We start from the raw sequence: 72,089 nt of genomic DNA on the forward strand, positions 1-72,089 counted from the left end.
TCCTGGCTAATGTTTATTGGTTAGCATGTGATGGGGGTGTTACACCTTTATTGAGGCTCGACTCAACAGTACCTAATAAAGAATCATAAAAATTTGTAAACCTAGCATCTCTAAGGACTGCTAAGATGGAAGTATCTAAACCTTCTTTGGTAAGGGGCTTTATTCCTACCTGGACAAGGCCTATATGGATATACTTATAATCTTTTTCTTTATACTTCCGGAGGGGCTTTGGATTTAAAAGATAAATTTCTTCAAAAGGCTTTGAAATTTGAATATCTCTTTCTTCAGTTTTGATAGTAAAATCGGTTTTGAAGAGAGGAAACTTTAAAAATTCATAAATTTGTTTCTTTTGGACTTTAGGTATTTCCCAATCATCAATATGCTTTGTAAAATCTTCAATAGTGATTTTTTCACTATTTACTAAACCTTTGTACCTTGAACATTCAGAGGTTGAAAAGTTTGAAAAAGAAGATGATCTACAGAAAAATGGTTCTAAATTTATTTTAAAATAAACCAAAATAACTTTCTAAACAAACATGAACCAAGCCACCAGTTTTACTGCCCTTACACCTGACGGGACTTACTACTATGCATAAATGAACAGTGCTTGTTTATCAGTGATATGATGCAGATTAAAATGAGTTTAAAATCTTCTTTATGCAGATGATGCTTCTTTCTCGGAACCCAATAGGCTCTGATACCAAGATAAGAAAGAAAACGGAAACAGATCAACAAGTTTCTGGTGTGCAGGATCCTCAAACGAGGCAAGCACAGAGCATACGCTTGTTAAATCTTAAAAGGGGGATAAAGAATATAAACTTTATTGATAATCACAAACTTTAAACATAAACTTTGCAACAAATATACAAACTTTGAAAGCTTTAAACTAGAGAAATATATATATATATATATATATATATTGGAATTATTTTTCTATTTATTATATTGGACTAATAAATATATATATATATATCTCATAAAATAACAATAAAAAATAAATAACAAAAATTCTAACAATTTTATTTATTAACAATAATTATTATATGGATGTATGTAAACTTATTAGTGCAATGAAATAGATAAAAATTAAAATTGATAAATATATTTACTTCTCATATTTATTTACATTAGCATATAAGAATATATTATATAATTTTAAGAAAATAAAAATATCATAGATGTAGAAAAAAACTTATTTTATACTAATATGACTATAAATTAAATTATCTATAATATATAAGATAAAATATTTAAATATAAAAAAAATAAAATAATCATAAAGGAAAGAAAGTTAATTAGAAAGTCTAAATGGAAGAATAATGAAAAAGAGAAAGTTAGAAAGTTTAAGTGAAAAAAAAAGGAACTTAAAAGAATAAAAAGAGACAATCTATTATGATAATTCATCTAAATAAAGTGAAATGCCTTAAAAATAGTGAAAGAACCATATTAGTAAAGAGAAAGTATTTTTAAATTACCTAACTAAATCCATTAACCAACAAACTCTTGCATCACAACAAATATATATATTTCTTTATCTAATTAATTATATTTATTCTTCTAGATCTATATTTCTCCTTTCATTTCATCATACAAAGCTCAATATAAAAACACTATAGTGGCCAAGCAAAGCATTCACAATAATCTCAACAAGAATAAATAAAGACCATGATGAGAACCCATGCAGCACAAGAAATTCTACTTCAACAAAGAATCTTAATTCCATTAAATATCCTAATCCAGCAAGGAGTCTTGATGACATTAGGAGTTCAAGCGACAAAAGGAATCCTATTTCCACTAGAAATCCTAATCCAACTAGGAGTCCTACTAAGATTCAAAATCTAAGTGAGATTAGGCTTAATCAAAATAATGGGCCTTAAGATACTCTTATCAACTTAATCCAACATATGGAGGTATGATTAAGACAAGAAGATAAGCCCAAGATAATCAAGTCAAGCTATTTGGAGTTCAATACTTAAGAATGGACCTCTCTAACATGTTACTTAAACCCAAGTGTCATTTTTATCATATAGGGTTGGGGTTGGACGAATTTTAAAAGTTATTTATTTTCTTGTTGATTTAGGAATCTTGGCCATATCTCATTTCCTTTCTTTAAGGAGTTATTTGTTTCCTTGTTGATTTAGGAGTCTTGGCCGCATATCCTAGTCATTCTAGGATTAAGATTATTTTATTTTAAACTCTATAAATAGAGTCCTATGTATTTCAGCCAAAGAACATGATGTTTTGAATAAATTTTCTTTTGCTTGAACTCCTAATGTCATCAGGACTCCTTGCTAGATTAGGATCTTTAGTGAAATTATAATTTTTTGTTGAAGTAGGATTCCTTGTGCTACATGGGTTTTTATCATACCAACCTATAGGGAAACATCCCTAAAGGTGTCTTATAAGCTGTTCTATATGCTTATAGTGCATCATCCAACTTTAATGCCCCATCCCTTCTTGAAGAGTTCACAGTCTTCTCCAAAATCTGCTTATCTCTCTATTTGATATCTCCACTTGACCACTAGTTTGGGAGTGGTATGTTGTGCATATCTTATGGTGACATCCATATTTGCCTAAGAGAGACTTGAATTGAGCATTTTGAAAATGAACTTTATTGTCACTTATAATGGACCTAGGAACACCAAAATGACAAAAAAATATTACTTTTCACAAATTTTACCACGCTCTTAGCTGTGTTATCTGGCAATGCTATTATCTCTACCCACTTGGAAATATAGTCAACAGCTACAAGAATGTATTGGTTTCTAAATAACGATGGGAAGGGTCCCATGAAGTCTAATCCCTATAAATCGAACATCTCCACCTGGAGAATGCTTTGTTGGGGCATCTCATTCTTCCTTCTCATGTTTCCAGTTCATTGACATCTATCACATACCATGCAAAAATTCTTGGCATCTTTAAATAGTGTCTGCCAATAAAAACCACTTTGAAGTACCTCAGCCGCCATCTTGTCAGCTCCATGATTCCCCTATACGAGGAGTGGCAATGTTGAATAATTTGTATTATTTTTTCTTCTGAAATACATCTTTGAACTACCCCATATGTGCGTCCCTAAAAAACAATGGTTCATCCCATATATAAAATTTGACTTCAGCTAGGAATTTCTTCCTTTTATGATAATTCAGATCTTACGGAGAAATATTAGACACTAAATAGTTAACAATGTCAGCAAATTATAGTGTAGAGATATCTTTTACCGCCTATAATTTCTTGTCTAGAAACTCATCCTTAATGATTTCCTCATCATCATTTTTGTCAATCATTAGTCGTGATAAGTGGTCTGCCAGTATATATGCTACTAAATCAAAGAAATATATGCTACTAAATCATAGAACTAGTCTGAATAGTAACTATTATTTTTTATTTCTCATTATTCAAAAAGCAATAAATATACAAACTAATTTAGGAATGGTAATGAAATAGGCTATAATGAATTCTAAGACTCCCATCCTCATCCCAAAAAAGATGATCAATCGGGGCGAGGACAGAAACGGAGGTCCCATAGGCTTTTTTATGGTCTAGTTTTATAAATATTAAAGATTTATTATTTAATTATTTGAACAATATATTATATATATTTGTGTTAACTATTACATATTATTAACTAGTATTTAAAATAATTAATAAATTTGAGTGTTCAATAATATACTTTTAAAAAGGTAATATTCTTTTATATACCTGTAAAATGAAATTATAATAGAAAGACATATACATTAATTTTGTTAAAATCAAGATAGAAGTTGGAGCGGCAAAGGCAGGAGATTCAATCCGATCCTACTCTATTGTTATAGCCGGAAAAGGCAGGAGATTCTCTATCAAAACCGATTCTTTGTTAGGGTAAATCAGATTTTGCGATATCTAGACATCCTATTTATTTAGTGAGATGAATATCAACTCGAGCAATTTCTTCTCTTTTATTTTCAATAAGCATGCATGTTTTATTTTTATAGTAATATTACAAAATATTATAACCCAAGAACGTATAGATGAGGCGATAATAGTTTCTTCTAGCTTAATTAAGAATTCGAATTCAAATATTAATTATGCAGTTGTGTTAAAATTCTTGAGATAGTGTTTGCCACCTATAGGAATCAATGTCCTGTAAATTCTTAAATTAACTCTAGTTACATGGATGTATCCAAAAAAAAGTTATACCATCAGCTAACAAAATCAAGAGATTGCACCAAAAACTGAAAAATTTAATCTCCATACATGTTGGTTTAACTATTGATCCAAACATTTAACTTTGCTAAGCAGAGAATTATTGGTTTTTTTCTTTTTCTTTAGGAATAAGCAAAGTACAATTTTATTAATGGAAGAAATGGTTCATTCTCAGAGAGTACTAAGCAAATGCAAGGAAGAAGAAGAAAAGAGCTTCAATGCATACAGAAATGAATATGACCACTTATATATGTATCACTTTCTTTCTCTTTTCCTTGCAGACAATAGAAGAATTTAAAATTCCAAGTTCTTTTTCTACGTTTAGAATTTTGAATTTTCCTCATAATGTTATTTTTTTAGTGGAACACAAGAAAGTTTTATTATTGTGACTTAGAGGACGAATATTGAAATATTCAACGAAACCTTCCAAAGTTAGTACAAACTCTTCCATGACAATTATTTAGTTAGATGGTTATGATTAAAAACATGCTAATGAGTGATAAATTTTTTTATTATACATATAATTATAATCGCAAATGAAAAAAAAAATCAAATAATAATATTTGAGGTTTAGTTCAAGTGGCTAGAATGATTGCTCTTGGAAGATGGAGGTTTTAAGTCCAAGCTCTTACTTTTGCACTAGGTGAGATTTCGTCTTTATGGCGGGTGTAAGGGGATGACTACCTCTATTATATAGCCCACGGCCTATTGAGCCTCTATAGATTAAAAAAGAAAGAAAAATCAAATAAAACTAAATAAAAGTTACTAATTAAGTGTAATTTAATTGGTGCTGAAGTAATTTCTAAGGTTATGAGTCTCATATTTGACCTAAAATCAAACCTAATTAATGGAGAAAGAAAAACAGTGTATTCACAATCCAAGCATCTACTTTGAAAATCCAATAAAGGGGGGCAAAACTAATTGCTTATGGGTCTTCCTTTTGAAATATTTTTATACTTTTCAATCAACAACGATCTAGGATAGACAACTTTGGATAATTGTCGGTCCATGTTACTTTTTGGTACATAAAGGTGCAAAAGATACAAAAACTAAAGAAAATATCTATTATTAAATCACTGAATTATTTAATTTGATTCTATAAGTTTCTTAATTTTTATTTTATTCTATTGAATCTTTTTTTAAAGAATGAAAATGCCTCAAGGTATTATTGAACTCCAGAAATATCAGATACAACCAAGGACTCAATAAAACTAAGGGACTCCATATTGAATAAAATGAGTGCCTCCAAAAGAAAGACCAAACTTAGCAAGGGAAGGAGCAACACAACTCCCTGTTCGTCTAACAAAAGAAAAAGAAACATTGGCAAAAGGAGAAGAACTAAACTGGATATCATCAAGAATTAAATGGATTTTCTGCCCTCCTCGTTACTGACTGTTTAGAGCTGCAATAACAATATTTGAATCACTGTCCACATCGATCCGAGACACTGAGCACCATCAACTATTGAGTCTTAACAGGATTTTTTATTAATTTATAAAATAGGAAAAAATTTGCAATTGTGAGAGAAAACCTCAAGCCAATAGGCTTTTCGATGCAAACCCGTCAAAGATCCTATCTCACAATTGCAAGGAAAAAGACCCAGTTACCTCAAGTACAGCAAAAGAATAATACAATTACGGAATAAGAAAATTCAGTCATTTTGTTTTCATTTTTACTTTAAACTAATGACTTTTTACATATATTTTATGAAATTTTTGTTTGTTCTATTGAAATCTTATATTTATATAATGTATTGATTAAGAACTGTTGAATTTTTTACCAAAGCATAAAAAAATTAAAATTCAAAAGCTCAATCAAGGACAATAGAAATCGAGAGATTCAATAAAAAAAGGAATTGACAATTTCTACCAGCTTAATAATAATGCATGTTTTTGCTAAAACTAAACTCTTAACCATTCTCCTCGGCAGAGCAGTACACATCTATCCTGATCTAGAATACCAAATAAAGCACATGGCGGATTCAGTAATGTGTGACATCCAAAAGGAGGGGTCCTATCAATGTTGTTAACAATACAAATACAAACAAAACAAAAAAAAAAAAGACATTAATACCGTATTTGAAGGGGTCAAAGTAATTTCATATGCAAAAGCACAAAAATGGTCAAGGAGTTTGTTCTTTAATTCTTCTATCGTCAGTCCAAATCAAGCACACGGCTACCACTTCTTCCAAAACATGTTCAACCCTTTCACATGCATTAAATTCAACTATACAAGTAAAACCCATTTATTTAATTCCTTTAACCATATTGCCAGTTCCTTACAATCTTAACTACTATATATAAGCCTCCCCCCAAGCCTTCCTTCTTACAAAAGCAACAACATTTACAACATACATCTCTTAACCAAACGACAAGTAGTTAATTCAGCTTTCCATTAATCAGACAGTTATAGCCATGCAATACCGTTCGTCCCTTGTGAAGCTCGAACGCCAACTTTTCAACAAATATCGACAAACCCAGATGACGAATCGTGTCCTGCAACCTTGTGATGTGTTCATCAACCACAGGGGCACCGACACGAAGCGCACGGTGGCTACATTGCTGTATGACCATCTGTCTCGGCTGAATCTGAGCCCGTTCTTGGATAACAAGAACATGAAGCCGGGTGATAAGTTGTTCGAGCATATTAATGAAGCAATAAGGCAGTGTAAGATAGGGGTGGCGGTGTTCTCTCCTCGTTATTGCGAGTCATACTTCTGTCTCCATGAACTTGCTCTAATGATGGAGACTAAGAAGAAGGTTATCCCTATCTTCTGTGACATTAAGCCATCGGAGATTCGCATTGTCGACAAGGGGCTATGCTCTGAAGAAGAGATTAAAAAGTTTAACTTGGCAATTGAGGAAGCCAAGTACACCGTTGGGCTTACATTCGATTCCTTAAAAGGGTAATAAGATTGATCATCTGCATTTACTTCTTTTTGTTATTTCTTTGTGTGTTGGATTGTTTGGATGCAATGTATGTGGTGTTTAGGTATGCATGTGTTATAAATAAATTAAGGGCATTTTTAGTTTTATTTTATTCAGCCTTTTTTATTCTACTTTTACTTTTGTTTTGATTGAATAAGAACAAAAGTACAAGAAGTCAATAGAATAAATAAAAAATTTGATAAAATATGTATAAGAAGACATTAATCAAACTAGAAATTAAAATATAAGGATCTAATAGAACAAAATAAATTTGGGCTTAACAATAAATTTGGCCTTAATTTAATGAATGCCAGCTATTAATTAGCTCTGAGCAACTCAATATTATTGGCGTGAAGTTCAAACCTTTCAAAATTAAATGAATGCCAATGTTATATTACTAATTGCTTTCTTAATTTATTGGTGCATATATATTTATATATTGAATAATAAATGTTTTTTTTTTCTTTTCTTTTCTCACATTCTTGTTTTTATGTTTCACAGGAACTGGTCGGAAGTGGTAACAAATGCATCGGAAATTGTCATCGACAGCTTAATTGAAATTCAGAATGAAAAGCATATCCGTCGCCGGAAGATTCAAATGCCCTCTCAGTTCATACTTTCTCCTTCATCGGCCATGAAAAATCGAATATGAAAGGCGAATACGTATAAATGACAGCACCCTCACAAGCTTGCGGGTTTATCTTAACACCGGTTGTTCCATTATTTTATTCTGTTAATAAATTACGACATCAATTCGTCCAATTTTATATTTATATTTGTTCCTGATTAATGTTTCATTTATTTTTTATTCTTTGTAAAAATAAATAATTACAGCTCAAAGTTGCATTGTTGGTCGCATTATATTGTATATTTCACGGGTCCTCTACTGCCACTGGATCGATCTTAATAATTCTATGCAAAACTGTCACTTTTATTTGAATTTCTTTTTTTGGACAGATATCATATTCATCGAAGGCCATTTTTCTGACCACCAGCTGAACTTTCTCAGCTTTTCATGATGTTTTAAGTTGACTTACTCGTATATTTGAATTCATACGATTATTTAGAAGAATAATAGAAAACTTTACATTTAATTTTGCTTTGATTATATAATATTCTTTTCATTTTTTTAATTATTTAATTTTAATTTTAATTTTGATTAAAATTTAATTATTTTACTCATAAAAATTAACATTTATATTTTTTTAATTATTTTTTATTGACTATTTTTTATCATTTATTGATATTTTATTTGCGAAATGATTATATTGAAATATAAATATAATTAAATGATTGAAATAAAATAAATTAAATTCTTATACCTAAAATAAAATTAAATATAAAATTTAGCAACTTTTAGTATTATTATCTCATTAATTGAATACGAAATGAAGACTCTTTATCTTCTAGTGTTTTTTTTTTTTTTTGGTAAACCAAAGATCACATTATTAAAGAGAGAAATTACAGTGGCTAACACATATATATACGTGAAGAAAATACAATTATAATAGGACCAGAAAGACAGCAGAGAAAATAGAGGAAAACAATATCGAAACCAAGATAAAAGAACCAAAATGGAGTACCTCTCTTGAATGCTTTGCCAAACCCAAGAAAGGTTTGAGCCTTTATCAGCCTCGAGGAAGGAGCAGGCACAAAAGCATTTACCTTTAAGTACTCTGACAAGAAGAGAATGGGATTCCTTCAGAATTTTCCACCCTTGTTTTCTTAAGGAGAGATTTTGACTGCTTTAAGGTAACGAAAGCCAAAACCACCATTAAATCTCAACAGACACATAGAAGCACATGCGACCTAATGTAACTCTCTATATTTTGTTGACTCTATCAAAATTGAGCCGTTATTTTTTCAGTGTACATATATCTAAATTTAATCTAGAATTTGCTATACAAGATCCTTACGGGTAGTAAAATATTTTTTCAAAAGTTTCAATGTAGTTGCATATGTAAAGTTCGAACTCAAAATTTTAGTTAAACCAGAAAATATTTATTAACATCCTATACGTTCTTAAAAAAATTGAGCGATTATTAGGTTGATATAGTTAGAGAAGTTGTCAAGGAGTTTGAAACACATGTTTATGAATGGAGATAACAATTTGCCTTTATAATCCCTAAAACATCTTCTCAACCTTTTTCTTTAAATCAAGAAAGATCTGGTTTTTTGATTTATGCACAATAGAGGGTAAACCTAAATATATATCTTGACTATTCAGCTTGGAGATCCCCATAATGTTTGCTAGACAATTCCTGGTGGCCAATGGACTGTTTTTACTGAAAAACATGGCTAAACTTTCCATATTGATATGTTGATTGCTCCTGTTAGCATAGAGCTCAAGAATCTCCTTTATCTTCAATATATCAAACTGTTCAGCCCTACAAAAGATAAACGAATCATTAGCAAATGATTCACCGCATAAAGAGATGAAGAAATTTCAACTCAATACCTTTCTTCCTTCCAATATCTTTTTATTAGCATATAATTTAAAAGAAATTTTTAGATAAATTAGTCTACCATATTATTTTTAGATAAAACTAATTATACATGTAAATAATTAATTGTTATATTTATATTGGTCAGTTTGTAGTCATAATAATTCCACAAGTAAACATTTAACTCAATTTGACATACTAATACTTTCAGTTTTTTTTCCGTCTGTTTAATTTCTGGATGCATTTGGGAAAAATGGAGAGTACTTTGCCCTGTTCTGTGTACTCCATAAATAGACATACAATCTATCATATTCATGAAATAGAAAGGCATTAACTTTTATATTTAATATGATTAATAATGTTTTTATTTATTTTAAAGAATTCAAATTCATATGAATTTGTAAAATAAATTGTACATAAAATATCAAATACAAATTAGAAATAAAAAGCTTGGAGCCATTAATGTTAAATGTAAATCAATATAATCTCTGCATTTCTGAAAACTGATAAAAAAATAAATCTGGTTAGTATTTTCTAGTTAAGATATTAATGATTTATTATTTTGTAATAAATTAAAAATTATGTTTTGTTAAATTATATTATAATATATATACTACCTTATTTTATAATTTAAAGACATAATGAAGAATATTATACAATTTAAATTTTTAATGAACTTTTGGGCTTCTCATGTTCATTGGACGAGCATTTACTACAATTTACACGAGAAAAAGAAAGATAAAGATAATAATTTCTTCCAAGAAAGTTTCGATGAGCATGTGAAACAAGAAAACTACAGCAAAAAAGCTTCTCTTATGTATATATTATCGCTGCCTTTCTGCAGAAACTAGGTACCATAGTATTAATGATATGCTTCGGTGCATAATCAATCAAGAAAAGAAGAAGAATAAGGAAGATAAGCAGATATGGCAGAAGAAGGACTTCCTCGAAATATTCTGAGCATGGCGCAGCCCATTACTTCAACCATTTCTCCTGCAAATCTCATCACCAATGGTCGCAAAGTCACTGCCCACAATCCTACTACTGCCATCGCTATTTCTGCTCCTGTGCTCATTTCTTTCTCTGCCTTTCTTCTGTATTCCCTTAATTTCTCTCTCTCTCTCTCTCTCTCTCTCTCTCTACATATATATATATATACTTCTCACTCTTTGTCACTCTTGGTTGCTTATCTTTACAACAGCTAAAAAGCAAGGGAGGACATGATTCCTCAGTACATATTCTACTTAAATCTTAGCTCCAGCGGTCATTCTTAATTCTTAACTACCAGTCTTTCCACTGTACTATCAAGTTAATGTTTTTCTTGTTAAGTGATAGATATACACGTGCTAGTCTTTCCTGTACTTCGTCAATTTGGGCATATTGTAGTAGGGTTGAGCACGGATCGGTCCAATTCGGTTATTTATAAATCACCAGTACCATATCAAACCTCGGTTATTTTAAAATTGAAGGTATCAGTACCGTACCAAACATAAAATGATCCAATACCGTATTGTACCAATTTTACGGTTCAATACAGTTCGGTTCGGTGCTATTTTCGGTTCTAAAAAATTTTAAAAATACAATTTTAATCTCATCTTTAATCAAATACATTTAGAGAAAATATGATCACCAACCTAAAAAAAGTAGCATGAAAATCTGAATTAAAATTGCAATCACATTCTTGAACAACCTATTTCGCAATTCAGTCACTTGCAAATACAATAATTCATTTAATATTCAAATACAAACCATTAAAATATATATTACTGCTAGCATAAAAATATTTTACAGATGACAATCATTAAAATAAATAAATTTACAAACTTTATGTAGCACTAAAATAAATGTCCAAAATTAGCAAAGGAATGTTATTACCTCCCCTCAAAATTAGCACTCCACATTTAATCTTGGCATAATGGACTCACCAATCTCAAGATCTTGAGTAATTTCTACAATAAAAGTAAAAGATTACGTCAATAAGACTTAACAGCATCAACAATAAACAAATATATGTAATAAGTAAAGAAATGTTACCTGACTCTATGCTTTCAATATCCTCTATTGAATCTTCTAGTTGGATAGGTTTATTTGAACTTCTAAGCCAATCTTGACAACAAATGAGGACCTCCGCTGCTGTAGGAAGTAAAAAATTTCTATATTGTTAAAAGATGTTTTGACAATTTTTTTTCTCAAGTTTTGTTTGATCCTTTTCAAAAAGAAAAATTAAATTTATAAATATAATTTAATATATTTTTTATATTTTAATATTAATTTATAATATTTTAAAAGTTAATAAATTAATTATTTCTAAATATTTAATTTTTTAAGTTTTATTAGTATAATAATATAAAAATTATTTTTATAATATTTATTTCTTAATTTTAATATTTATATAAATTAATACTTTTAGTATCATTAATATTATTATTCTTAAAATAAAAATATTATATAATTAAAAATTAATTTATTAATAAATATAGTGTAAATAATATTATATTTATATAACAATGTCTTTTTATAAATCTTATTAATTTATATAATTTTTTATTAAATTAAGTAATTTTTTAATTAACTTGTCAAACTTTCTAGATAGTAAATAAATTTTAAATCTAGTATTATAGTATATATACTAGATTACTAGTATCAATATACTATGTGACATATTAATATATAACTTATATTTTTTATAGAGTATAAAGTATATTATAATATTATAGTTATTTCTAATATGTATTATTTTTGGTATTTCGATAGCAATTGCTTGAATTATATAAATGATAAATATAAAATATTTTTTTATAGAGTATATGTATTATTTTTTTAATATATGTATTATTTATATAATATAAATAATTATTTATAAATATATGTAAAAAATTCGGTTCTACGGTTTGGTCCGGATCAGTTAAAGACGGATCGGTTCTAGTACGGTTATGGTACGGTTTTTACTAAAGAACTAGTACCATACCTTAATAGTAAAAAAATTTGGATCGGCTCAATTCGGTTATAAAAATTTTCGGTTTTTTTCGGTTCTGGTACTTTTCGGTACGGTTATTTGGTTCGGGCGAGAATCACCGAGATTCATGCTCAGCCCTATATTGTAGGAGCTTTAAATATGTCCTCGAATCTTCCCGCAAGACGACAATTAAGTGACAGATTACAAAGAGCAATATTTACTTGGACGTAAGTCATAATATAAGGCGTAAATATTAGTTCAAGCTTAGAAAAATGGACCTTATTTAATGTGCAGACAGTATGCTCTATGTTTTCATTAGATATAAATTTTTTTAATTTATTTCTTTTTACTATCAGGCGTTCTATATTATTTCAAATCAATCAAAGTACTTAAATATGATCAATTTGAGATGAAATAACAACTGGATTTAGAGAAATGGATTAATAACTCAATTGCCATGTCACATATGCTGTCCAATTTAGCTGCCACAATGGTACAAAGAAAATAATTTAAAGATTTGGTACTAAAGTGAAACACATAGCAGAATATTGGTACTAATAGTGTTACTTATCCTATATTGTAATTGTAAGAAAACTAAAGCCTAAATACATTTTTATGCCTTTATATCAATTAATCAATTAATCAATTTAACACTTTAATTTTTTATTTAATTTAATAAGTATATAAATTTTACTTTTTTTAATATTTAAATACTTTTAATTTTCAATTTGACTTGAGATCATACATTTGAGCTTTATTTTTTAGTAATATTTAAATACCTTTATGAAATATATATGAACGTATTGAACGAATACACATGTCAAAAAGTGTTAAAATATCACAATAAATAAATTCAAGTATTTATTAGATTGAATGAAAAATTAGAGTGTTAAATTGACTAAATGGTCGAAGTTCAAAAGCATAAATATGCCTATGGCCAAAACGATTTGAAATTATGCACAAGACTTAGTAACTATTACTATAATAACTTCATGTAAATTAGGAATATAAGTAATTATTCGATCTATTTCTTCACTTTCCATAGGAACAAAGAAATGGATGTCAGTATAAGAAATGTAAAAGAAATTGTAAAATATTCCCTCTATTTCATTATAACAGTTTCTTTTTTAAATAAAAAAATTCAAATTATGTATCATTTTTATATTTTCAATACAATATTAATTTTTTTTATATTTTATTTTTATGTTGGAATAGGTGTAATAAATTTTAAAATATCCATAAAAGAGTAAATTAGTTTAATAGCTTTCCCCTATAAATAATCATATTAAATGCTTCTTTTATCTATATGTATTACTAGAAAATGACAATTATAATAGAATAGAATAGTGCGAGAAAGAAAAGGAAATGAAATAAAAATTGTTGTGATTTTGATTTTGACCACTTAAATATCTAAAATTTATTTATAAATGAATTTTATGACGTTAAATTTAATAATTATTTTTATATTTTATTTTATAAATAATAAATAGTTAAGTAACTACAATTATTATCCAAATGTACCTGAGTGAAAAGATTATTTTAAGAGTTATTAAGATAATTAAAATTGATTACTAATGAAATATTTGAATTTATATGTGTAGTCGCAAGATTCCACATAAGTTAAAGTGAAAGCTTATCGCATCATAGTCTGCTATGATATACGACATTAAGGGTAGGAATTAAAACGGTTTAACGGTCGATTTACTCCTTCAATTTAATGACTAATCTATTCAGAATTTAATGTTTTAACTCATTTTGTCTATCAATTTGATAAAAACAATCAATTTAGTTCAAATTCTCACAAAATTAAGAGATTAAATTGCACATATCATGCAAAGTACATGAGTTAAGGACCTAAATTATTTTAGTCCTTAAATTTTTTATTGTTTATTAAACTTAGTAAAATAATATTTATTATAAAATTTTTATATTAATATAATCTAATAATAATATCTAACAAAAAAATTAAATTTCAATTTTTAATAAGAATTTAGATTAAATAGTAAAATTAAACTCATAAAAGTTTAAATTTTTATTAAATTAGAAATTAAACTCATGAAAGTTTAAATTTTTATTAAATTAGAATAAGATTTTGGGTTTCTTAGAATAATTAATCTTAATTTCTAATAAAAATAATTAATTTTTTGCTTTAATTTTTATTTTTAGTATAATTTAGTCAAGTGAATAAGAAAATTACTCGGTCCAAATTATGTGTAGATATTTAAGGGTATTTTAAAGCTTTAATTATATATTTCTATATATAATATGGTAAAACTATGTGCTTTTACCTCACTTAAGCTTAATTATCTATTTTCAGGAATATTAGCAAAAAGAGGAAAATATGGAGCTAAAAGAAGTTTAATAGGACATATTCGTATCAAAGCTCGAGATTAAGACGCATGGACTACTAATTACAAGGTCCAATGGATATTTTAGTCATTTTGTATAATTATTAGGATTTATATTAAGAGTTATTTATAGGATAGTATTTGGTGGAGATTAAGATACCTAAAGTCTTATCTATTAGATAGACTTATATTAGTATACTTATCTCTATGGAGATTTACATAGAGGAAGACTCTTCTTTATATAAATATTTACAAAATTAATAGGAAGAAAAAAGGAGGAGAGTTTTCTCCTACCTGCTCTCTACATCTGCCACCATTATTCTCTCCATAATTCTCTATAGTTTTCCATAAATATATAGTTTTAGTTTTTATTACTCTTTTTAGGATCTAAGGAGCTTTTCAAGAAGTGGAGACTAAGAACCAATCTTCTTCCTACTTGAAGAAATTCTTGATCTAGAGAGAGTTTTTACTTTTTTATGTCTTTCTATTTAATACCATGATCATTGGGTTAAATATGTTAGGCTAGTTTTTATAAGTGTTTAGTTTAGTCTTTTTACTTTTGTATGAACCTTGTTATTTATTTATTTAATAAATGATTTCTTTACCTTCATATATTTATTAGTTTCAATTATTATTGTTAATTAACCATTATATTAATTTAGCAATAGTAATTGTTATGAAAATCTTTAGGTTTAAAAGTATTAGAAACATCATCTTTACTTTAATCTATGTTAGTATAAGAAATCTAGGTTGCATCATTCGCTTGAGTGACTTAGGAAAAAATGCACATCACCATCTCATTCATTATATCTAAACTTAAAGTAAAACAAGGAGATTACTAAGTAAATGGCTAGACTAAATATTATTTTTAGCATATAGTTTTAGATCATAAGCATTTACATTTGCATTGCATATTTATTTATTGTTTAGTTACTTTATTTTATAAATGTTACTCTCTCAACATATTGATTTAGAATGTTTAGATTTACTTTTATTTTTTTGTGTTGATAATTAGTCTTTATAATAAGTGGCCTCATAGTTTATTGAGAGATCCACCTCGTAGTGAACTTACCCTTACTATAGGAACGGTTTGTGCACTTGCGAGTACTAAAAAAGACACATCAAGTTTTTGGCGCCGTTTCCGGGTAACTGTGTCCAAATTTATTATATTGATTGATTATCAAAAGTGTCTTGTCTTTGTTAGTTTGCTTTGTGTTTTGTGATTTATTTTGTTTCTGTGTTTTTCTTTTATTTATGTGTTTTGTGTTTTATGTTTTGTAATTTATTTTATTTATGTGTTTTTGTTTTGTTTGTAAATTTTATTTTTAAGTTTTTTTAAATCTGAAAATTTATTTTGTTTTGTATGCTTAGCAGGAAACAACTAGAAGAAGAAGAATCAACATAAGAAGTTGGTATCATGGCAAACCCACAAGGAGAAGTAGGAGTTAAAAGACGAATGGCTATGAAAGATTATGCACTGCCTACAATTGGTAACATTAATTCATGCATAGTTCTAGGTGATGCATCTAGGAATTATGAACTAAAGAATATTCATTTTATGCCTAGTGAGGATGCATTAACATTCATTAGAGAATTTTATGTTATAATTCATAATTTCCCATTATCTGGATTAAATGAGGATTAATTAAGAATGAGGTATTTCCCTTATTCATTGAAAGATAGAGCAAAGGCTTGGTTAATGACCTTGCCTCCAAATTTTTTGAGAAATTGGAATGAAATTTATCAAAAGTTTATGAGTAGATTTTACTCACAGCAAAAGACCAAATAATTAAGAGGTGAAATTTCTAATTTTCATCAAGAGAATGCTGAATCTTTTCATGAAGCATGGGATCGCTTCAAAGCACTTTTATTACAATGCCCACACCATGGATTCTCACTCCAAATAATCATCCAGTTATTTTATGATGGGTTGACATAACAATATCAATGTATGGTTGATAATGCAGCTAGGGTGCCATGTTAGAAATGATACCTGATGAGGTTTATGACATCTTTGAGATGTTAGGAGCCAATTCTCAACAAAAGAGTGTGAGCACAAAGAGAGTAGAAGTAAATAAAGTAGTAGCTAGTAGTGAGATGACAATGCAATTGGTTGAATTGACTAAGCAAATTAATATGCTTACTTCAACAAGAAACTCACCAAATAATGAGGTATGTGGTATTTGTGGTATTTATGGTCATAGTGCTAATGTTTGTTTATGTTTTGATAATTATAGAGAAAATATGTATGACCAAACAAATTTGATGGATTCTTAACAATCCATGCATCCTATGAATGACCCTTATTCCAACACATATAATACCAGTTGTAGAAACCATCCAAATTTTTCTTAGAAATACAATGACCAAAACGCACCACAATGATTGAGAAACCGAAACCAACCTTATTATCAAGACCAATATTCTCAATTCCAAAGGGACTCCAATCCTTTCTTTCAAGATCAAGAACAAATTCTTTGATATAATAAACAAAGGAAGCCAAGTTTGGAAGAAACGCTTCAATCATTTATGATGGCATCTCATGATAGGATGGAGAGGAATGAGAAAATGACAGATTCCATTGAGGCTTCACTGAAATGTTTAGAAGCTCAAATGGAACAAATTGTTGAAGAGCTCAATAAAGAGGAACTCTTAAGTCAATCTGAACAAGCCAATTCCATTACTACTATTAGAAGAGGTGAGGTTGTTGATAATATTGCTATGGAAACTGAAAGAAATTCTTCTTCTTATGCAGGTACACCTAAAAATGATGGATTAGTGCAAAGCAATGAGGAAAGCATACAAAAGGAAGAAAAAGTATAGCCTAATCTTAGGCTTGAAAACAAAGAAAATGAAGCATTTTCTGGACCTGAATTTCACAAGGCAGCTCAGCCTTATAGACCACCTATTCCTTTTCTAAACCAACCCAAAGAGAGCAAAAAGGACAAATTTTATTTTGAAAGTATTGAGATGCTCTCTAAAGTCACTATTAATTTACCTTTGTTGGATGTTATCAGGAATAAGCCAGCTTATGCAAAATTCTTTAAAGAATTGAACATCAACAAAAGGCGATATGCGAACAACGAAAAAGTACAAGTAGCAAGTGTAATGCTTCAACATCAATTGCCCCTTTAAGATAAGAGAAGAGGAACGACAAAAAAGAAAGGAAGAGAAAAAGAAAAGAGAGAAAGGCAAGAAAGAAAGAGATTCAATTTATTGAATTAATGAATAATTCTAGGTCTCCACAGCATCATTAACTAAGAGAGAGACTATTATTTTTTTCCCAGATTTCAAATTCTACGACAAAACCCTAACCCTAAACTCAAAATTTTTTAAAGGCAATGAAGACTTTGCACTATTACATATAAATCCACGAAAAATAAAAAAATCTTACAATTTCTTGTTTTAATTCGGATCAGTTTGATCCGGATAAATTTACCTTTAGATTAATTATTTGAACAAATTTTTATATAGATATACACATTTACAATATTATATAAAAATTTATTAAAAATAAAAAAAATAAAAACTTATACTATTATCTTTTTTATCTGAATAAATTTACTCTCAGATTAATTACCTGAACAAGTTTTTGTATATATACAATGTGTGTTATTAGATTCAACATCAATTGCCCCTTTAAGATGAAGGATCCTGGTAGCTTCACCATTGATATTACAATAGGCGACAAAAAGGATAGAAAAGCCATGTTAGATTTGGGAGCAAGCATCAACTTAATGCCTTACTCGATGTATGAACGACTTGACTTGGAAGAGTTGAAGCCTACCATTATGTCTCTACAATTTGCAGACGGATCGATAAAATATCCTAGAGGTGTAGTGGAAGACTTGCTAGTACAAGTATGTAAGTTAATAATTCCAGTTGATTTTGTAGTACTTGACATAGAAAACACTCCAACAAGGGATAAAGAGCAAACTATACTCCTTGGTAAACCTTTTATGGCAACTACTAGAACTATGATTAATGTGCATGATGGAAAACTTACCATGACAGTTTTAGGAGAAACTGTGGAATTTAAAGTGTTTGATTCTCTAACTTTATCTCCTAAATCTACTATTGATAAGTGTTCATATAATTATTTAGATTCTCTTGTTTATGAACAATTATATGATAATATTCCATTTTTAATTGATAAGATTTCGTGACAATTTAGATGTTTGTATTAAAAGTATGAAGCCATATTTGAAAGGAATGACTTATGATGAAGAGGTGGAGTGCGCGGATGAATGCTCACCATGAGCATAATCAGGAATGTCTAGCTATAGACAATAAACTTAGCAATTGTATTTTTATTTTTATGCATTTAAGTGATTTTTTTTATTTTTATTTTTATATATTTTTATATTTTTATATTTATATTTTATTATTTATTTATTGTTTTTCTATTTTTCTATTTTTTATTTATTTTATGTTATCTTGTAGGCTTATGTTTGATCCCCAAAGGGCAATATGTCTCCATGAGAAGCAATTAAAGCTAGAAAAAAAATTCGAGCGAGCCACGTTGCAGCAGCGAAATTTCACACGGCTCGTAGTAGAGTCACGGCATGAATGCACGGGCCCGAAGCCGCAGCAGCCAGTAGCCGAAGGAGCTAGCAGCCCACGAGACGCGGATGCTTCCGCGGGCAGGCACCCACGAGGTGTGCAGTAGTGGCACCCCGCGGGCAGGCATTCGTGAGCTATGGATGCTGTCGCGAGGTGCACAATAGCGGCGCCCTAGCTCGCGTCGCGACCTCGCGACGCATCCACCAAGCACGGGGGGGTGCGAAACCAAAAAAAAGGAATTTTTTTTAGCGAAAATTAAAATAATTAAATCCAAAAAATTGAGATTAATTATGAATTATTTTTAGTTAAAATACTCTCTTTTAAAATTAAATATATATCCATTTTCTCTACATAAATAGTCATATCATTGATTTAGAACTTTATTTTAAATTTTATTTAGATTTTTATATTTATTTATTAGGACCTAACTTTTAATTATCTTAGGATTTAATCTTTCTAGTATATTTAGGATAGTTTATTATTTTTAATTCTTTAATTCTTTATTTCTTTATTTCTTTTATAATTATTAATGATGTATGTCCTAGTGTGCTTCTAAGGTTTGGACGGTGGAGATTGGAATTCAAGTTCATGACTTACTATTCATTGCAAAATTCTAGGGGAGTATTCTCTTTTTTTCCTCTCTTTTTGTTCTTTATTTTTTTATATGCAATGACATTGAGGACAATGCCAAATTTAAATGTGGGGGAGAAAAATAGAATAATTCTTCGATTAAACTTTATACATCAGATGCCATGAGAATTAGCAACTTTGGTTAATCTTTTGTAAAATTTTAAATTTTTCCACTCAGCTTTTTCTTATTTTTCTATATAAGAATCGATGAAAGAATGCTATTATGTTAAGATTTTTGAACTCTTGAGTTAGTTTTGACATGTATAATGTGAACTCATGAGTTATTTGCACTTAAATGATCAAGTGTCCATCTTTTGCATATGGAAATGATGAGTAGTTTAGTAACATTTGACATGGGTATGATTAGAAATGTATGATTTAGGTTATTATTTTTTTGTTACTAAATTGGCTTACCTAAGTTTATGAGATATGATATGGGCAAGTTAAAGCTCTAAGTGATATAATTCTACTCTACTAATTTTAGTTGCTTAGTAACCGGGGATCTTCATGACCAATGTTAATTTTTGCGTAAAAAGACAATTGTAATTATGAGTATGCAAAGCATCTTGATATATGTTTTGTTGAGTAACTAGGTGCATTCATCACCCATATTTGTATTTGCATAAAAAGGTATAACATTTCAAGAAAGAAACAAATACCCTAAGTATAAAAAATTAAAATCCAAGGGGTATAAAGAAAAGAAAGAAAAGTATAAGAGCTTCAAAAGCAAGTAATAAATGCCTATTGATCTCTTGTTTTTGAATGAAGGTTTTGCCTTTTTGAATAAGGGTATAATAATTTGGATTATGCATCATAGTTATATCCTTTGAAGATGAGTTAGACTATTTGTTGTGAAACATGTGTGAAGGATTGGATACTTAAGTCTTTTGATTAATAATGATTGAGTTTATATTTTTTTAAAGAAAATTATTATGATTCAAGTGTTCTTGGGTTGACATGATCTTTGCATTAGTGAGATTCTTTTGAATAATATCTTTAAGCTGAGTATGGATGTTTTTTATGATTTTTACAAAAGTTAATTCTCAGTTGCTATTTACTTGAGGACAAGTAAATGTTTAAGTGTGGGGGTATTTGCTCAGTCCAAATTATGTATAGATATTTAAGAGTATTTTAAAGTTTTAATGATATATTTTTATATATAATATGGTGAAACTATATATTTTTACCTCACTTAAGCTTAAATGTCTATTTTCAGGAATATTAGCAAAAAGAGGAAAATATGGGATTAAAAGAAGCTTAATTGCACATATTCGTATCAAGGCCCAAGATTAAGATGTATGGATTACTAATTACAAGGCCCAATGGATATTTTAGTCATTTTGTATAATTATTAGGATTTATATTAAGAGTTATTTATGGGATAGTATTTGGTGGAGATTAAGATACCCAAAGTCTTATCTATTAGATAGACTTATATTAGTATACTTATCTCTATGGAGATTTATATAGAGGATGACTCTTCTTTACATAAATCTTTGCAAAACCTAATAGGAAGAAAGAAGGAGGGGAGTTTTCTCCTACCCGCTCTCTATATCTGCCACCATTATTCTCTTCATAATTCTCTATAATTTTCCATAAACATATAGTTTTAGTTTTCATTACTCTTTTTAGGATCTAAGGAGCTTTTCAAGAAGTGGAGACTGAGGACCAATCTTCTTCCTACTTGAAGAAATTCTTGATCTAGAGAGAGTTTTTACTTTTTTATTTCTTTCTATTTAATACCATGATCATTGGGTTAAATATATTAGGCTAGTTTTCATAAGTGTTTTGTTTAGTCTTTTTACTTTTGTATGAACCTTGTTATTTATTTGTTTAATGAATGATTTTTTTACTTTCATATCTTTATTAGTTTCAGTTATTATTGTTAGTTAACCATCATATTAATTTAGCAATAGTAATTGTTATGAAAATCTTTAGATTTAAAAGTATTAGAAACATCATCTTTACTTTAATCTATGTTGATACAAGAAACCTAGATTGCATCATTAGCTTGAGTGATTTAGGGAAAAAGGCAGATCATCATCTCATTCATTAGATCTAGGCTTAAAGTAAAACAATGAGATTACTAAGTAAATGGCTAGACTAAATACTATTTTTAACATATAGTTGTAGATCATAAGCATTTGCATTTGCATTTGCATTGCATATTTATTTATTATTTAGTTACTTTATTTTATAAATGTTATCCTCTCAACATACTGATTTAGAGTATTTAGATTTACTTTTATTATTTTGTGTTGATAATTAGTCTTTATAAAAAGTAACCTCATAGTTCCTTGAGAAATCGACCTTGTGGTGAACTTACCCTTATTATAGGAACGGTTTGTGCACTTGCGAATACTAAAAATGACACATCAGTTTAATTTAAATTATTTGGTAATCTTATTTTAATTGAATTTGATACTTTGATACTTATTATAAAATTTTAAAAACTAAATTGAATTTACTTATTGATTAGGTCCTTTAACTGAATTTTTATTTATTTTGCATGATTCGTGAATTTAATTTTTTAATTTTATAGGAATTTGGACTGAACTAACCTGTTTTATCAAGTTGGAGGATTATATGGCTAAAAAGTTAAAATATGAGTAAATTGGCTATTAACTCCAAATTGAGGAGGCAAATTTACCTTTAAGTCGAATTCAAACTTAATTGAAAACCAAAAGAATTAAACAATTTGATATTAATCATGGATGTAATTACGGGTCGATGCACATCAATAATGTGTATAGGGAATATTAATTAGATTAAAGTAATATATAATTCAAATATTTAATTAATAATAATTTATTAATTAATATATAAATATAAATATACCTGCGTTCTTACTAATATTTTATCGTACATTTTATTTTCTTACCGAACTTTTAATTTTTTTTTCTTTGTTATTGGTTCCATTGATATAGCAGTTGAGTTAGAAAATCTATATATATATATATATATATATATATATATATATATATATATATATTTCCGATACCTAAAATTTTTTTGACATGTATGATTAATTTTTGACACAAAAATTTTTATTTTGATATTTATATTTATTTTTGATACATAAAATTTATGCTGATATGTAATTTTATAGTTTTTATTAATTTATTAATTAATAATTTATATTTCTAATTAAATACCGACTCTAATCCTAAGAAATAAAATATTAAATTATATCTTAATATTATATTAACTAATAAATAGTTTTCTAATCAAATAATGATACTAATTCTATCATAAGAAATGACATATTAATTATATTTAAATATTATATTGTCTAATAGATTAGTTGTCTAATTGGATGATAATTCTAATTCTAAAAAATAATATCTAAAATAATATTTTTAATATTATATTCAATAATAAATTAATTTTTTAATTATATAATAAATCTTTAATCTTAAAAATAGTAATATCGATTATATTAATAAATATTTTTAAAATTACTGTACTAATGAATTTTAAAATTTTAAAAAATATTTTAAAAATTGTTAGTTTGTTATTATTTTTAAAATATTATTAATTATTATTAAATATTAAAAATTTATTAAATTATATCTATCGATTTGATTTTATAATCGAAATAATAATAATAACGACCGTGCAACCCACGAGTAAACGACTAGTATATATGAATTTGGAGATGTCATACCATCTTAAATTAACTGATTTTCCAATAAATACTATAATTTAAAACAAAACTAGATTGTACGATACCAAAAGGAATAAATTGAATACTTTGTACCAAATAGAAACATTGGACATAATTTTGATACCAGTAATTAATCCATAATTTTGATACCAATAACAACGTGGTTTGCTGGTCTAATTTTCTTATGATTTCTTTTTTGAGTTATCTTATGGTGTTTATTTTGTCACTAAATCATTTTCATTAATTTTGTTTGGATGAGAAATTGGATTTTTATTCTTATGAATTGTAACAAAAAAAATTAAAAATCAAACATTCAACTCAAACATGGAAAATCAAATAAAACATTAGGCCAATAGACCACAATATAACAAAAATCAAAATTAAAATCTAATATATATATATATATATATATTAAAATTGAAACAAAAGAAATAGTTTAACTACAGTTTACCACACAGAATTATTAAAATATGATATTTTTTACTTTTTGTTAAATTTTAATTTATGATAAATAATCTTTTCTCTTTTAATATGTAATTGTAATAGGAACAACTTGTTAAATTTAAATATTTATATATTTTTTAATTAACTAATTTATTTTATTTTATTTGTATATAGCATATTTTGCTATATTATAAAATCTTGCTTTAGACTTTGATATTTTTATTTTTTCTATTTTTTCTTATTTACTTATTTACTAATTTGGGTTGATGAATGAATTTTATATTTTTCTATTATTCATTTAAATTTTAAATTTGCATTCATTTACTTATTAATTGTAGAAAAAAAGAAAAAGAAAAATTTTATAAAATTTTATGATTTTTAATTACAAATATCTTAAAGAAGAAAAGGAAAATTTTCTTTTGATAAGAAGATATTGAAACTATTTAAGTTTTTTCCTAAACCGCATCAATTCATTTTTTTCTCTATGCTTCTATACTTTAGTTTTATTTTTTATTTTTTATTTTTTTATTTCTTTTATATTACTAAAATTTAATTAGTAAAGAATAATTAATTATATTTATTCATATATATTTCATTTTGTCAATAAAATTAAAGCTTGAGTATGATTTTTAAAACTTTTTTTTACATTTTAAAAATTCTCACATTATTTATTTTAGTTTTTAATATTCAAGTCAATAATTTATAAATTGGGTGAAACTGGATTGGTTAAAATAGACTGAAATTCGCTTAGAACTAGGAGACCGGTTCAAGATTGGTTTTTCCTCAACTGGAATTAAAACTATATGTTCTAATTCCAACTCGTAAAATAAAATAATTTATTTTAATTAATTTTTATTTAATAAAAATGAGATGGAACTAGTTGGAATTTGAATTGTAAATCAGAACCTGCTAGCTCATTGCCAAACGTCTACTTTTATATATGCTAGGATAGTTATTATATTTATATTCGACATACAAACTAATATCAATATAAAATATTTAACATATATACTTTATTAATTATGTAGTTTATATTAAAAATTATAATAAGTTAAACAAGAATTGATTAATATAATTATTATATAATGTACAATAAATTTAACTATAAGATATAAATATAAAATTAATTTATAAATAAAAAATATTTAATTTATTAATAAAATATTTAATTAAATTCCACGCAAAGCACATATATTAAACTAATTTAATAATCAAGCTAAAAAAAATAGCAAAAGAAGCGATATACTTCAAGAATAAGTACAAAAGAATTATATGAGTTTAGAGCTTCATAACTTCTAATTTTATTTTTTGACTGTCAAATTACGGATTAAGAAGTCACTGATCTAATGGAATTGATTTAACGACCAAAAAATGACTTTTTGATTTGTTAAACTCTAGACCATATTATTAAACACGAAAAATATGATAACGATGATTGATCGAAATAAAAATAATTAAATTTTTACGTATAGAATTTTTTTAATGGTGAAATATTTTTTATTATGATTTTCAACCACATTTCTTCTAATCCGAAAAATAACTACATATTGAAATTTATTAAATAAAGAAGCTATATAGTTTTTCTTTTTTTACTTAACCCTATACTTTAATTACCATCATTAATTATCCATAAGAGATCGTTGGCAAATAAAATGGGATTGGAAAGTCTGTATTTCATAGAAATTCTTAGAAATACATCATAGTCTATCAAATAATCGTTGGATCAACAAATTAAAACAGTCATAGCTAAATCACGTACTTAATCTTGCTAAAGTAAATGATTCTCATATAACTTGCTCCTATTGCAATAATAATAACTAAATCTATAAATTGAGCTCACCCAATACATTTTCATATTTATTTCAAAGCTTTCTGAAACACTTCATTTTTAATCATTCTGACAAACACATATATACAACACAAGGCTGCTGTTAAAATTTTTAATAGTAATAAAAAGTCACATCATTTCTTGCATTACCATCAATTTGATATGTGTTCTTCCAAAAAAAAGAATCCCTTTCGGTATTATTTCGCTGTTAAGAAAGATAATAAACCCAAACTTTCGATAAGTATTTTTTATCATTTTTTACCCCATAAAGATATTGAATAAAATGAACCTGTATTTATTTTGCTATGAGTTCTTGGTTTCTTTCTTATAATTCAAGCCATCTTCACCTTTCCCCACGAACGGAGAATGATGGAAAATGATTGATTTTCAGGAACCTAACAGGTTGTCAATCCATCATACTTCATGTCAAGAATCGTTAATGATCTACTGCCACAATTTCAACTTCCCTCATCAGATGTGCGGGTAGGTAATAACGTTGGCTCTCCTGCAAGTTAATTGGTAGGTACAACCAACCCATGCATGGAGTTTGCCCCATGTGAACTAGCTAGTGGCTACTATTTCTTTCGCAAGATTCTCATATAGATCATCACAATATATATATATATATATATATATATATATATATATAAAAGTATTTTATATTTTAATATAGAATGATCGACACATATTCTATTATTTAAAAATTAATAAATATATGTCGATTATTTATTAATTTAGTATATAGATAAAAATAAACATTAAATGTGAGCAAAAATTTTTAATATTTTAGTTAATTTTTGGTCAATCAAATATTTAAATCTGTTAATTTATATATGGCATAGTATTTCTTACAAATTTTACTGATCAATTTATAATAGAGTATTCTTTAAAAAGAAAAGCCAGAAACTAAGAGATTGTCTTCTATCATTTCTGTTTCCTGTATTTACTTTCTGTTTTCAAATAAACAATCATTTCTGTTTCCTGTATTTACTTTCTGTTTTCAAATCTAAAATATTTTTTTGAAGTGGTGAATTTCTTTTATCTTAAGAAATAATTAAATAATTAACATTTCAATAGTAATATTTAAAATTTGAAAACTAAGCAATAAAAAAACAAAAAGCAGATATCTAGTACGTGAGCAGGGCAATGTGCAAAAATTGCAATCAATACATTATGCCTGATAATAAAAATTATGATATATTCAGGATTGCTATAGGCTTGCAATTTTTAGCTTTCTTCTTCACTAAACATAAAAAAAAAAATCATATATATATATATAAAATATAATATAGCAAATATTTCTCCTTCTGGCTCCATCTTACATGCATTCATCTTGGTACGTACGTAAAACATTTTAGCTACATAAACAAGAATATGATAGCAATTAATTAAAGAAAGTTATTCTGTAAATAATATGATTGCAGATCTTTTACATAGTACGAAATTCCGTCTTTTACTGTAGATATTGTAAATATAATATCAAGGAAAGAAGAAGAGGAAGGAAGATAAAGGAGATATAGCAAAAGAATGACTTTCGGGACACCGGTGATACCAATTGATAGCAATACTTCAATTTGCAGGAGTTCTTCGAATCAATCTGCGGATGGCGGAACCTATCACTTCAATCATTTCTCCTGTGATTCTCATCACCAATGGTCGCAGAAACACCGCCCATAATCCTATCGCTGCCATTATTATTTCTAACCCTGTGCCCATTGTCTCATTTTTTACTCTCCCTTCGTTTCATTTCTTTGATTTCTCTTTTATGTTTCATATATATATATATGGATATACATATATACTTCTTACTCTCATTCTCACTCTCACACTCTTCTCTCTTGCTCTCTGTCTGTAATCTTTATATATGTTGTTGATGACATTTGCAGCCACTTGGTTTTCTAAAACTGAGTACCCCAAGTTTCTTTCTGCTTGATAATTACACATCATCCTTAACCGTCATTCTTAACTACCAGTCTGCTGTAGTATGTGCTATTAGTTAATTTACTCTTTTTAACTTATATGCACTTGCTATTCTTTAATATAATGTTTTACAAATTGTTTTCCATAGCATGCCATTTTGAGCATGTTGTACACATCTTGCCGTATTTCACACAATAAATAATTAATTTTAATAATATAAAGAATTACCAAATTCTTTATTTTATTTTATTTTAGTTTAATCATTCAACTTTAATTATATATCACCTTAGTTATTTTATAAATAAAATATTAATGAATAAAATTATTAGATAAAAAATAATAATTAGTATTGATTCTTTATTAATAAAATAATTACTTATGATTAAAAAATCATAAAATTATAATAAAATAAATTAAAATCTTATTATTAAAATAAACTAAATAAAAATTTAGTAACTATTTATCTTAGATTTATATGGGGCACCACCAGGCTAAGCCACGTTGCATGTCTTACTCTTAGATTTGTCTATTTCTTGCTCTTATTTATCTACTTATCTCCTAGTGGTGGATGGCAGGTTCTTTGGTATTGGGTTCGAAAGGGTGAAAAATGAAAATGATAAAAGCTATAGAAACAGTCACTGGCCCACAGTGCTCACATTATCTTGTCAAAATACCTGAATAAAACTTCATTACTTAATGATAACAAGTAACCATCTCTCTCTTTTTGTAGAAAAAGAAGGATTTGAACAGTTGTTTCCCTTTCCTCACCTCAAAAATGTCATCGTGGCCCAAGTTAACAAAGCACGAGTGCCACTGTCTATGAACAGATCAAATTTATTTGGGTCCTAATTTTTGACATAATTTAAATTAATTAATGAAACTATTTCTTAGATTATAATATCTTCTAAATTAAGGTTCTAAAAATTGAACTGGGCGGTTTGATTAAATTGAATATTAATATTTACTTCAGTCTGATTAGAATTTGAAATCAGAATTCTAGTCAAGTAGTAAATAATAAAAATTTAGAAAACTTTTTAGAAATATTCTAAAATCAATAAAAATATTATGTTTCTAATTTTTTAATTTAAGATGTAGTTTCTCAGTTGTTTTTTAGTTATTCTTCAGTTGTTCTTTAGTTATTCTTTAGTTGTTTTATCCAAAAATAACTAAAAAAACTAAAAGACAACTAAAAACGTAATTTAAAATAAAATTAAAAAATTATACACAGTGAAAATGAAAAAAATAAAAAACACTGTAAATCTGATAAAAAAATTAAAGAATATAGATATTTTTATTATTTTCTTAAGAACTTGATCAAAGTGAACTGGCTTACTCCGAAAAATAAATAAAATAAATAAATTTTATCAAACCGGTTAGACCAACAATTCAACCGGTCTAATTGATTGAACAGTGATTAGATTTATGATCGGTTTGATCATTGGATAGGTTTTACAACATTATATTATATGTGCATTTCCCCCATTCTGCAGGGAGAAAGAAAAAATGAATCGACCAAGAAAAATAAATAATCAGCTGGGGTGGAAGATAGAAACAGTATACGAAAAAAAGTGAATTAATAGAATAAAACTACTGACCAAGAAATGAGTAATAAATAATTTGATGATCAAATATAGTGGAACCATTATATTTCTGCTTTTGATCCAATTCTCGTCTCACTTGTATTTCTGAGTGATCTTACGTTTAGTTCTTCTGCTAAACTGCACTGTTAGGTGCTGTCTGCCACTGTAAGGAAACTTCTATACCAATTAGCAGAAATCTTTGGTTTGCGTGGAAGGGTTTGGCGATCAACATAATAGAGCCCATACCGCACGCTGTAACCATCTATCCATTCAAAGTTGTCTACAAGGCTCCATACAAAATACCCTCTCACATCAGCTCCATTCCTACCAGTGAAACACAAACAATCAAAGAAGCAAAAAGAAAAATTTCAACAACAGTTTGCCCGTTGGGCTAGTTGTTGGAGATGGCCGGAAGAGCAAAGAACAAATACCCAGAAACTGACTTCTGAGAAAAAATGTGACACAACTGTATAACTACTTTTCATTGGCTGAGTTAAGTCTTGCAAAGTTTCTAGTGCAACAACTAGTATCTAAGACACTTTACACCGTACCATGAATTTTCATCCCATGGAAGATGCTAGGCAAAATCTTAGTAACTCCACATTTGTGCTAACAGGTTCCAGTTATATATACAGTAACGAATAGATGAATGATATATGTAGTGCTTATGTTTTACATTCCACTTGGGTGATTGATAATATACCTTTTAGCTATTTAATCATTTAATACTAAAATTTGTATTACTTATTTAATGATTTAATGTGTAAATGCAATATATACCAATCTGATGATCGCTTATAATGCTGGATGTAAGAGATTAACCTTCTGAAACCCTCTCCCTCTTTAAAATTTCTAATGTATTACTATCACTCAAATGAAGCTGAAATTTCTTTTGTTTTGCATTTTACTTGATTAAATATTATTTATCTTTGAAGTTTGGTCTGATATATAAATCAGTCTCTATATTATTTTATTACATTGAAACATCCTTGAGTTTTAATAGAATTAACTACTATTCTTGTCTGTAATTTAAAATTATAATTTGGTCATTGAATTTATTATTAAGTATCAAACTCGTCCAAAAATTAATTTTATTATCAAATTAGAATAAAATCTTATTATTAGCACAAGGTAATTATATTAATTAAATAAAATTTTTCTTCTATAATATTAAAACTACTTAGATTTATAACTACATAGTAATTTAATAATATTATACAAGTAAGTCTTTTAATACATTTAAATTTTTCTAAGTTTAAATTATGTTAAAAAAAAAAGTAAAAGAGTATTAAATTTATTATTTTAATTAGATACTAAAACTAACTTATGCTAAAAATAAAATTTTATTCTAATTTGATAAAAAAATTAATTTTAAATAAATTTGATACTTAATAATAATTAAGGTCAATGATTAAATTGTTATCTTAAATTACCAATTTATTATTTCACTTGATCTCTAATATCAATTAGATATTTAAGTCCGCTGGCCCATCTCAAATTCAGTGTTAGCCACACAACATGAATATGAGACTGCTAAAAATTATATATGGAACTATATTGTCACAAAAATTGGCAATATTATTGTATCTTTCCTTAACACAGTTAACAATCTTCTCCATTTCTCTTAGAACCAAAAAGAACCTTGGATTTCCCATCTACAAGGATGAAAACATAAAAAATGAGGAAGGGTCTATGATAGTGATACCACCACATTGCAATAAATGATGGACTAGTACCAAATACCGGTTCGCTAATTAGAACCCCATCTCTTTCTCCGGTTGTGTGGACAAAGCCCCGGATGGCGCGATCCCAGCCTAGAACACAAGCAGAATGGATACAATCCTTGGCATATAATGTTGTATCATGGTTAGTAGCAATGAAATCTATACTTCCTTTTACTATGCTAATTTCTTCAGGGGAAAACTTTGGCAATGCACTTCCATGAAAGTGACGCATCTCCAGAGGATAATCTCTCTGTACAGTGGGATCCAACAGCCTCCATACCAAGAGAATGTCATTTCATATTTCTTCCTTATTGTATGTTGTATAAAAATATGGTTGTCTTTTGAGCAGGTTTTCAAGCATTAAACATAGTTGCTAATGGATCTTTTTTCTGAATTAATATCTGAACAACTCAATAATAACGATTTTGGTACACAAAAACTTGCATAATTTCATGGAGTGATTCACAAAATTTGTGTGTATAGAGTTCACTATTGCTTATCTAAATGGAAGAATGTACTCACCAGCCTAATTGAAAAGCCAGGGCCCTGCTAGCAGCTTGTTGATCAAATTCATTATTGTCACTATATGGTCATACATCATTGTATTTGCAATTAGACCTATTGAACCACCTTGCCTTGGCTACATCAAATACAATTGAATATCAAAATTAACATATCACTGATCACATTATAGCACCCCTTAAATACACAAGGGTTGAAGCACATCTTTGTTACTAGGAAATATTCGCGGTATAGCTTAGTGGCCTTGGCATGTGCTAATATCATGTTATACATAGCAATGAGAGGCTAAGAATCAGAATTACCAAGTGAACAGTTTTCGAAAGGCGGCGAACAGTGAGTTGGAGGGTACCATCCCTTCATATAGGCCATGTCTGCAAATAAGTTTGGTTGTTTAAGGTTGTCCAGTATTTAATTTAATGTCCAAAGTTCCTGAAACAAGTTCTGCCAAGTGGACAAAATCTTCCCTATAAGAAACACATGCATCTAAATACCCATATAAAATTAGACATTTTATAAAATTGTTAATCTCAGAAATGGGAGCTGGAATTGTTAGAAAAGTAATGCGGAATTATTTAAGTGTTTACGTGTCTTGTTAATTTACTTAGTCAAATAAATTAGCTATTAAAAGTCCTAGTCTAAATGAGTCAGTTAGTAGTGGTCTTATTTTCGGAGTCTTTTTCTGTTAGTAGGTTGCTTCATTTATTTTTGTAAGTCTGTTATTTCTCTAGTTGTATTTAAGAAGCATTTGGATTCAATAAAGATTAATCAGTTCAGCTGCTACTTTTCTTTTGCTATTGCTATAATTTTCTGTTTTAAACACACTTATTTTTATCATCTAGTATCAGAGCCTCCACTGAGGCCTGAGTTTTTTTTTGTGATGGCAAGCAGCAGCATGTCGAATGGAGTGAACATTTTCCAACCAACAATACTGATTTTTAATGGCAGCAACTATGATGTTTGGAGTACGAAGATGAAAACTCTCTTCATTTCCCAAGATCTATGGGATTTGGTAGAGAAAGGCTACGGCGATGAAGGTGTAACGGCCGATGCTTTGAAGGACATGCGAAAGAAGGATGCGAAAGCTCTCTTCTTCATTCAACAAGGAGTGGATGATGCTATTTTTTCTTCTCGAATTTCTGCTGCAACAAAAGCAAAAGAAGCATGGGATGCTCTCATGAATGGGTATCAAGGCACAACAAAGGTATTAACTGTCAAGCTACAAACACTTCGTAGAAAGTTTGAAAGCTTTAAAATGAAGGATGGAGAGAGTATAGATGATTGTTCCAACAATCTCATGGGCATAGTCAATCAAATGAGGAAGTACAGAGAAAATATTACTGATCAGAAGGTTGTTGAGAAATTACTATGAAGTTTGACCCAGAAGTATGATTCTGCCGTGTCGGCGATAGAAGAATCCAAAGACTTAACAGTCTTGACAATTGATGAATTACTGGGTTCCTTACAATCCCATGAAGATAGATACAAAAGCTATGAGGAGAGCTCTTTGGAGAAGGCATTTCAAACTAAACTGAGATTGTCAAATGACCATGAAGGTGGCAGTAGCAACACGAATCGTGGAGGTTATTCTTCTCACGGAAAAAGAGGAGGTAGAGGAGCTAGAGGAGGTGGACGCTCAGGTGACAAAAATCAACAATCTCAAGGCGAAGGTGAAACTCAAAACCGTAAGTTCAGGTGTTATTATTATGACAAAATGGTCATATTGAAAGGTATTGCCGTGTAAAAGAGAGAGATGAAAAGCAAGCTAATTTTGTTGAAGAAAAGGATAAAGATGAGCCTTAATGTTTATTTCTTGCTTGCTTTACTACTAATGTTTGCTCTTTAGATGTATGGTATATGGATAGTGGTTGTAGCAGTCATATGACAGCAAATTTGGAGGCATTTATCACCTTGGATAGGTTAGTCAGAACAAGTGTGAAGACAGCTGATGGCACAATCCGCAAAACTGAAGGAAAGGGAGTAGTGAAGCTGAATTCTTGCGGAGGCAGCTGCATCAAAGACGTGCTTTATGTTCCAGATTTGGACTCCAACTTGTTGAGTGTTGGGCAATTTTTAAGAGAAGGCTACTCATTACTTTTTGAAGATTTATCATGCTCTATTTTTACAGATAGAAGTAAGGATAAGTTGCTGCTCAAGGTCACGATGGCAAAAAATAATATGTTTCCTATCAATTCGAGTGATGAGAATCAAGCCCTTCCTATCTCAGTAAATAATGACAATTGGATATGGCATCACAGGTGTGGTCACTTGAATTTCAACTGCTTAAAGTTGATGTCTGATTAAGATTTAGTGGATGGATTGCCCTCCATTCAGCATGAAAATGATGTGTGTGAAAGTTGTGCACTTGGGAAACAACACAGAGAGTCCTTTCAAAAAGGGCATGCGAGGAGAGCTACAAAACCTCTTGAGTTGGTTCATGCTGATGTTTGCGGCCCAATGCAAACTCCATCTCTTGATAATAACATATATTTTCTTGTGTTTGTTGATGATTATAGCAGGATGACATGGGTGTATTTTCTTTAGCATAAATCAGATGTGCTGTCTTTTTTCAAAATATTCAAGTCTCTTGTTGAAAAGCAAAGCGGGTATGAGTTGCAGACACTGCGAACAAATCATGGTGGAGAATTTTTGTCCAATGCTTTCACCAAATTTTGTGAAGATTGTGGAGTTTGGAGGCAACTAACAACAAGCTATACACCCCAATAAAACGGAGTTACGGAAAGGAAGAACAAAAGCCTTATCGAGATGGCAAAATGCATGCTAAAAGCAAAAAGTCTTCCAAAGTACCTATGGGCGGAAGCAGTGCACACAGCAGCCTATATCTTGAACAAAAATCCAACAACAGCGTTGCAAAATCTAACACCATTCGAAGCATGGAATGGATGGAAGCCTAAAGTAACCCATTTTAAAGTTTTTGGATGCATTTCGTATGTTCATACTCCATCACAACAACGGAGTAAACTTGATGATAACAGTATTAAATGCATCTTTATGGGTTATAGTCTTAATACCAAAGGCTATCATTTTTATGATCAAATTGCTAAAAAGCTTATCATTAGTCGTGATGCTTTGTTTGATGAGAAAAATGCATGGAATTAGGATGAGAAAGAGGGTTGTCCAGAATTTTTTCAAATAAAGGAAATGGATACACAAGAAATTGATGCTGGTGATGGTGGTCAGAGTTCAGGTTCTTCAACGTCTTCAACAAACTCATCCAGTCCGATGAATTCAACACCAACAAATTCTCCTAGTTCTGAAGGTGGCACATCATCAAGCGGATCTTCTACACCTTCAAGAAAATGGGGGTCATTGCTCGAAATTTATCAAAGAACAGAAAGGGGTTTACTTGCTCAGATTGAAGAACTAAATTGCTTTGAAGATGCTATGGTTTCAAAGGAATGGCTCACTGTAATGGATACAGAAATGCAGTCTTTGGAAAGAAATCAAACGTGGGAGTTAGTTGAATTACCAGAAGACAAGAAGGTGGTTGGGTTGAAATGGGTTTATAAACTCAAATTTAAACCTGATGGCACAATTCAGAAACACAAAGCAAGATTGGTGGCTCGTGGATACATGCAAAAAGAAGGTATTGATTTTGAGGAAACATTTTCTCCAGTAGCTAGATTTGACACTATTAGAACTATTTTTGCTATTGCTGCTCAATACAAGTGGAGTGTGTATCAATTTGATGAGAAATCAGCATTTTTGAATGGTATTTTGGATGAGGAAGTATTTGTGGAGCAGCCAAGAGGGTATGAAGTTAAAGGCGAAGAAAACAAAGTCTATCGCCTCAAAAAAGCTTTGTACGGGCTGAAGCAAGCTCCAAGAGCCTGGTACGAAAGAATTGATGGGCATTTCACAAAAAATAATTTTGAAAGAAGCGCAAGTGAACCAACTTTGTAAGTAAAGGCAAACGAAGCTGGAGAGGTACTCATTGTTTGTCTTTATGTAGATGATTTGGTGTATACTAGTAATAGTGCTAAAATGATTGCTGAATTTAAGAAGCTTATGATTGATGAGTTTGATATGACTGACATGGGATTGATGAGTTATTTTTTGGGGTTAGAAGTGCATCAATATGCTACTGAAATTTTTGTTTCTCAACAAAAATAGATGAGAGATATTCTCGAAAGGCTAAAATTGCAGGACTATAATCCTGTCAAGACTCCTCTGGTTGCAAATCAACAGTTCAGTATTCATGATGGAGAAGAAAAGGCTGATGCAAGTGTTTATCGTAGCTTAATTGGGAGCTTGCTTTATCTCACTAACACTAGGCCAGACATTTTACAAGCTATAAGTCTACTGTCAAGGTTTATGCAAAGTCCAAGTATGGTGCACTATAGGGCAGCAAAAAGAATTTTGCGATACCTAAAAGGAACAAGCACTTATGGTCTTTGGTACAGTGGTGATAATCTGAAAATAAGTGGTTTCTCGGATAGCGATTGGGCAGGTTCAATTGATGATCGAAGAAGTACTTCAGGTTACATTTTCATTCTTGGTTCAAGTGCAATATCATGGAGTTCCAGGAAGCAGACCTCTACAGCTCTTTCGTCATCGGAAGCTGAGTACATGGCTGTAACATCAGCGGCATGCCAGGCAGTGTGGTTACAGCAAATTATGAAGGATGTGAAGCAAGAGCAAAATGTGACTACAATCTTCTGCGACAATCAATCCACCATTGCCATGACTAAGAATCCTATTTTTCATAGTCGAACAAGGCACATTGAGACGTGTCATCACTTCATCAGAGAATTGGTAGCGAAAGGATGTATTGAGATTGCATATTGCAATACAGATGAGCAGCAAGCTGATATGTTCACAAAGCCTCTCTCTTTGGCCAAATTTGAAAAATTCAGGCATTTGATTGGTGTTATGGACTTCTGCATTAAGGGGGGCTGTTAGAAAAGTAATGCAGAATTATTTAAATGTTTACGTGTCTTGTTAATTTACTTAGTCAAATAAATTAGCTATTAAAAGTCCTAGTCTAAATGAGTCAGTTAGTAGTGGTCTTATTTTCGGAGTCTTTTTCTGTTAGTAGGTTGCTTCCTTTATTTTTATAAGTCTGTTATTTCTCTAGGTGTATTTAAGAATCATTTGGATTCAATAAAGATTAATCAGTTCAGCTGCTACTTTTTTTCTGCTATTGCTATAATTTTCTGTTTTAAACACACTTATTTTTTATCAAGAATCACTGCATGAGAGGACTAAGCCCCTGATCCATATCTGTCCTCTAGCTCTTATGGGATATCATGATGGTGTATTGTCACGAATGGCTCGATCCCTGCATTTAGCAATGGGTAATAGCTTATGAAAGCACCGGTCCAATATTCTAAGCAGTTTCAGCAAGCTAACCAAATGATGCCTAATGAACAAAAACGGTTAAATAAGTTACCCCTGGGTAAGAGATTATCTATAAGATTATTGTAGAAGATGATTCCTCTTGTATTAACTTCAACAAACCTTCCCTCTGTTACAGCCCAAGATCATAATTCTATCAATTAATTAAAAAGAAAAATAGCAAAGCATGCCTACAATTATTTATTTATTTTGTTAAATTATTATTATTGATTGCACATACTAGGCAAGATTCTGCTCCATGAGATTGAAAATCTATATGCATTTATTCCAAGAGGTTGCATCAGTTCGATATCTTCTTGTGCATACAAAATTAAAAGAAAGTAGAATATATTTTTAATTAGTTTTGAAGTTTATGAGTGGAATGCAAAATAGACAAAGGAAAATAAAAACTTCAAAGTAAAAAGATATACCAAGAACAGATGATAATAATTATCTGCAATATCTCCATTATCATCATTCTTTATGTTACCTGGAAATTGTATTGTTAATCAAATAATCAACGTCCTTAATTGTATGCTTAAAGTTACAAAAGTAATATACAAAATAAAGATTAATAAAATAATGTACCTGAAATGTGACTGAAAACATCCCAGTTATTGAGGCTCTTACCATCTTCAAGGTAAGCTCCTTCAATCTGTAATATGACAGTGGTCAATTAAGCATTGCAGACAGGAAAGAAACAAGGTTAGTTAAATTAATTAACAAAGGACAAATTGAAGATAGATACATACCTGATATGAAGAAGTACTTGTTCCAAAGGGAAAGCCATCTGGGAATTGAGATCTTTTAACATCTTATGGTTCAGAATCACTAGTTGTTTATGCTAAAGAAAGATCAAATAACATAAGATTAATACAGAAGAAAGAGAAGAATAGCTGATGAGCTCCTTTAACTGTCATAATGGTGTTGACTCTATGACATAAGAAAAAAAAAAGAGCAGGGAAATCATAACTGGCTTTAAGGAGTGGATCTTCCTGAATATTGTGGGGCAACCTCTGCAGCTATATTTTTATTTTGTGGTCTTTTATCTCCATTCATGTATATGGTTTATTTTCTTTTCCTTTGTCTATATGTATAAGAAACTCTTCACATTCAAAGATTATGATAATCTAAAATATTTGTTAAAAACTTACTTCAAGCTGTAGCAACATTTTATTTCAATGATGAGAAGGTAATTAGCTTATTTCCATTATGATGTGGTGTTAATATATTTTGGTAGAAATAAAATTTTTTTTATTTTTTTGAAAAATAAGAATATAATTTGTTCAGTAGTAAAACAATAAATAATCATAAAATAAAATATGTAAAAGAATTTTGACATAAATAGTTAAAATTGTATAATTCATGATTAATGCGTTGTATATATCGACTATTTTAAATAAATTTAATTGTAACAATATCAATAAAAAAATATAATTATTGACTCTTCGAATATATTAAATCTCAATAATACATTCAAAAAAAAATATACAAACTTTATAAAAAGAATACAGCAGCTGCCAAGAAAAATTCAAAATATTGTAATAATAATTAAAAGAAAACAAACAGATCTCATAATTATTATGAGCTTAATAAAAATAACATAAAATAAAAGAAAAGAGTGTTAAGGACATTCTTTCTATTACCATCTTTCCATAAACAAGATATTAACTTATTAAATAAGGCAAGTGGAAATGGTATTTTTATAATACTTTTATAATCTTAAGATATTTTTGTGTCATATTTTATAATTAGTTTTAGCTTATTTACAAGTGAAAGTGGCATTTTTGTAATAATCTTATAATTTAATTATAAGAATTTTTTAGTTTGAACGCATTGGGTCTTTTGTTTATTTGTTATGTTTTCACTTTTTTAATTTTTTCTGTCCACTAATTTTATTTTTTTATTAGTATAATTATTTTTGGTAAAAAAGTACAGATAGCCCCCTGAACTTTTTAGCAAATCTAAATCAAACTCTTACATTTCAAGTTTCAATAATTAAATCCTTGAACTAACTAAAAAAGAGCAATTAGTTCCCTGTCCCTAACTTCGTCTAAAACACTAGTTATAGACGTTAAAAGGCTTTGGTAATTAATCGAAGTGGGTCCCAAAAGTTAATATTACCGTTGTGAAATCAATGATATTATCTATTGTCACTTTGTTTTCCATCTTCTTCCTCAGAATACTGAGTTCTGAGGTTGTAATTAATCAAGGACTGCAAACAACCAGTACCATGCAAATCAATAGTCATTTAGATATGCAATGGCAGAAAGAAGCAATGGTAATATGAATCACCAAAGCCTCAATTTAGGGTTTCAAAACATAGAAATAAAGAAGAAAATGGAAAACAAAGTGAAAATAGATAGTATGATTGATTTTACAACGTAATATTAACTTTTGGGACCCACTTCAATTAATTACCAAAGCCTTTAACGTCTACAACTAGTGTTTTAGATGGAATTAGGAACATGGGACTATAATTGCTAGTTAGTTCGAGGGTTCAATTATTGAAACTTTTAGTGTAAGAGTTTAATTGAAATTCGCTAAAAAGTTCAGGGGGCTATCCTTACCTTTTGCCATTTTATTTTATTGACTCACAAACAATAAAAAGAAGCACAAATTATATTAAGAGTCTACGTTTAAAAAACTCAAGAGTTTACTTGATTTAACTTTTAATGTAAATTTTTTTTTAAAAAAAAAAACTTGAATTTTAATTTTGTAAATACAATCATTTCATATAAAAATAAGTATTTCATTATTATTGAAATATAATATTTTTTGTAATTAAAAATCTATTTAAAGATATTAATAAGGTGTTGAAACAAAAATAATAACTAAATAACAATGTTAAGTTAGCATGATGAAATAAAATAAGAAAATTCTAACATTTTAAGAGTATTATAAAACTGCCCTTATTATTTGCCTTATTCAGTATAGTTATATTAATTTAAAATATAACACTTGTTTTATTTATAAAAAGAATGTGCCTAACACTAGTGAAAGACAACTCTGTCAATTTAGATATAATTAGCGGCGGGTAAAAATAAGAGATTTTAATAACACAGAGTAATAAGAAAAGAAAAAGAAACAATTAGATTTTTTTTAAACTATTTAATTTTGAATATGACGTTTATTTATTAAAATTTTATACAATGGAAAACAGTGTGTTATACCGTTTAACTAGTTGAAAAATGGAAAAAGATATGTACATAAACTAACCTTTTAACTTGACCTAGTTACTGAGTGATCAAAGGATTGCTTTGAAGTAGAAGCAGAGGGAATAAAAAATAGCAATGACAATGGGTAGGGTATCCATCCATTTAGGAATAACTTAACTCGAATCTGATTAAAATATATATATTTAAATTCATTCTTGACTCGCTTAAAAAAATTACCAATATTATTTAAATCTGTTCCAAATTTGAAAAGAAATATTTTACATACTATCTGAACTCGATAAAAATCCATGTAACATATATATATATATATAATAAATTTTTTGAATATTTAAATAGATAACAGATACTCTATCCCTTAAATACTTATTTATATAAATAATCAGATAATTAAATTGATACTTATTTGCAGAACCTATTTATAATAATTAAATTCTAAATTATATAAATAAAAAACTAATAAAACTACAAAATCTAAACTATGTAGTTTAAATAGAACTTTATAATTTTAATTTTTTATTATTTTATTTCATACACATAATATATATGTATGTTATTTAAAGGGGTATCGGATTCCGAATTCGGGTACTCTATTCTTGTATCCATTTAAATAATCGGATTTGGATAGTAGATATCCGAAAATTCAAATACGAACCCGACACAGATATTAGAATTTAAGTCCAAAACCATCTTATATCCATTTATAATTATTTGAATTCATCCTATTAGAATTTGATCGCGCCGAATATCCGAAAATACTCGTCTAACTGCTATCCCTAATAATGAACTTTCACTGTAGAGAAAAAATCTCTCTCGAACCTTCCTGTTAAACACCTAGCTTTAGATTTTTAGTTAAGGGTAACCATTGGAAATTTATCTTGCTTGCTCTAATAAATTGTCAAATAAGTGATAACCATAAATAAATTAAACATATTATTATTTGTTAATAATAATTAAATATTATTATTATTAACAACGATAAATAGAATTTGACTTTCATTCCATACTGAAACAATATATATATATATAATATGATCCTTCTTATTTCCATTCTTCATTCTCATTCCTATTCTCGAATATGAACCAAATGAATCCCAATATATTTGTGGCTGAATTCATTGAGTATTAGGCTATGTAATATGCGTGTTATTTTAGTGTTAGGCTATCTAATGATAAATGGGATGAAGATAATCCTCAGTTGGAATACAAATTCTTATTGTAACTGAGCTAAAATACTGACATAACATATAATTTGGTGATATTTTGGTGCAATGATAAATTGAAGATGGAATTATGCAGGATGACAGAATGATGCTGAAATTGCAGAGATTAGTTGCTTTGAACGTGTTTTCAATGTGAGACCATTTTAAGAAAGAGATTGTTCTCAAACCAGTAAACATTATTTCATTAATGAAGTCAAATTTTTTTGACATTAATACTTAGTACTTGCTAAATAGGTAACAAAATGAGAGAGGTTAACTTGTAACCTTCACAGGTGGCTATGTTTTCTTCCTTTTTTCTATGCCTTCTTTTTCCTTTTTTCTATTAACCATGGAGCCAATGCTTGTAGTGACCTGCATTCTCATCATTGTCTAGAAATAGCAGCTATGGAGGTGCACAAAGTTGTTACCGCCTTGGGTATAATATTCGAATTTTTTTTTTAATAATTGATAATATTAATAATAATTAATAAATAAATTTTTATTTAAATAAATTTTATTTATTTTTTATTTGGTTTAAATTAAAATAATTTAAATGGATATTTTAATGCTAAACAAATAAATAAATTATTTTCTATATCTTATTAATTTGATTTTTAAAGAATTAATTAAGTAAATTTTATGAGAAATAAATTATATTTTTGGTTAATCAAATTTTCTTCTAAATGAATATATATAAATCAAATTTTATAATTGAGAGTTATGGAAAAATTTGTAAAAAAATTTTATAAAAGAGTTATTAGAGAAAATGGCATTTTAATTAATTAATGGTGTTAAATTTTAAATTAAAAAATATTTAGTAATTAATTAATAAAATTAATTGTGTATTAGAATTAAATTAAAAATTTATTTTTGGATAAAAATTAAAAGTAAATTTTATTAATATGAGATACTATTAAGTAGTTTCTAAAAAAAGAAATGTTCTTTTAAGTCCCTCAACCCTCTTCCTCCTCTCACTTTCACTCTCTCTCTTACCCGCTCACATATCAACTCCGACCAACCCTTTTCCTGTCACCGTTCAGCCTAAAACCACCAGCTATATTCATCTTGTTTCACCTAGATTCTTGGAAACCCGAGGTGAGCTTTTCTTTTTTCTCATCGGAAAAACGAGTTTGAGGGAGGAAGAAGGTGAGTTAGCGGCTGCCACCTTCTTTCTGGCCAATCGACGGTGTTCGATGCCAAAGCGGCATCAGCAAACGATTTCCCCAGCCCCGAAAAACGTCCACCTGGAGCAGGGCAGCCGATGACATGGCCGGAGGAGGGTGGACGTCGCTCGCGGGAGCTGAATCTTCACTGGCCCGATCTGCAGCAAGGGTTAGGAGTTACGCGACGAGATTTGTACGGCTGAACTCCTCTTGTTATGACTTTCATGATGGTGATCTTTGCTTTCTTTTCCGACGAATTTGAGATTTGTCGGCCACCACGTGCAGCGGTGCTCCGTGATGCGTGTTGGATGATAAAATTTTCGCAATGAAATTCTGAGACCTCCCCTCGGCGTGAGCTTTCTTTTGGCGGCAGCTGCGATGCGAACGGTGGCCGGAGATGAAGGTTCGCGGTGGAGAGAAAAAGTGGGTGGCAGCCGTATTTTTTGGCTTTTCCGGCGAGCTTCGACGAGGAATGGATAATCAGAGGACATATCCGGACTCCTCTCAGCTCAAGCTTCGCAATGCCACCAGTTTCGTGGCGACGAACCCCGTTTGCAAATCGACGGTCGAAATCGTCCGTAAATCTCTTCGAATGATCGGGAGTCGGATCGAAAGATCAGAATCGGGGATCGTCATCAGCGTCGTTTCGACCGGATCGTCGATCGGACTCCGGCGGCTGGAGGCGAGTCGACCGAGCGATCAAGCGTCTCGATAATTCTCTGACCCTTTGAATTTAGAATTCTTTGTCAAAATTATATGTTATTGAATTGTGTTTACCATTAGAAAATATTTTGTGTTGAAATATTTATTTGTCGGACTGTCTGCCTTAGATTGTGTTTTGGGATGTGTGGCGGAGTCGAGAAATTAGCGGCGGAGTCAGAAAATTAGTGAAGTCTTAGGGACCCGACTCCCGTTAAAATGAATTGTTAGATATTTGAAGTATTTTTGGCAGTCCTAGTCCCATTTCACGGAGGGGGGGGGGGGGGGGGGGGGGGGTAAATGTCCGTGTTTTAAGGGAGGTTCTACTGAATTTTCTAGAATTTACCCGAGTCGAGATTCTTAGTCAGTCAATCCTAGAAATCTAGACCTAGAGTTAATTGTCAACTGTTTCAGCATTATTGATAAAAAAAATTTCCTGATTAGATAAATCTGTCGGTTCGGCTCGCTCCACCCGAGGTATCGGAATAGAGCTAGGAGGTCGTCAAAGTTGTGAGTTAAAGTCATATATCTCCTTATGTGTGTCATGCTAATATTTTACGCGATATCTCTGATTAAATTATTAATATTTTGATTATTTAGTTATATACTGTTTATATATGTTTCATTTTTCCGCATTATAATTTTATCGATTTTTTGTTGGCTCAGGACGGAACGATAGTAGAACATAGTATTTTGATGAGTGCACCGGTATAAATCCGAGAGTGATGGAAAAATGATAAAATGGTAAATTTAAAAAGGAAAGTTTAAGACTTGCCTTGGTCGAGCATTGCTCTCTGGGCTTAGTAGAGTGTAATGCTATAGCCGTACGTATCCCTTCTAAAGTAGGAATAGGATATATAAAAGGAAGGACTTTAGCATTGCAGAAGAGTAAAGGTCCCTGGTCGAGCATTGCTCTCTGGGCGCCAGCTTATTTGGAAACCTAAGTGACCAGACTGGAGTTAAGGACTCTGGTCGAGCTTTGCTCCTCTAGGCGCCAGTCTTATTGGAGTAAGAGAGCCGAAAGGCTAAGAGTGTTAGTGATAATTAGTGGTTGAACTGGATTTAAGGACCCTGGTCGAGCTTCGCTCTCTGAGCACTAGTTCTGTTAGAATGAGAAAGTCGAGATGTTAGTGTTGAGATTAGTCGAGATGTTAGTATTGAGAGTAGGGTTCTACTGAGGTATCTTGACCCGTTGTATGTGAATGTTATATTTTTACTTTTATTTAAGCATGGCATGACACGAATATTGTTGCATGACTTAATATTTATTTCAAATTAAATAAATGTGTTATTGAAGTGTTTGAAATTATTTTTGGGATATAAGAATTAACTCACTCTCGAGACTAACAGTCTCAATTTCACTGTTTTTCATATCTGTGATTGTTAGTCCTCCCACGGCTCTTATCTAGCAACCCGACTCCTTCATCGTCGGGTGATGTAATTGGTTTGGTATGTTATCTTATAAAATCTTAGATTATCCGCAGTATAATTAATAGACTTATCTGTTGTAATTCTATATAATTTCAGGTCTCGCCTAATTCTTCTGGCAGACCGAATTAAATATGTAAAATTTAACGATTAAGATAAATTGTGGCATCAATAATTTTAGATAAAATTTATTTAAGTTAGTGAGTGTTAGGTTTACTACGGAATTCGGTGGCTTTACGCCTACCCATTTCCTAGTGCCGGTCACGGGCCCACAGATCGGGTCGTGACAAAGTTGGTATCAGAGAAGGACCCCTCTAGTAGATGTGTGGTTCGAGGACGAACCAGGCGGAAGCTGGTGGGCATGTGATAGGCTGGCCTAGAGAGCGGTACGACGAGGGCGGGAAGTGATCGCCGAGGCAAAGAAAAAGATAGGATGCCTGGACAAAGAGCGGCTTCTAGGATGACAGCACTCTAAGGTACAGGGATACATTAATGAATCGAATTGCATATTGAAATAGGGTTGGGGATGGTTGATAATATATATGTAAAGAGTTGGAACTAATCACATGAGGTACCTTTTGGTTGTATGACTGTGGAGTTGTAGAAACTCCAAAGTTAAACGCGTTTGGTTCAAAGAAATTCTAGGATGGGGGACCTCCTACGAAGTTCTCGAACCCGCCAAAGGGACAAAACCGCGAGGCCAGTGGAGGGCCAAAGCGGACAATATCTCATGTGATATGGTTTCGGGTCGTTACATTCAAAAATTCACCACTAGACTCAAAGAAGCTTTCTTTTCTAATGACCCTTTGTGCCAATTCAAAAGACTAGCAACGGGAAAAGAAATGAGATCTTGCTGCTCAGTATGTTTTTCCTATTCTTCAATGGAGTCCTACTTACAATCTTAGGCTCTTCAAATCTGATATCGTTTTTGGTCTTACCATTGCCAGCTTAGCCATTCCTCATGTTCACTAATCAACACGTTTTTCTGGCCTTTTATATTTTCATTCATTTTTTTTTTTTTGGGCTTACGAATTATATGTATTATTACATAAGAAATGTTAAGACAGCAGCTTGAAGATCGTTCCTTTATTCATTAAAAACAAAATGAACACCAAAGGACAAAGAAAGACTTATGACCATATACACTTACTTCTAAGTAGTACCAAAACCTTTAATTTTTTTTTGATACCACACATATTATTTTTGTCTCATCCGATATTACAAAATAGGAATCCGTTGGCTGTCGGTTATCCAAGTAAGTCTTTCCTATATTGACACATCACATGCTGACTGTATGTGTTTAATCTAAGTCATCAGCATGGGACCTACCAGAATAAATTACCACCGTAGGAGCCCTTAATTATACTAGTACTGCTTGAAATAACAACCCTGCTGATTGAAATTCCAGTTTGAAATAGCTGCAGCATGTCCATCTGATTGGCCTAGAGCACCACCACTGCTAGTACCGCCTTCTCTAAGTATATCTATTAAATCACCTTCATAGTTGTCCATTTTCAAGCCAAAGAAGCTATACACTATAATCAATTTATATATAGCCACCAATACGTACATATATATATATATATATATATATATATATATATATAAAGGAAAAAAACAGAGATAAAGAGTAAGGAGGAGAGAGTTTGATGTTATTTATATACATTTTTTTTGCATCCAACAAGACAAGCAGCAAAAATTTTAACACAAAAAAAATCTTTATTTTCTTTCTATCTTAAGGTATATTTATGTTTTGGAAAGATGGATGTTTTGTGGCTTTGAGTTATTAACTAAGGTAGGAAGCAAAGAATGATGAATAAAGAAAAGAGAGAAGCAAAAGAAAGATAAAGTTTTCTCTGCAATTGGGTATTTCTTGTTCTTATTCTTCTTCTTCCTTTCGGTAACAAACAAACAAAACAGAGAAAGATAGAGAGACAATAGATTTTGAGTTTTGAACAAAGAAAGAAAGAGTCACCGCAGCAAGCAAATAACATAGAAAATTTGGGATTGAGGAATTGGTAGAGAGAAGAGGGAGGAAAGGCTGTATAAAAATTAGGGTTAGAGATTGGGGGAAATGGTAGAAATAAGGGTTATTTGCAGCTGGCAGGACCAATTTGGTAACTAAGATTAATGAATCTAGTCACTAGATGATGTGGAATATTAGTGGCTATCAAATCAGCAAATTTTAGCTAATTTTTTATTTGATATCAACATATGGGACAAAAATAATAGGTGTAGTATCAAAAAAAAACAATTAGAAATAATATAATTTACTCACAAATTTTCATCCATTTCTCTACATGTGCAAGGATAAAGTTTTCTTTAAACCTATAGACTATTCTTGAAAACAAGTTTCAGGATATTATGCTAAGCTTGCCGGTCTACCTCCTATACAGCCATAACACATAACACATGTCTCAGATAAGCTCATAACACATATCTTTGAGATACCAACAATCCTCAAACCCGAAGGACCATAGACTAGATTACCCATTATATTGACTTGTAACTAAATAGGCCAGTTTACATATCTCCAACACCCATCAATTTTTATCTTGAATTGCTATGAATTGATCCTAGAAACAAGCATGGGACTACGAGGAAAAGCATAATTTCTTTTTAATTTGTATTTTTTGTTAATTACAAAAATCTTGCTATGAACTTCTTCCTATTGTTATATTTCCGAAAATGCAAGTTGTTGAAGAAATCTTTGTGCAATCACATATTTCCTTTTAATTAGTGGATCATAATCTCTTCTCTTTTTCCCTTCTCATTTTTATAAAGTTCTTACCATAGAAGTTATTATTCTTGTAAGTGAACATTTCAAACAGCCAACGTCTAATTACCCAACAAAGATTATTGAAAGAAAACTACTAACGAAATAAGGTATTGTAAAATGAAAGATTACTGAATCCATTACGAAGCTTGTTTCACTATTTTTGCTTAAACAGTTTTAAAGAAGACAATCTGAAATATATGCAATTTTTGTGTTAGATTCAGTGGTCATCAGCTAAAGAAATAAGCTTTAGATTTTAAAAGCAGGCACGTAATTGCAACTTTGCTATTGTGATCACCTACTGTACTTTTAATTTACCTTTTATGTTTTTGTTTTACTTCTTTTATTTCGGATTATCCAAACTACTACCATTCTTAAAATTGAAATTTTTAACGTGTTGGCATTCTCTATGGTCGTTCTGTTATTAAAATAAAGTAATCAAACTTTATTTTAAGAAATTAATAGAAAAATGAGAAATTATATATGATAAATATGATAATTACTTTAACTTATAATTGCATGCTATTAAACAAAAATGAAAATGTTTAATGACTAAAAAGGTATTAAATGATCGTTTATTAATAAAATGATCTTTTGTGCGAGTATGAAAAATAATATTTTAATTCCTTTTAACTACTTTAATATTATATTATGATAATCTAAATAAATTGGGAAAGACAATACATTGGGCTAATCTTTTATGCATCGTTTATTCAGTGTAACTCAATCATTTTATTTGTTAGTATCCTAGTTAGTCATGAATTAATAGATTCAAGTATGAACTCTATATTGCTTGTCCTTCATGTAATGCCATTAACATATGAATAGATCCATGGAATTCATAATCTTCATTTAGGCATTAATGCGTGTCCAAAACTGATAGGATAAAATCTCATAACTAATTACTGTGAGTGATAATTAAGTCATAACTTACTGTCTCCATTGTGATAATCCTAATGACTCTCTCATTTGCCTTATAGGAGATATTATAAATTATCTAAAGTTAAGTTATTCGATGTACTTATTCCCTAGCATATGTTTATCTTTGCATCTCTATACTTCTAACTTATGAGTATTAATCACTTAGAGCATTTCTAATGGTAAAACAAAATATATAATTTCTATAATGAAAACATCTTAAAAAATATTCAAATATAAGAAATAAAATATTTTATTCAACTCCAATGCACTCTTTATATTCTTTTTCTTTTATTTTGCTTTTGTCTTTATAGTATTAATAGTTTAATTTTTATTTTTTTTCTTTTTAATTCTTACAAATCGAAAAATAAAATTATAAATATCAATTAATTAAATACATAAAAAAAATTATTTTAATGAGACATATAATAAAATAATATTGCATTGTGCATTTTTTATTTTTAAATATAAAGTAGAGAGTGAAGTTTGGTTCTCCATGTGTAGAGAACTAAATCAATTCTCTACTTTATTTTATTATATAACTACTTAAAATAAAGAGATTGACATATAAAAAAATACAAAATAAAGTAAGTTTTTGTTTGTTCACCCTAATTAAGATGAAAGTTTTTCTCTAAAATTTCAAATTAAATTGAAATATTATAGTAACACATCTAACCGGGCTATTGAGACTAAAACTTTATTGTTGTTTTATTTCTTAAAAAGGTTTAATTTAAGTGTATTTAACACTTGGACATAAGTTCAAGAGCTATTTGTTGAAAAGTTTAAATTGGATGTGTGACCATTAGACATAAGCTTAGAAGACCATTTACTAAAAAAATATTTAAATAATGTATTTAAATTCAAGGAAAATTTGACTATTTGGCCATAAAAAAATAAGGACAATATAACCAAGTAAAGCACATATAGCAGCTCAGATATGGTAAATCATGTATAAGACATGTAACTCTTGATAATGAGAAAAGTTATTTTACTCAAGTGATATTGTTGTAGTCTCAAGTGTTTAATTATACTAGTCGTTTATCTGTGCATTATACAATATTATTATTATTTTAATTATAAAATCAAGTTGATAAATATAATTTAATAAAAAAATTAATATTTAATATTAATTTATAAAATTTTAAAAAATAATAGCAAACTAACTATTTTTAAATGTTCTTAATTTTTTAAAAATATTATAAAATTATATTAATGCAATAATATAAAAATTATTTATTAATTAATTTTAAAATTATATAAATTAACATATCAATATAATTGATATTACTATTTTTTAAAATTAAAAATTAATATATAATTAAAAATTATCTTATTATTAAATATAATTTAAAATGTTATTTTCTAGAATTAGAATTATTATCTAATTATAAAACTAATTTATTAGTTAATATAATATTAAAATAGAAATAAAGTTTAATTTGATCACTAACCTTATTGCTCGGGTTCAATTTAGCTTTTTTCTAAAGTTTTGGATATTTTAGCACAAAGTTTTGTATATTTAGCTCAAATTAGTCATATTTTGTACAAAAGTGAGAGAATGACTTACACACTCCCTAAAAAGAGAGTCGATAAAATAAAAATAAAAATATTAATTTTTATATTAAATTATTTAAATTAAATATATATATATATATTAATATATAAAACACAATAAAATAAATAGATATTTCTAAAGTGTTCTTACTGTTTTCTTTTAATAATAAAAGTGAAAAAGATAGTTACAGTAGTAGTGGTGCCAATGATGGTGGAGATGATAACGGTTTTAATGAAAATAATAGTGGTAATAGTTACTAATTGCATTAATTATATTAGAATTATAAAATAATTATTAACTTATTTTTTATTTTTGCTCATTTTTTTCAAAATATGATTAATTTAAGTTAAATATACAAAGATTTGGGCTAAAAAGTCTATACATTTAAAAAATGACTAAATTAAGTCCGTGTGACAAGGTTAGTGGCTAAATTGCACTTTATTCTATTAAAGTATAATTAATATGTAACTTTTTATGATAGAATTAGTATCATTATAAGATTGAAAAATTATTTATTAGTTAATGTAATATTAAAATATAACTACTATGCTAGTTCTTAGAATTAGAGTTAGTGCTTAATTAAGAATATAAATTATAAATCAATAATTTAATAGAAAAAACTATAAAATTATAAATAAACTTGAATATCATGTTTCAAAAGTAAGTATACATGTCAAAACAAAAATCTTATATATCAAAAATTAATTATACATATTAAAAAAAATTTAAGTCTCAGAAATTAATATATACAGATTCCATCTTATTTCAATATTGGTTATACAGATGTAGGTAAATTATATCATGGACGTAGGTCTATTTAGTATTGTGAATATGAGTTATTTTATACATGCACGATTGCTCCCTACATTTATGTGCAATGGTCAAATACATCTAATTTTAACTTCTTTCGCGAATAGCCTATTAAACTTATATTCAAGAGTCAAATATATCCAATTTTAATTTTTCAGCAAATAGCCCATGAACTTGTGTTCAATGGTCAAATACACCCAATTTAAACTTTTTAGAAAAATTAAATAACATTAAATTTTTAGATTTTAATTGAATTATAAAAATTATAAATAGTATTTATTTCATTAATAACCCCCCAAATTTTAAATTCTGCTAAACACGCTCTTATATAACGCTTCACTAGATATTGTATTAGTAAATTAATAAAATAAATATTTTTTAAAATTTTTATAATTCAATTAAAACCTAAATATGTAATGTTATTTGACTTTTGAAAAGTTTAAATTGGGTATATTTGACTTTTGAACACAAATTCATGGGTTATTTGCTCAAAAAATTAAATTGGGTATATTCGACCCTTTGACATAAGTTCAAGAGGCTATTTGCCGAAAGAAATTAAATTAGTATATTTGACCATTGGACATAAGTTCAGGGAAAAAATTGATCATTTATCCAATTCTCTTTTTACATAATCTTTTGGATAATAAAATGGTCATATCACAAACTAATTAATTATAAAATTAAGAATGTGATTTTTATATTTGATATTTGGTAAATTGATAACTTTATTAAATTTTAAATTTTAAAAATAATTTTATTTTTATTAAATATTAGTTATTTTCTTATTTAAGATTTTATTAATAGTTACTTTCTCCGTTCCATACTAATTGATGTTTTTTAGTATTTTACTTAGATTAAAAAGTATTTAATATGTTTAATTATAGGGAACAAATAGTTAATTGAGGCTAAATAACTCTTTTATAGATATTAATGTGTGTATTAAATGAACATCAAGTGTATATTTGATGAACTTATAGTTTGTAGATGATCAATGTCACGACCAACTTTGGGGGCCCGTGACCGGCACTAGGGAATGGGTAGGCTTAAGGCCACCGAAACCCGTAGTAAGCCTTACCAACCCGCAAATCCATATATACAATTAACCAAATATAAAGTAGTCATAATTGTCTTGCATAATACATCATTATACTACCAACAGGAGTCAGAATAGTTAGATAAATTTTAAAATTTCCTACTGCGGATTCTCTAGAGTAAAAATGACAAGTATATAAGTACAAGTTAATTACAAAAGTCCGAAGAAGAAGAAGTCGGACTGTCGAATGTGCGATAGCGAAGGTCTTTAACTATCACCTGAAAAAAAATACAACTGAGACTGTCAGTCTCGAGAGTGAGATAAAATCAAATAATCTAGAGACTATTGTAGTCTTCACAGGAAATATTAATTATTCGAATCCATATATCAAACCTTGAACATAAACAGAAATCATGATGTCATCATACCATAATGAAATAAATAAGTAAATAAATAAATAAATAAAAATATCTTTGTTTCTTTTCTATTCGGGACGAGTGGCTCGGTAGAACCCTAAACCCCAATTCTAGTAGCCTTTCGGCTCTCTTAATCCAACAGTCTGGCGCCCGGAGAGCAAGCTCGATCGGGGTCCTTACCTCCGACTGAACACTTGAATTCCAAATAAGCCGGCCGCCCGAGAGCATTGCTCGATCAGGGACCTTAACTCCGGCAATCAACTGAACTCAGCCCAGAGAGCAAGCTCAATCAGGGCAGACAAATTCATAATAACCTTATATCCACTATCATTACTGCACACGCGGTCCCGATGGCATGTTCTACAAGCCACATTTCCCAATTCGCAATCATCACATATAATAAATATTATTATCTGATGAACTCAACCAACACATATCGAAATAAAGATTAAAGATTTAAGGTAAAACAACGTGAAATTTGTGAGGGAAAAATAATAACGTTTATCTTATTATAACATACTAATAATAATATTTATATTATTTCAAATATTAATAATCAAGTGAAATCATTTATTTTGCGATACTAATAATCATATTATGCATGAACTTTCAAAATAGCATATTAAATCAGACTTAGCAATAGTGCAATGATTAAATGACTTTAACTCACTGATCTAACGCGTTCCGCAGTCCGCTCCTACGCCTCGGGTGGAGCTGGCGGGAAGGCTGAATTATCTAATAACAAAAGACATACAATTAATAGACATTCAAAAATTTTTCCTAAACTTAGACCCTAAGGTCGACTGCCTAGAATTAAATTGGACTCGAGGATTCTGCCGAAAATTTGACAGAACCTCCCCTAAATTACGGATATTTACCCCCCGTAAAACGGGTCCAGGACCTGCCAAAAACATATCAGACATGCTGGAATTTAATAACAGGAGCCGGGCCACAAGAACTGCACTAATATTTTCCCGACTCCAAAACACCACAACCCAAACAATTTAATTTGATTTATTTTTAAACTACCCAACACAAGCAATTAATAGCCACAATAACTTTCTAATATTATAACAAAATTTTTCAGAGTCTAATAAAATTATACCGAGTTAAAAATTGAAATATTTGGCGTCCGGGGAAAACACCGGGGTCCGGTCGGTCCCGCCAACGGTGTCGAATTCAAATCCAGAGCGCCTACGAAGCTCAAGTTGCGGGGAGTCCTAAGTACAAGAGTTTTGGCCGGGAAAGTGGGAAGCGGCGGATCGGGGGCCGGAAAGTCGCTGCTCACGCGACACTTTCCAAGGCCGGCAAGGATTTTCCGATGGAGGAGGGTTGCCTTGGGGGTTTTTGGGGGTGAGGAACTCGTTTCCGATGTCGATCGAAAACACGGCAAGAGGCTGAAGGTACCCCCCCCACCGCTCTTGACAACGCCCGACGGAAAGGAGGAAAGGGAAGGGGAGCTGCAGAGCTAGGAAGGGAGGAAGGCGGCAGCGGCGGGGAAGAGTGGGCTGCCAGTGGGAAGAGAAGAAAATGGGGGGAAGGGGAGAGGAAGAGGGAGGAAGGAAAGAGAGAGAGGGAGGAGAAAAAGAGAGATTTTTTTTTAATATATATATATATATATATAGAATTATTATTATTACAACTAAGGGTGTTACATTCTACCCCCCTTAGAAGAAAAATTCGACCTCGAATTTTAAACCATGGCCCACTTAGGATTGAAATAAATGAGGGTAGAGGCTTCTCATTTCCTGCTCGGTTTCCGAGGTACACTCTTCAGACAAATGATTCCGCCACAAAACTTTGACCATCGGAATAATTTTAGAGCGCAGCTGGCAAACTTGAGTATCCACGATCCTGACTGGCTGCTCCTCGTAAGTCAAATCTTCACCAACTTCCACATTTTGTGGTTGTAACACATGCGAAGGGTCTGAAATATACTTTCTGGACATCGATATGTGGAATACTGGATGCACGTGCGAGAAGTTCGGTGGCAAGTCTAATTAGTATGCCACATCTCTAATTCTGCCGATAATCTCAAAGGGTCCCACATAACGAGGTGCCAATTTGCCCTTCTTGCCGAACCGCAACACACTACGCATAGAAGACACCTTCAAGAATACATATTCCCCAACACTGAATTCCACGTGCTTCCGCTTTGGATCCGCATAACTTTTCTGCCTACTAAAAGCTGTCTTCAGTCGCTCGCGAATAACCGGAATCTTTTCTGAAGTGATCTGAACCAATTTCGATCCTGCTAACTTCCGTTCACCAACTTCTTCCCAACATACGGGGGATCTACACTTCCGACCATACAAGGCCTCGAAAGGTGCCATTTTGATACTTGCCTGATAGCTGTTATTATACGCGAATTCGACCAGCGGTAGATACCAATCCCATTGACCACCAAAGTCTATCACGCACATCCGAAGCATATCCTCTAAGGTCTGAATAGTCCTTTCTTATTGTCCGTCCGTCTGAGGATGGAAGGCCGTACTGAAGTCCAACCTGGTACCAAGTTCCTCTTGTAACTTTTTCTAAAACCTTGAAGTAAATTGCGGCCCCCTGTCAGACACTATGGAAACCGGGACACCGTGAAGACTGACAATCCTTTCCAGATACACTCTTGCATACTTAGCTACAGAGTAGGTAGTTTGTACCGGAAGAAAATGCGCTGACTTAGTCAATCGATCCACAATTACCCAGATGGAGTCATAACCAGCAGAAGTCTTGGGTAAACCTGATACAAAATCCATAGTAATCCTTTCCCATTTCCACTCTGGTATAGGAAGCGGCTGCAGTAAACCAGACGGCTTCTGATGCTCTAATTTAATCTGCTGACACGTCAGACATTTGGAGACAAACTCTGCTACATCTCTCTTCATCCCGCTCCACCAATAATTTCCTTTCAAATCATGGTACATCTTTGTGGAGCCCGGATGCACGCTGTAAGTTGTACAGTGAGCTTCTTCTAAAATCTCCTTCCTGAGATTATCCACATCGGGAACACACAGCCTAGAGCCCATCATGAGGGTGCCATCATCATTTATAACAAAGTTATTAGCTCGACCCTGTTGCACATCTTCCAAGATTTGTTGCAACTGTGGGTCCCGATTCTGAGCCATCCTGATTCTGTCGACAAGCACAGACCTAACCCTGAAATGAGCTAACAACACACCCGATTCTAATATTTCCACCTGAAACCCTTGATCATACAGTTCATGCAACCCTTCAGCCAGCGGTCTCTTCTCTACACTGACATGAGCAAGACTACCTACCGACTTCCTGCTCAAAGCATCAGCCACAACATTCGCATTACCCGGGTGGTAGAGAATATTACAATCATAGTCCTTCAGAAGCTCTAACCACCTTCTCTGCCTCAGGTTCAAATCCTTCTATTGAAAAATATACTTTAAGCTTTTATGATCCGTATAAATCTCGCACGTCTCTCCATAGAGATAGTGCCTCCAAATCTTTAATGCAAAAATTACTGCTGCCATCTCTAAATCGTGGGTCGGGTAATTTTGTTCATGCTTCTTCAATTGCCTAGACGCATAAGCTATTACCTTTCCATTTTGCATCGAACACAACCCAAACCCACTCTAGAAGGCCGAATACACCGTGAATCCACCAGTCCCGGAAGGTAAGGTCAACACCGGAGTCAAGTCAGCCCTTCAACTTTTGAAAGCTTCTCTCACACGCCGGTCCCATCGAAACTGACATTTTTCCGAGTCAACTTAGTCAAAGGCGCTGCTATCCTCGAAAAGTCTTGCACAAATCGACGGTAGTAGCCTGCCAACCCTAGAAAGCTATGCACTTCAGTCACTGAAGTTGGCCTCTGCCAATCAGTCACTGCCTCCACTTTCTTAGGGTCCATTTGAATACCCTCTTTAGACACTATGTGCCCCAGAAAAGCAACGCTTTCCAACCAGAACTCGCACTTAGAGAACTTAGCGTACAATTGATGTTCCCTCAAAGACTGAAGTACTATCCTCAAGTGCCACGCGTGCTCCTCTTCGCTTTTGGAATAAACCAAGATATCATCAATGAATACGATGATAAAATGATCCAGAAATTCCTTGAACACTTGATAAGCATAGTTGTACACATATTTGCTTGCATATTATTGCGTATGTTCTTAGCAATTATTGTGCTTTTATTCCCAGATCACCCGTGTTTTGTGTTCTTTTGCATTTCAGGAACATTTATAGGACTATCATCGTTGTTTAAGCAATTATAGATCAATACGTGCGGAAACGGACGAGAATTCATCAAGATCGGACAAGAGCCCGCAATGCATACATTGAGCACGGCTTGGACTCTGGCCGTGCTCAACCATTGGCTTTGATTCTTGAAATTAGCACTTTGGGCACGGTTTCCGTAGCCACCACGGCCTTCAGCACGGCCCGTGGTGGCCAACACGGGGAGAAACACGTCCCGTGGTGGACAACACGGGGAGAAACACTACGTGGTGAAACCCTACTGGTGAGATCTGACGGCTGGACTTTGGCGTCACCTTGAACACGGCCGAGTTAAATATATAAGAAAAAATGAGTTTTTTTAAGAAAAGGGGAAAGAGAAAGAGTGACATTGAGCCCTAGTGGGCTGGTTTGGTTTCGCACAATCGAGTGCGAGAGAGTTGCGGTGAGTAGAATCCCGGAATCGTAAGATTCCGAGTGCAAAAACAGTAGTGGAGCAATTCAAGAGGCAGTTTGGGAGATTAATCAAAGTGTAGATCCGGATTTGGAGCTGTTCATCCAATTCGAGAGAAAAGGGTGTACATGTTTTATTTTCATTATTCTTTCATTGTAATTGATTTCCTAGATTGTTTTAAACATGAACATGTTTAGCTAGACTGATTTAATCCATTGGGATTTCTTTACTATGTTGGCTTGATATTATATTGTTGGATTGTTTGAGTTGGTTTTGTATTCTTCTTGTTTTCAGTATGAATAAGATTATGCATTATTCATGAGACGTTGTGAATTGTGATGTTTAGATTGCTTTATGAGATTGAGAAATCCGTTTGGCAATTGGAACTTTGAATAACAAGAACTGGTTAATAATCGCTTAGAGATAAGGATAATTAACTAGCCGGATTAAGAATTAACAAAGCTTAATAGAGGCGGATTAAATCTTAATGCTAATTTAAGAATCAATTGTTAGGAAGAGATTCCAACTTTAGGTTATTAGGTTTAGGAATTCGGTTATCTCGAGAGAGAAACCGAATTGAGTTAAGAATTAAATCCCACGGGTAGCATAATTAGACTCACTGATCCTTTATCTTTTGTTCGGATGCCAACTAATTTAGATTCCCTTTGGGTTTGTCTTCTTGTCTTGATTATTTCACTTATCAATTACTCCTGCATCTCCCTTAGAACTTAGCTCGTAGTTAATAGTTAGTTTAGAATTTATTCATCATCCATTTTAGGTTAATATAACAAAGAACAAAGAAGTAACTCTGGGCTTTCGCTTTTCCGAGGAATACGACCTTGATACTCGCCATTAGTGCTAGACTGCATCGATAGGTACACTGCCTTAGATTGTAGCTAACACGAGTAGCAACCATCAACACTCGATTCATCAAATCCATAAAAGCCGCAGGGGCATTAGTGAGTCCAAACGACATCACCAGAAACTCATAATGCCCATAACGCGTCCTGAACGCCGTCTTTGGCACGTCTTCACCACGGATCCTCAACTGGTGATACCCCGATCGCAAATCAATCTTGGAGAAATACACGTACTCCCCGTCGATCGAATAGGTCATCGATGCGAGGAAGCGGATACCGGTTACGAATCGTCGCCTTATTCAGTTGCCGATAATCGATGCAGAGACGCAAGGTACCATCCTTCTTCTTTACGAACAGAACAGGAGCACCCCAAGGAGACGTACTAGGTCTAATGAAACCCTTACCTAGGAGGTCTTGCAACTGTTCCTTTAGCTCTCTTAATTCGGCCAGTGCCATTCGATAGGGCGGCAAAGAAATAGGTGTTGTACCCGGTATCACGTCGATACAGAATTCTATCTCTCTATTGGGCGGCAATCCAGGTAGTTCTTCTGGAAACAAATCAGGAAACTCGCAAACCACCTGAACGTCTTCGACGTAACCTTTCCTTGCAGAGGTATCCCTAACCAAAGCCAAATATCCCTGACATCCGCGGCGAAGCATCCGCCTAGCTGTAATCGCCGACACGAGATTCGTGGGAGAAGGTATCTGCTCACCTTTAAAATAGAACTCTGAGTCTCCAGGAATTCGAAAAGTCACTTGTTTCTCCCGGCAGTCCAACATGGCGAAATGCAAAGCTAACCAATCCATTCCCAAAATTACATCAAAATCCATCACATCTAAAAGAATTAGGTCAGCAACCAAATCTCGACCCTCAACAGACACCGGACACGACGGATACACGACATCGGTCTCTAAGGCCTCACTTAACGGCGTAGTGACCGACATCGGGACTGGAAGCCTAACGGGCTGGACATCCAATCTTAAGGCAAAACTAGGCGATACGAAAGAATGGGTAGCCCCAGGGTCTAACAAAACTCTAGCCTCAGAATGATAAACAAGAATAGTACCTGACACCACAGCATTTGAGGCTCGCGCATCTTGAGGAGTAAGGGTAAACACTCTAGCTTGCCCCCGGCCTGACTGTTGAGACCCTGAAGCTCGACCTTGAACCCCGCCCCGGACCGCCTCCGAAGATCTACCTCCAAAACTACGGCCTTGCTGGCCAACAAACTGAGATCCATCTTGAAAATGTCCCGGGGTTGCAGGAAAAGCTGGTCGGGTCGCACTAGCGGACGAGCCTTGCGGAAAAGCTGGTCGATTGAAATAGCGAGGACACTCTCGAGCCATATGTCCCATCTCACCACACCTAAAACAGGCTCCACTGGACGTTAGGCACGGTCCCTGATGTGACCTGCCACACATCCGCAAGTCTTGGCCCAACTAGTCTGTAGAACTACGCCCACTACCATCAAGCCCGGTCGAAATACTCGATTACTCCTCCGATTATGCCTACCCTTTCTTTGGACACGGTGACCTCTCTGTCTGGTCTGCTGGTCGGTACCGCCAGAGTAACTTCTACTACCATGGTACGGCACGACAGGCTGCGCACCGGACTGACCCTCAACCCTGGTTTTCTTCTTCCTACAATCGTCAGTCCCTTGACTAAACCCTCGTAGCGTCATCTCCATCTGCCTCGCCATGTCAGTAACTTCTAGGAAGTTGCTCCTCCTAGATTGAACCAAGGAAACAAACTCTGGGCCGAGCCCTGAAATGTATTTGCTGTTCTTCTGCTCCTCAGTCCCCACAGCATATGATGCATACCTACTCAGCTGAACAAATTGCATGGTGTACTCAGCCACAGATGATTCTCCCTTGACTAACCTTTCAAACCTCTCCCTGTACTCCTGCCTTACACTGAAAGGGATGAAGTACTCTTTGAATCTGTCTCTGAATTGCCTCCACGACAACCCATCCAGAAAAGGGCGGATATAATCTCTGAACCACTGGGATGCTATTCCCTTCAAGGAAAACCCGGCCATCTCGATGGTCCTCCTGTCAGAACAGTGCAAATCAGACGCCCTCTTTTCAACCTCATCCAAAAAGTCCAGAGGGTCTCCAGCTGTCCCATCAAACTCCACAGGTCTTAACTTGGTATACTCAGACATAGGGACATCGTCCGGATTCCTAATACCGGACACACTTGCACGGCTTCCTGCACCTTGAGCAGCCTGCTGCTGCTGAAAGGCTAGCAACTGCTCTAAGGCCCTCTGCATCCCAGTCATACTGGACACAAAAGCCTCCACTGGGATTTCACCAGCACCATGTACCTCCTGAGCCTCGCCCTGATATGGTTGGGCAGCTGCTCGAGGCCTACCTCGCCTTCTGGTACCATGGGCTGGGTCCGGAGGAGCCGTCTGAGCAGAAAACTCATCTTCGCCTTCCTGGGCCGATGCTGCAGCTGCAGTCGCTCGGGTTCTCGGCATTGGCAAGAGCTGAAAATGAACAACAAGCTATTAACCCAACAGACTCTCTAACGATAGCGCAGATACTAGAATCAACGAAACATGCAAGGACATACTCAATTTATCCTAGTTTCCGCAGTAGTTTAGAAAGCTAACCTAGGTCGAAGGAAAAACTAAACCAGGCTCTGATACCAACTTTGTCACGACCCACTTTGGGGGCCCGTGACCGGCACTAGGGAATGGGTAGGCTTAAGGCCACCGAAACCCGTAGTAAGCCTTACCAACCCCCAAATCCATATATACAATTAACCAAATATAAAGTAGTCATAATTGTCTTGCATAATACATCATCATACTACCAACAGGAGTCAGAATAGTTATATAAATTTTAAAATTTCCTACTGCGGATTCTCTAGAGTAAAAATGACAAGTATATAAGTACAAGTTAATTACAAAAGTCCGAAGAAGAAGAAGTCGGACTGTCGAATGTGCGATGGCGAAGGTCTTTAACTATCACCTGAAAAAATTACAACTGAGACTGTCAGTCTCGAGAGTGAGATAAAATCAAATAATCTAGAGACTATTGCAGTCTTCACAGGAAATATTAATTATTCGAATCCATATATCAAACCCTGAACATAAACAGAAATCATGATGTCATCATACCATAATGAAATAAATAAGTAAATAAATAAATAAATAAAAATATCTTTGTTTCTTTTCTATTCGGGACGAGTGGCTCGGTAGAACCCTAAACCCCAAATTCTAGTAGCCTTTCGGCTCTCTTAATCCAACAGGTCTGGCGCCCAGAGAGCAAGCTCGATCAGGGTCCTTACCTCCAGCCTGAACACTTGAATTCCAAATAAGCCGGCGCCCAGAGAGCATTGCTCGATCAGGGACCTTAACTCCGGCAATCAACTGAACTCAGCCTAGAGAGCAAGCTCAATCAGGGCAGACAAATTCATAATAACCTTATATCCACGATCATTCACGACGCCGTCCCGATGTAACCCATCAAAGGCATGTTCTACAAGCCACATTTCCCAATTCGCAATCATCACATATAATAAATATTATTATCTGATGAACTCAACCAACACATATCGAAATAAAGATTAAAGATTTAAGGTAAAACAACGTGAAATTTGTGAGGGAAAAATAATAACGTTTATCTTATTATAACATACTAATAATAATATTTATATTATTTCAAATATTAATAATCAAGTGAAATCATTTATTTTGCGATACTAATAATCATATTATGCATGAACTTTCAAAATAGCATATTAAATCGGACTTAGCAATAGTGCAATGATTAAATGACTTTAACTCATCGATCTAACGCGTTCTCCTACGCCCTCGGGTGGAGTCAAGGGAAGGCTGAATTATCTAATAACAAAAGACATACAATTAATAGACATTCAAAAATTTTTCCTAAACTTAGACCCTAAGGTCGACCGCCTAGAATTAAATTGGACTCGAGGATTACCGAAAATTTGATGAACCTCCCTAAATTACGGATATTTACCCCCCGTAAAACGGGTCCAGGACTGCCAAAAACATATCGGACATGCTGGAATTTAATAACAGGAGCCGGGCCACAAGAATCGCACTAATATTTTCCCGACTCCAAAACACCACAACCCAAACAATTTAATTTGATTTATTTTTAAACTACCCAACACAAGCAATTAATAGCCACAATAACTTTCTAATATTATAACAAAATTTTCAGAGTCTAATAAAATTATACCGAGTTAAAAATTAAAATATTCAGCGTCCGAAAACACGGGTCCGGTCCGCCAACAAGGTTGTCGAATTCAAATCCGGAAGCGCCTAAGCTCAAGTTCGCGGGGAGTCCTAAGTACAAGAGTTTTGGTCGGAAAGTGGCCGGAAGGCGGCGGATCGGGGCCGAAAAGTCGCTGCTCACGCGACACTTTCCAAGGCCGCCGAAGGATTTTCCGACGGAGGAGGGTTGCTTCCGGGGTTTTTGGGGGTGAGGAACTCGTTTCCGATGTCAGATCGCGAAGAGCGAAGGTAGCCCCCCCCAATTGTTCTTGACAAGCCGGAAAGGAGGAAAGGGGAAGGAGAGCTGTAGAGCGGGAAGGGAGGAAGGCGGCCGGCGGGGAAGAGTGGTACGCCAGTGGGAATAGAAGAAAAAATCTCTTTTCTCCTCCTTCTCTCTCTTTCCTTCCTCCCTCTTCCTCTCCCCTTCCCCCCATTTTCTTCTCTTCCACCACTCTTCCGGCGTGCCGCCTTCCTCCCTTCCCGCTCTGCAGCTCCCTTCCCTTTCCTCCTTTCCGTCGGCGTTGTCAAGGCAGGGGTATACCTTCGCCCTCTTGGCGTGTTATATATATATATATATATATATATAGAATTATTATTATTACAACTAAGGGTGTTACAATCAACCTGTTGTTTTCTAACAAATGAATACTAATTTGTTTTATGTACAAATAGTATATTCATTACTTATAAAGTGTATATTCATTTATTATTAGTGTCAGATTTATTAATCATAAACTTTAGATTTATCTCATATAAAGTATACATTCATTTGTTATTAGTCTCATATTTATTAAATATAAATTTTTAGATTTATTATTTATAAACTGTATATTTATTTGTTATTAGTGCAAGATTCGTTAAATATAAAATATATATTCATTAATTTTTATTTATGCATTTGTTCTTAACATATGAATATGTTATTTATTATTTGTAAAATGTATATTTATTTATTATTTATGTCAGATTCATTAAATATAAACTTTAGGTTCACTACTCATAAAATATATATTCATATGTTATTAGTATTGGATCTATTAAATATAAATTTTATGTTCATTACTTATAAATTTTATATTCATGAATTATTAGTCTAAGCTTTATAAAATATAAAGTGTCTCTTCATTATTTTTTTACTAGCAAAAATTTATTCTTAAAATATTAATTTATTTTTAGTTTATAATTTTTTAGGCTCTAATCTATACAATCTTAAGTATATGTGTAATGAGTCTACAATTTACAACATATAAACTTACAAGTCATCTTATAAATTTAAATCACAATACTAACACTTAGAAGAAGAAAAAAGCATTAAAATTATTTTTATCTTCTAGGAAATATTTTTTTATTTTTCTTATATTTACTCTTAATTATATTGATTAAATTTTCTATTATTTTAATATATAGTATTTTTCTTATAAAAATATTGCATATTCTTAAGAAATAAATTTAATATTGTAGAAAAATATAAAAAAAATAATAAATCATAAATAAAAATAAAAATATAATAATAATACAATATAATGAAACATGATAAAAAAAATATCTTATGGTATATTGATTTACCTATCTTATAATGGATTTAAGCTTGTGGTTAATTTATTTTTATTTTTTTAATCTATTAGCTATTTAATAATATAAAATACCAATTAATATCTAGCTAAATAAATCTAATAACAGTATAGGGTATTTGAATTTTGGATTTATAATTTTTCATATTTTCAAGTTCATGATACAACAATGAGAATCGCATTAAGTCACTTTATAGTTTCCTTATGAAGTGCACATATCTCGTTGATTTTATGTAATGAGTTAAATATGAAAATCTAATAAATTAAAAAGTTACCTTAATATAAAACTTTGCCAATTTTAGAATATTGAAACTAACAGATATTAATCAAAGCACATAGACAACTGATTAATTAAAGAAAAGAATTAAGATTGATTAGATTGCTAAACTACTACCTAGATTTCTCTTATAGCAATTTAGAATCTACTTCAATTTTATTTTAGTTATAAATTTTAACCTATTTCATCTCAATTACTCAATCTTAATACGATTTAATTTAGTTAATCATGCAAATAAAATTTAATATATCGTAAAAATAATAATTGCTCATTAGTAAATTGATTAAATTATAACTAAAATCAAAATTAAATAAATAAAAGATTGTATAACGAAAATCATAACTAAATCTAAAATTTAGTATCAAATATCCCAAGTGTATCATCGAGATTTACATGGATCTAAGATTAAAACAGTTTCTTTTTTTAATTTTTTTAATTTTTGACTAATTGGACAGGATCCACTAAAGACCCGGTAATTAAATTTGCTTCTCGAACAAGATTAAAGTTAGCTAATAGATACTGCATTAAAGGAGATTTGAAATATCTATACTAATTAATTTAAAATCTAAATTCAAAACCCAAAAATTCATAAAAATTGAAAAATCACAAGAGCACATGCTAATTAACAAAGCAGAATCTCAACCGTCAGATATTTTAAGTCAAAGCCCCCCCAAAAAGAGAAAAAAGAAAGCAAAATCCAAGAGGCATTTAAAAGCAAATCCAAGAGGCATTTAAAGGAAAATCTAAAGGGTGTTTGTTAGCTAGCAAGACGGTACACTCGAGTGTTTGCACTATAATACTACTGCATTAAATTAAAAAGAATAAAAAGAAAAACGATACTTCTAATAAAAGAGAGATATTAGAAGAGAAGAAGAGTTTGAATACGGAAAACAAGCAAACTTTAAGTATAAATATCAAAGCACAAATAACCCACGTTTATTAGAGTCCTGAATGGTTCAACTTCAACACTTTTACTTGGCCAAACCCCATTTCTCATTTCTCTCGCATGAGCACACTCCTGTTTCTCATTATATTCTGCTTCTTCCTAGTTTTGTGCCACATACAATAAGCACAGTCTTTCTTAGTTGCAGGTCACTTTTAAGCAAAACAAAAATATCTGCTTAGCAGAAAAAAGAAAAAAGAAAAAAGAAAAAAAGGAGGGCTTTGTTTAGATCTTATTGTCAGTGTAGCTAGGGCACAGTCATGGATATAGAGTCACAAAATTTTAATAAGGAAGAACCTGAAGAAGTCGTTTCTATTTTTAAGAAAGCTAATCGTCCTGTTACTTTGAAGGTATTTCTTTTTCATTTATTTTTGTGGGATTTTCTTGTTATGTATATTTTTATGTTTTTTTTTTGTTTGTTTGTTCAAATTGTTCCAGGAATAGTATTCACAAAGGGGTAAAAAAGACATTGGACACTTTAAGCCATTAACTTATGATCATAGGCTTTCATTGATTTTTTTTTCTCTTTTTAGGTTATGGTTTGTATCAAGTTAAAAACATCAATTAATTTGATTTATTCTATTCTTTTTTTTTAAAAAAAAATTATTCTACAGTTTGATGAAGTTGTATACAAGGTTGGACTGCAAAAGCCATCTGGATGGTCATGTCAAAAGGGAATGAAAGTGGTATCATGTCAAAATGGAATCAAAGGAGATGAAAAAGTTATCTTAAAAGGAATTACAGGTATGGTTTTTCCAGGTGAAATGCTAGCAATGTTAGGTCCATCAGGAAGTGGCAAAACAACCCTATTGACTGCCTTGGGAGGGAAACTTGGTGGGAAATTAGGTGGAAAAATAACCTACAATGGCAAACCTTTCTCCAATGCCATGAAACGAAATACAGGATTTGTTACACAAGATGATGTTCTCTATCCTCACTTGACTGTAACAGAGACATTAGTCTTCACTGCCCTTCTTAGATTACCTAAAGAGCTTACAAAACAAGAGAAAATTATGCATGGAGAGGCTGTGCTTACTCAACTTGGTTTAACTAGGTGCAAGAATAGCATTATAGGAGGACCCTTCCTGAGAGGAATTTCAGGTGGTGAGAGGAAAAGGGTTAGTATAGGACAAGAACTCCTTATAAACCCTAGCTTACTTTTCTTGGATGAGCCTACTTCTGGTCTTGATTCAACGACAGCCCAAAGGATTGTCTCTACAGTTTGGGAGCAAGCAAAAGGAGGAAGAACTATAGTGATGACCATACACCAGCCCTCTAGTAGGTTGTTCTACATGTTTGACAAGGTCTTGTTGCTATCAGAAGGGAATCCTTTGTACTTTGGGAAGGGATCAGAAGTTATGAATTACTTTTCTAGCATTGGATTTGAACCTTCAGTTGCAATGAATCCAGCTGATTATCTTTTGGATCTTTCAAATGGTATGTGAAGTTTGATCTATTTAAATTTTTTTTTTTTTTTTTCAATCTCAATATAAGAACTTGAAGTTTTGCTGATCTTTTTCTACGTATTTAAGTATTTGCTAGATAGTCTCAACATGTTTTTGTGGGAAAGAAACATCACTAATATAATTGACAGAGTCTTTACTCTGCCATTAAATTGGATTGGGACTTAGGTAGTCGAAAGCTTTTCCCAATGCTTAGGTATACAAAGTTTTGGAATATTCAACGCCATTATCAAGTTCTAGAGAAGCCAATGAAAAAAGTCAACTGTCTTGAAAGTGTTATATAAATTCCTAGGAAATGGTTTCAAAGTCATGAAAAACATGTACTTTCAGTCCTCTCTTGATTCTCAATTTCATCATCTTCAATATGTTCCCTCTTAAGATCTGTCATCAATATTTTTTATCTTGAGCATAACATTTATGCCTTGGTCCTTTTGCCAAGACTAATTTAATTTAGAGTATTCAGTATCAGATTCACCATGGTTTAATTTTGTGTTGCATAGTCTTGAATTTCAATCACCAAGAAACTTGTATGATTATTTATTATTTGGTCATATGTTGCAGGTATATCATCATATACTGATTCACGCGATCAAGCGACAGTGAAGCAAACTCTGGTTACTGCTTATAAGGACAATCTTGCTGGCGACTTGAAGGCAGAGGTTCAGGCAGTTGACAATAACCTTCAGAACAGTTCAAATGACAAGCAGTTCGCGAGGTGGGCAACAACTTGGTGGCAACAGTTCACAGTGTTGTTTAGGAGAGGACTAAAAGAAAGGAAGCATGAGTCATTTGCTGGTATAAAGGTTGCACAGGTCCTGATAGTAGCTTTCCTGTCAGGTTTAATATGGTGGAAGTCTGGTTCTCACTTGCAAGATCAGGTAATTAAGAATCTTCCATCCCACTAGTTTATATTTGGAAATTATCACTTCTGGTGTTCTAGCTAGTTGTAGAAATTGTCTCTTTCAGAAAAGTAGGATGCTTAAGATAAAACACTCTTTACCAACCTTTACAATAAAGGAACCTCATTTATATAAAGACTAGTTCACCATCAGAACCAGAAAATTAATAGAATTAGAAAGTTGCAAAATTGTGAATTAGTTTGTTAAATATACTTAAATCTATAACTCGACCAAAGACTAGCCTGATAGAGTTTTGCCAGATCTGTAAAATCTAAATATAAACTATCATAGTTACATCACTTTGTTCATAAGCATAATTTCTTTTACTAAAATGGAAAAAAGCCATTCTTCAAAACAACTTGAGAGTAGTGCAGAAAGAAAACTACAGAATATGAAAAACCACTTTACTTAGATGATTGAGTGAGATATTTACTAGAAACAGATAAATAAGCACACACTGAAATTAGCATGTAATTCAACTATTTATTACAGCTTGAAGTAGGTAATTCTTACCTTCAATATTGCAGTAATGAATTCCACATGGACTAAAATTGACCCTTTTTCTTTAACAAGAAACTGATCCTTATATGAGCGAAATATAAAATCTGAAAGACTGGTTTTCTGACCTGAACAAAATGAAACAAGAACGATGATACAGTTTTTTCTAAAAATTTAGGGCACAATAGTTAAGAGACACGCTAAATAAATTATAGATTTGCTATATTTAATATATAAAATATAAAATTATTCAAATTTAAATAATATAATAAAAAAACTAATAGATTTCATATAAATAGAATTTAATTAATTTTTAACAGTATCTTTTATATGTATTTAAAAATAAATTCTAAAATGTCTATCTGATAATTTTAGAGTTTATTAAAAATAACTATGTTTATAAATAATATGAACTATTTAGACTAAATATTAAATTTTCAGAGTAATTGTGAAATTGCATATAAATTAGGATTTTAAAATAAAATTTAGTCTAATTTTTAAAATTTTAAAATTATATATTGTATCCTAAAATAAAAATAAAAATAAAAAAATATTTTAACATATATCACGTGTTCATATCAAAAAAAAAATTAATACAGATATTTATATCTTTTAAAAGTATCAATACTTTTTAAATATAATAATTTATATTATATAAATAATGATTAATTAGATAATTTATATTATTATAAATCATAACATCACACTTCAGTAATTTCTATTTTTATTTTATAAATATTTAATTAGTCACCATAACGCTATATAATATTTGATGACTCCGTATATAAAGAACATTTTTCAATGAGCCGCTTTTCGTATTTATTGAAAGCTTTGACTGAAAAACCCATGTTTAATTAAATTAAATGGATCATAATATGCAGATCGGACTGCTATTCTTTTACTCGGGATTTTGGGGTTTCTTCCCTCTATTTCAAGCAATCTTCACCTTTCCTCAAGAACGAAGAATGCTTGAAAAAGAGCGATCTTCAGGCATGTATAGGTTGTCGTCATACTTCATGTCGAGAACAGTGAGTGACCTACCCATGGAGCTTGTCCTTCCTGCCATTTTTGTTATCATAACCTATTGGATGGCAGGGCTTAAGAGCACAGCAGTAAACTTTTTGAATACCTTATTCGTTGTCTTATTCAATGTCCTGGTAGCTCAAGGCCTAGGTCTTGCCCTTGGTGCAATCGTGCTTGACCAAAGATCTGCAACTACAGTGGGATCAGTGCTCATGCTGTCATTCCAACTAGTTAGCGGGTACTACGTGCAGAATGTTCCTATCTTTATTGGATGGATCAAGTACATTTCCATTAGTCAGTACACGTACAGGCTCTTGTTGGGGTCTCAGTACAAGCAGACTGATACGTATCCATGTAATACTACTGCTTCTGGGGTTTGTTTAGTTGGTGACTACCCTGCGATAAAGATGGTGGGACTGGGTGTCGATGGGCAAATTATTGCTGCTGTTGCCCTTCTGATTATGCTTGTGCTCTTCCGGGTTATTGCTTATCTTGCTCTTACGAGGATCGGTGTTGTGAAAAAGTAGAATGATCGAGTTTCCAAAATGTAGCGAAATGATATGTCGAACGCCATATGTATCAAGCTTCACCATGGATATGCCCTCTGTAGAGGCAAATACAGTTCAGACCAGTTGGCCATTGAATTTTAATTAGCAATGTGACATTATCGTATTTATTTAGCAATTAAAAGTTTCTATGGAATATTAAATTATCTACATAGTTCGTTTGTCTGACTTTTCTCATTCAATATTTGATTGCTTACTCGAAAATTATACATTATGATGAATCAATATAAAATCAGGAGTCTTGCTTGAGCTTTGAGAAGTGCATGGTTTTGCTCTTATCAGATAAGACACGATGCCTGCCATGGCTTTTCTCCCCAACACTTACGGTGAATATTACAAGTGTGAATTTTGTGTCCTTCTAGTGTACCATAGGTGCATAATACCCTTATGAACTCAGAACCATTGGTCATATTATTTTAAGATTAATAATTTAGTAATATAACTGGATACTTACTAAACCAGATAACTAGTTATCGCTGCACAATTAATTCCGGTAACTAGTTACCGCTGCACAAATAATTCTCTCTTTCTATTCACAAACTAAACAACTGTTAGAATAGACATTTATCATCCTCGATGGATCTAGAGGCTGCAAGTTTAGGATTCATTATATAGAATGGAGAAGTATATTCAGATATAACATAAGTATTTGCAAGGACAAACTTTGATCTTGTAAGATTTATATTCAGCTCTTCAATTAACCTCTTCAATCTTCTGCTATTGCTTGCATCAAGTGACTGAATAAAGGAGAGAAGCATCATACAGTACTGGAAACTTATCTCACATTAGGTACACATGCTTATGATTCAGATTTCAATTTTCTAGGGGCTGGTTTTGTGGTTATGCAAGCCTCCAGTTGTTTAGGAATGTAGCAATCCCCAAACACATATCAGAGATGCTTTGTTTTGTTGATTATTTCAGGCAAGTCCTATTTTTACTTTCAATTGCAAGTGGAATTTTGGATTGCAGAGATCATCGCAATTCTTCGTATGAAGCTTATCTATGTCCTGGCTGTATTTTTTTATGGTTCTTGATGTATGTTCCAGGCCTTTGTTTTTTTTTGTATTGGCTCCTTCCTTTCCTATTATTAAGATTAATATAGATGTAACTTGCTGGAAACAATGCTGCTTTGGCACTTTAAGTGCTATTGCTAGAAATCATCTAGCTAGGTTGAATTCTTAAAGAGTAGAGCAGAGTCTTGCCAGGTATCATTTGATCTATTAACTTTGGAAATTTTTGGCACTGCGAGAAAGTATGATTTGGGGAGTCAGGAAGTATGGCAGTCAGTATGCTTTGAAGGAGATATGCTAATAGTTATAGAGGTAGCACAAAACAGGGTTTGTAATACAGCAGACTCCAAGGGCTGTGTGCTGATATTTCTTTTCTCTCCTTGAGATTCATTTTGTAACTTTTGTTATGTTCCCCGGTTGGAAGCGCAGAACTTGGCCATTTTAGCTAAACATAGACATTTTGCTTTGTATGCATCTGCTGTTGTTAAGAAAAATAAAATAAACCTTGATCATTGACTTATTATCAGGTCCATGGTTATTATATATGTATAAAAGATCAATGTTGACAGGAATAGGATCTCACTGGTTCATGTGATTAGGACTATTACAAACTTTGTCAAAATTTCATGCCCACTACTAATACCATCAGAAGTGCTAGTACTGGACTTCTCAAGGGCAGCAACTACACCTAATCTAATACTACCAAGATCATAATTCTTTAGACCTCTTGGTGATTGAATTCTGTACTCTAATGGACTTGGACTTAGAGCAGTTGCAATATCTGAGAATCCAGACGAATAATATGGAGTTAGTGGACTTACTCCAATAGTTTTTTTTTTGAAAATAACCTGATCATATTTATCTGATCCCTTGTCTAAACCAATACATTTGCATGAAACTATATCAAAACGAAAGTCTGCTAACTTTAGTATGTATGACTGTCTCCATCATTCGTACAATCTTATTTTATCTACAATTTCATATATATAAATATATATATATAAAATATTTGATATCCTTAAATATTCATTTTTGAGTCATTAGAATCTTTAATTTAGTTTTTCTTCTACTCTTGCCAACAAAGTAAAAATATTATGTTCATAAGTTATAATTCAAGCAAATTGAAGCGGCTAAATGGTTTCTATGAAAATATAGGGACCAATTATGGTAAATTGAAGAGGCCACAAATATATTAAGCATAGTAATAATAATGACTCTTTAAGAATATTCATTCAGTAAAACGGCATCAATCTAAATCAGCCCTATCCACAAGATGTTTACTTCGAGGCAAGAAATAAAAGCACACTTCAATCAATTTGAGTTGATAGATTTACATTTTCTTTCAGGGGGAATATTTATTAGGCATAAGGTACTAAGAAACCTTGAACTAATTGGGAATGTGTAATTTAAACAGCATATTTTCAAAATTACTCAATTTCACCCTTCATTTCTTAAAAAAATGAACAAATAAATCCAATCATTAACGGAGTTTCATTTTTTATCAACTAGTTGCGGGACCCAATTTACTCAAGGGAGCCCAATAAAAAATATTATCCATTAACATAATGGCACGTGGACTATTGTGTTCCCAAATTTTGTATTTAAATAAAAAAATATTTTATCTTTTTTGAAAAATAAAAATCTAATCAAAAGAGAAAAAAGAAAAAAGCAAAAGAAAGACAATTACACAGCCACTATTTTCGATTTCGCACCCACCACCATCGTCTGTGCAAGCTACTAATATTCTTTATAAAATTTTTCATAAAATGAAATACAAATTCTGTAATTAAAAAAAAATAAAATTTAAAAA

At 31.3% G+C, this 72,089-nt stretch overlaps 3 protein-coding genes, 1 non-coding gene and 1 pseudogene across 4 annotated transcripts; 2 read left to right on the forward strand and 3 right to left on the reverse strand.

Moving 5' to 3' along the window:
- Positions 1-6,209: 6,209 nt before the first annotated feature.
- LOC8275969 (TIR-only protein) lies at positions 6,210-7,892 on the forward strand. The gene is made up of 2 exons (XM_002531973.4): positions 6,210-7,087; positions 7,611-7,892. The coding sequence occupies exons 1-2, from the start codon at positions 6,597-6,599 to the stop codon at positions 7,759-7,761; spliced, it is 642 nt and encodes a 213-aa protein (XP_002532019.2). The 5' UTR covers positions 6,210-6,596; the 3' UTR covers positions 7,762-7,892.
- Positions 7,893-16,644: 8,752 nt separating this feature from the next.
- LOC112536739 lies at positions 16,645-16,750 on the reverse strand. The gene has a single exon (XR_003080699.1). It is a non-coding gene; the product is annotated as a small nucleolar RNA R71 (small nucleolar RNA).
- Positions 16,751-29,551: 12,801 nt separating this feature from the next.
- LOC8263570 lies at positions 29,552-46,270 on the reverse strand (annotated as a pseudogene).
- Positions 46,271-59,164: 12,894 nt separating this feature from the next.
- LOC125371200 lies at positions 59,165-59,941 on the reverse strand. The gene has a single exon (XM_048379736.1). The coding sequence runs from the start codon at positions 59,939-59,941 to the stop codon at positions 59,165-59,167; it is 777 nt and encodes a 258-aa protein (XP_048235693.1).
- Positions 59,942-64,472: 4,531 nt separating this feature from the next.
- LOC8263568 (ABC transporter G family member 9) lies at positions 64,473-69,421 on the forward strand. The gene is made up of 4 exons (XM_002533868.3): positions 64,473-65,170; positions 65,435-66,257; positions 66,845-67,161; positions 68,562-69,421. The coding sequence occupies exons 1-4, from the start codon at positions 65,081-65,083 to the stop codon at positions 69,228-69,230; spliced, it is 1,899 nt and encodes a 632-aa protein (XP_002533914.2). The 5' UTR covers positions 64,473-65,080; the 3' UTR covers positions 69,231-69,421.
- The last annotated feature ends 2,668 nt before the right edge of the window (positions 69,422-72,089 follow it).

Source organism: Ricinus communis, chromosome 9, assembly GCF_019578655.1.
Source record: "Ricinus communis isolate WT05 ecotype wild-type chromosome 9, ASM1957865v1, whole genome shotgun sequence".
Classification (NCBI taxonomy): Eukaryota; Viridiplantae; Streptophyta; class Magnoliopsida; order Malpighiales; family Euphorbiaceae; genus Ricinus; species Ricinus communis.

Excerpts from the sequence above, each read along its gene's own strand:
- LOC8275969 (XM_002531973.4), top strand. The coding sequence starts at position 6,597 with ATGCAATACCGTTCGTCCCTTGTGAAGCTCGAACGCCAACTTTTCAAC. Across the intron at positions 7,088-7,610 it reads ACATTCGATTCCTTAAAAGG|GAACTGGTCGGAAGTGGTAA; the intron begins GTAATAAGATTG and ends TATGTTTCACAG.
- LOC125371200 (XM_048379736.1), bottom strand. The coding sequence starts at position 59,941 with ATGTCTGAGTATACCAAGTTAAGACCTGTGGAGTTTGATGGGACAGCT.
- LOC8263568 (XM_002533868.3), top strand. The coding sequence starts at position 65,081 with ATGGATATAGAGTCACAAAATTTTAATAAGGAAGAACCTGAAGAAGTC. Across the intron at positions 66,258-66,844 it reads TCTTTTGGATCTTTCAAATG|GTATATCATCATATACTGAT; the intron begins GTATGTGAAGTT and ends CATATGTTGCAG. Across the intron at positions 67,162-68,561 it reads GTTCTCACTTGCAAGATCAG|ATCGGACTGCTATTCTTTTA; the intron begins GTAATTAAGAAT and ends CATAATATGCAG.